This window comes from Lynx rufus, unplaced genomic scaffold (assembly GCF_022079265.1).
Source record: "Lynx rufus isolate CCGP_SWC_20201006 ecotype Redwood Valley unplaced genomic scaffold, mLynRuf1.p SCAF_3, whole genome shotgun sequence".
NCBI lineage: Eukaryota > Metazoa > Chordata > Mammalia > Carnivora > Felidae > Lynx > Lynx rufus.
The window spans coordinates 191799760-191871848 of NW_025814845.1; positions in this window are offsets into that span (position 1 = coordinate 191799760).

The window sequence follows — 72089 nt, forward strand, 5'->3', positions numbered from 1 at the left end:
TGTTTGAGGGTTAAGTCTCTAAGATCTGGCACTGAAGGAGATTGGTGGGTTATTAAATATAAAAGATCTTACAGGGGAAGAAAAACATTAGCTTCAGCTTCAGAAATATTTAAAATACAAGTTAGTTCTGAGGAATTTAATGAACATGCATTCTCTGACTTTTCTGATTTGATAATCATAAACTCGTTAAAATTTAGTTTTCATGTTTTTATTAAATTGTGTAAGTTACATCACAAGTGCATTTGAGATTTTTACCGGTTTTTGATTATTTGAACAGTTAAAGGACATCAGTCATGAAATGTTCTTTCCATGGCTAATTAAGTTCTCATGGAAGTATGAAAAAGCCATGCAGGGAACACCTTAGAATTTATTGTACTAGTAGTTATCTTTAAGGTAGATTTGGACTCTGTTCAACTCTTACTCTTAATTAATTCTGAATCCTTCACTGCCCTTTCCTGGAAGCATCTTAAGTCTTCCCTGTTTGCCACATTACCATTTACATGTTTAAGTGTTTTAAGACATGCAGGTAGAAATATCAAAGATAGAATTGATGAGAATTGCCCTGAATCATGCAGGAGGGTTGCCAGCAAGAGTGAGTTTTAAATTCTTCAATAATGCCCGGATTCAAGCCTGGAGAAAGGCTTTCATGGAATTAGTTAATCTAGGCCTATTTTGCTAAATGGGTATAAAGAAAAGACAAGAGAGGCAGGAAGGCTAGGTTATTGGCAAAACGTTTGCTAAAGTAGGATAATGTAATCTAACCTGGCAAGAAGAATTGGAAAACTAAAAGAAGTTTAATAAATGGGAAAACGTTTAGAAGTCAAAAGACTAAAGCTTCTATTTAAGTAAGTACATACTCTTACTGTGGCCTAGCAAGGGTAGAGGGATTTGCTTTTGAATGGAGAAAACATAAAATCAGACCTAAGGAAGGTAGAATGGGTCCAGATGTGAATATGTGATTAAGTTTTTATGTTTCATGGGGAAAGTGATAACAGGACACTGACCAGAGTGTCATGGGGAGAGATTCTCAATCTTCCAAAGATACGACCATGTTATCCATTCATTCACCATGTCAGGCGATAGTGTGTCAGGCGATAGTGTGTCAGGCACTAGTGCTAGAAATTCTTTCGTGAGTAAAACGTGCAAGATTCTCTGCCTTCAACTGGCTCACATTTCAGTTGTGGAAGCTAGGAAGAGAGACCTTAATGAAAAATAAGTAAGTACAAGTATACCAAGCTGGAAGAGAATACTGGCTATGAGGGAAAATGGCGCACACAGGTTAGAGGACAATGTGTGTGCACAAGAAATTGGAAAGAGGGACATGAGGTCTTCAGAAGAAGGAATCATATGTGTAAGGAGGTGAAGGAGAGTAGGGAAACACAATGGGATCCGGGAGGAAAGAAACACGCACAGAAGTAAAAGCAAGCCCATTATGAAGGGGCAGCGAGGAGACTAGGGTATCTGGAGCAGAAGAAGCCCGAAGGGGGGCTGTATGAAATGAGGGCAGAGAGACACCAGGGAGGCACCCCCTGTAACCTTGTCAACTTTGGGGCTGACTTCAGATTCCCTCTGAGACGTTGGAAGCCACTGTCACGTTCTAGCTGAAGGGTTTTGTTTCAAGGGTGTCACCATGCCTGCCAGATTAAGAATGGATGGAAGGCTAGCAGGAGCAGCAGACGTAGGGGGAGGAGTTACGGGGTGACCACAAGATTCTGACCAGAAGCCAACAATGATCTGCACTTTAGCGGTTGCTGTGGAGATGGAGAAAAGCCATCAGAGACCAGATATATTTGGAGCAAGAGTTCAGTCGTGGGGTAAAAGGTAAACTGGTATGAGAACATCTGAGGGAGACGCAGTTATAGGGATGAAAATCACTTATTCATTGCTGCTTTAGTGGCACAGAATATTACTTTTAGGTTATTTCATATGTATTTCAAAAAGTATTCGAGAAAAAGGAAGCCTGGCGGTTTCACTCACTTTGTTTGGCTCGTCTAAGAACTGCAGCGAGAATATGCAACGTTTACAATAAATGCTTAACAGAAGTAGAATTTACTTTCGTTGGGTCTAGGCAGAATGATTGGTTGATGGTAAATGAAAAAGATTGGTCTTGTTATTTTCTTTTTTTTTTTTATATATATGAAATTTATTGACAAATTGGTTTCCATACAACCCCCAGTGCTCATCCCAAAAGGTGCCCTCCTCAATACCCATCACCCACCCTCCCCTCCCTCCCACCCCCCATCAACCCTCAGTTTGTTCTCAGTTTTTAAGAGTCTCTTATGCTTTGGAGAGTGTTATGCTAAGTGGTCTTGTTATTGTCAAAGCAGTGTTTAACACTAGGACGGTAATTCACAGCGTAAATACCTAACACAGCAGCACAGTCTGGATAACGAACAGCAAGCAAACCATGAATGAGATGAGGCGAGATCATGCCGATGCGGATTTCTTCCTTGGAAGCTCTTAATTCCGCGTGATTCCGTAATTTAAATATTATTCCCTGAGACCTACACTTCATTTAGAAGGTGATTGAGTATATTTTCCCTCTACCAGGTCTTGGAAAGTGGTTCAGTTAAATGTTATTTGGAAAAAGTTATCAGAGCATTAAGAAAATATCCAACTATTTAAAAGTATCCATAAATTGCCAAAGTTTTTAATGGTTTGTGTGACAAAATTAGCAGTTATATGTTCTGTATTTGATTTTTTAAAATATAATTTATTGACAAACTGGTTTCCACACAACACCCAGTGCTCATCCCAACAAGTGCCCTCCTCAATGCCCATCACCTGTTCTGTATTGTAAATATATGAAACTTTTCCTAGATGGAAATGGTTTACATCAACTAGACTTATAAAATACAAGTTCTATTCTCCTTATATTCTATGAACTTAACTTATTCTTCCATCAAGCAAATCAAAAAGAGGATCTGAAAAGATAAAGTTTAGGATTCAGTGAGGCTAAGATCATATTCTGGATTGCTAGTTTTTCCATTCTATAACCTCCTTCAAAAACACTCTGAATTCTTTGAAGAGAAAAAAATATTTTCACATCGTCATCATTTCCATCATATGTAAAAGTTATCTAATGTAAAGAATAATGATTCTAGGGTCAACTCTAGGATAATGCCAATTTCACAGCCCACAACCTTTTTTTTTTTTTTTTTTTTTTTAATTTATTTTTGGGACAGAGAGAGACAGAGCATGAACGGGGGAGGGGCAGAGAGAGAGGGAGACACAGAATCGGAAACAGGCTCCAGGCTCTGAGCCATCAGCCCAGAGCCCGACGTGGGGCTCGAACTCACGGACCGCGAGATCGTGACCTGGCTGAAGTCGGGCGCTTAACCGACTGCGCCACCCAGGCGCCCCACAGCCCACAACTTTTAAAACATCCCTTTATCAGGTCATCTTGTAACAGACAACAATTGTAATTTTATATGTATAGAAAGAATTCCTTAAAATAGGAAACCCTGAAAGGAAACTGTAAATGTAATCTATACTATATCAATGAGATGGCAGAGAGACCAGTATTTGCTCAGTGGGAGGCAGTTTAGGATCAGTTTATAGACTGCCCCCCATGAAACCTTCAAGATTCACTGTTATTAGATGGTCGAGTTATCCAAAATCTTTCAGAAAAAAATCTATCTATCTAGATGTAGGCATATATCCATATATATATATATATATATATATATATATATATATAATCCATAAATTTATAATCTATATGGAGATATATGGAGAAATTAAATATATATTTCATAATCCACATTTATGGTACTGGGTAAATCACAATGATAAAAAGTCTACACATTAATAATGCATTCATGACAATAATTGTCCACTATATACTAGACTCTGGGTTTAAAATAAACCCATACCTATATGGTCAATTAATCTGGACGGCTATATGTAAAGGAATAAAACTGCACCACTTTCTCACACCACACACGGAAATAAACTCACAATGGATTAAAGACCTTAATCTGAGACCTAAAACCATCAACTCCTAGAGGAGAGCACAGGCAGTAATTTCTCTGACATTGACTATAGCACCATTTTTCTAGATATGTCTCCTGAGGCAAGGGAAACAAAAACCAAAATAAACTATTGGACTATACCAAATTGAAAAGCTTTTGCACAGTCAAGGAAACCGTCCACAAAACAAAAAGTCAGACTACTAAATTGGAGAAGGTATTGGCAAGTGATAAAATTAGTAAGAGTTTAATATCCAAAATGTATAAATAACTTATAAAGCTCAACACCGAAAAACCCTAAATGATCGGATTAAAAATGGGCAGAGGACCTGAACAGACATTTTTCCAAAGTAGACATACCCATGACTAACAGACACAGGAAAAGATGCCCAACAGCCCTCATCACCAGGGAAATGCGAACAAAAAACTCAGCGAGACGGCACTGCACACCTGTCAGATGACTAAAATAAAAACTACAAGAAACAACAAGTGTTGGTGAGCATGTGGAGATAAAGGAACCCTCATACACTGGTGATTGAAATGTAAATTGGTGCAACCGCTGTGGAAAACGGTATGCAAATTCCTTAAAAAATGAAAAAAAAATAGAAATATCATACAATCTTGTAATCCCACTACTGAGTAAACTCCACTACCCTGTGGAAACAAAAACACTAAATTGAAAAGCACCCCTGTGTTTAGTGCAGCATAATTTACCATAGAGGAGATATGGAAGCAACCTAAATGTCCATGGATGGATGAATGGATAAAGAAAAATGTGGTGTGTGTGTGTGTACATATATGCATGTATATATGTGTCTCTGTGTGCATATATACAAACACCTACACACAATGGAATATTACTCAGTCATAAAAAATGAGTCTTGCCATTTGCAACATGGATGGACCTAGAGGATATTATGCTAAGTGAAATAAGTCCGGGAAAGACAAATACCACGTAATTTCATTTTACGTGGTATCTAAACCACAAAACGAACAAAAAAGAAATAAACAAAAAACTCAGAAAAAGACCCATAAATCCAGAGAACAAACTGGTGGTTCCCAGAGCAAAGAGAGAAGTGGGGGGATGGGCAAAATGGGTGAAGGGGAGTGGCAGACACAGGCTTCCAGTTAGGGCATGCGTAAGTCCCATCAATGAAAGGTACTGCACAAGGCATATAGTCTATGGTGTGTAATAGCATTATATGGTGACAGATGGCAGGTACACTTGTGGTGATCATAGAATAATGTATAGAGTTGTAGAATCACTATGCTGTACGCCTGGAACTAATGTAGCATTGTGTCAAATATACTTAAATAAAAAGAAATGAAGATATGGGGTAGAGATCATCTCAACTTGTCATTGAAATGTAACATTGTCTTGTAGCACTATATACATTCATACTAACAATAAACCATGCATTTAGTAAAAATATATAGATCTACCATATGATCCAGTAATTTCGCCTCTAGGTATTCACGCAGAGGAGATGGCAACAGGAGTTTGACAAGATATATGCATCATCAGTATTTACTGCAGCATCACTCACAATAGCCAAGATATGGAAACAACCAATATGTCCATCAACAGATGAGTGGGTAAAAAAAAAAGACTTGGTACATACACAATAGAATATTACTCAGCTATGAGGAAGGAGGACAGCTTTCCATTCGCCAAAGCAAGAATGTAATTTGAGCATATTATGCTAAGTGAGGGAAGTCAGAGAAAGGTAAGTAGTCTATGATTACTTATATGTGGAATCCAAAAAACTTAAACCTATAAAAAACAGTTATTAAATTGGTAGTTACCAGGGGTTGGGGTGGGTAACAAGAGTGATGGTGTTTAAAGGTACAGACTTGTAGTTAGCAGTAAATAAACCATATGGATCCAAGAGCCAATGTAATGAATATAGACAATATTATACTACAATGACGTAATGTGATAAATCTTGCCACACCAGCAATCATATTACAGCATATAAATATATCAAAGTAACATGCTGTGCAGCATAAACTATCATATTTATTAATTTTTTAAAAAGCAAGAAAATATCTACCAGTATTGTGTCCTTCTCATAAGTTTATGTTTCCCATCTTTCACTGGCCTTGCAGGATCTCTATGCCTAAGCAAAAATACTAAACAAAGTCATCAATAATTCCTGGTGGAAGAAACTCAGAATCATTTCATCTAAACTTACCACCCAGTGTGGACTTTTCTTGTTACAGGAGAGGGAATAATACCCCCAAATAATCCTAGTCTTTCCCCTGCATTTCTCAGGCTGCTTGTGGTTAAGCAAACACACCTGGTTAAGGTGTGTGACAAATTCTGGCCAGTGGGTCACAGACATATCTGACACATGGCAAAGCCAGGTTACAACCTCACAGAATGGGTCTAGGTTCTGAGTATCATCGTACCCTTTCAAGTTCAGGTTGGGGAGTCAGATCTTGGAGGTGACCATGAATGCTGAATCACAACATGAAGGACAGATGTCCTGGAACACCAAATCTCCAAAGGACTGTGCTTCAATGAGAAAAAAATCACATTTGTTGTATTTAGGTCCTTTTTTTCCCCTTTAATCCTGTCAGTATCAGCCCAGCCTAACCTGCCTAATTTACTTTCCCATACAGTTTTTAAGGTTATAACTAACAGAAAATTAATTGTGGAGCATTTCACCTTTCATCTTTGGCAGATTTTGTATCAAATTACAATTTTTTTCCTCGTGACTTTGTCAGACTTTTTCCAAGTTTTTATTTAAATTCCAGTTAGTTAACACACAGTGCAATGTTATTTTCAGGTGTAGAATTTAGTCATTCAACACTTCCATACACGACCATCGGTGTGTTCTCTATAGTTAAGAGTCTGTTTCTGGGTTTGCCTCTCTTTTTGTTTCCCCCTATTGTCATTTGTTTTGTTTCTTAAATTGTCAGGACTTATCTTTAAACCAGTCTAAGCTGCCTAATTGTACTTGTTTAATGGATTTAAGTGTATTCAGGATTTAAAATCTTCTCCTAGCACTACATTTAGAAATTTATTTTCTGAGGATGGTGTTAATATCTGTTTTTATTTTCCATTTTTTACTGAATGATATATTAGCAATTTTTATTATTCCGGATTAATAGCTAGCATCTCCGGATTCTACAGATATGATTCCACTAAGCGCTGGTTCATATCCTCTGATTTGTCATTCTTTTGTAGGGAAATTATCTTTTGACGGTAGCTATTTTTTAATTGTTTTTAAATGTTTATTCATTTTTGAGACAGAGAGAGAGAGAGAGAGACAGACAGACAGAATCCAGAGCAGGCTCCAGGCTCCGAGCTGTCAGCACAGAGCCTGATGTGGGGCTTGAACCCACAAACCGCAAGATCATTTCCTGAGCCAAAGTCAGAGGCTTAACCTGAGTCACTCAGGTGCCCCAGCTGTGGCTGTTTTTACAATATTCTCCTTGACTTTTATTCTGTAGGTTTAATACAATATGCCTCCTTGTGAATTTCTTTTTACTTGTGGCATTTTTTTTATTTCCCAAATTTGAAGGTTAACTTTTAAAATTATTTCTGATAAAAGTGTTAAATGTCATTAATATAGTTCCTTCTCTAGTAATTCTCTCTGGTTATTTGTGAAGTAAATTCATGTGTAGATTCTATACTCTTTTTTTTAAATTATTTTTTATTTTTTTAAGTAGGAGCCATGCCCAACTTGAGGCTTGAACGATCTACCCTAATATGAAGAGGCTCATGCTTTACAGACTGAGCCAGCTAGGCACCCCCATATTCTTTATTTTATCTAGTTTGGATTTCTCTCACCTCTCCATGATACTAAGCTTTTGTCACTCTTGCTGGGCTGAATTCTGTGACATGCAGATTTCACTAAGTCGCTATTTGGCAGGTTTGAATCAACAGTTTAATCCGTCTTTTGAAATATTAATTTTAACATTTTCTCATGTTTAATAGTGCTCTATTTTACTTTTTCATATCTGCCTGATATTTATTATAGTATTTGAAGTTTTAGCCCTTTAAAGGCTTTAAGGTAATTACTTTATACTCTTTAGCTTATTATTCCAAAATATAAATACTTGGACATCTCCTGCTCCTCCTTAATCATAAGGTCTGTCTGTGATATTGGCTTGTATTCTTCTACGCTTGGGAACTTGGTCAGTAATCTCAAATTCTATGAGGTTTTATTTACAGGTGATACGAGAGGCTTGGGTTGAAGATATGTTCACCTGGAGAGAATTTGCTTTTGTTTTTGTAAAGCAACCTATGAACCCTTTTACATTATTTTTGTGACTGTGGTTTACACAATCATATTGGTAATAAAAACCAGACCCTAAACGTCAATGTGGAAGGACAGTGGAAATATAGTCCCCACCTAGAACACAGGCTCTAAGAGAAAACATTTATGTAATATTGTACATAGACAATATCCACATAGATCCCTTAGTTTTTCCTCCTGTTTAACATCTGTAGGGCTTAGCTTTGCTGGGGCAAATCTTAGTTCCCAGTCGGCTGCAGCTTACTGAGATTGGCTGGTGGTCAAGTGCAAGTGTAACTAAAGGCTCAGAGTTTAGGCTTCTATTCTCTACTTTGAAACCCTGCTACATTAAAATTTTGGTTTCGGGGCGCCTGGGTGGCTCAGTCAGTTAAGCGGCGTACTTCAGCTCAGGTCATGATCTCACGGTCCGTGAGTTCGAGCCCCGCATCGGGCTCTGTGCTGACAGCTCAGAGCCTGGAGGCTGTTTCAGATTCTGTGTCTCCCTCTCTCTGACCCTCCCCCGTTCATGCTCTGTCTCTCTCTGTCTCAAAAATAAATAAACGTTAAAAAAAAATTAAAAAAAAATAAATAAAATTTTGGTTTCTTTGATGTTATCTTTTATCATGAGGGTTAGTTATTAATGTCAAGAATGACTATAATTTTATTCATCATTATTAGGTGCTTTCAACTGTAGGATTCCTAAATATTAAGGTGTGAAAGGCCACCCTTGCTGTATGATAGCTATACCACAAACACTTTTCTCCTCATTAATGTATTAGTCTAATTTATATCCAATAGCTCCTTTCCATACATTTCTTGTCACTCTGAAGCCTAAAGATTTTCTGCCATTCCAGAGGTTTCCTCAGTGCAAAACTCTTCCTTTCTTCCTTTCTTCCTTTCCTTTCCTTCTCTTATTTTTTCCTGTACACTTAGCTAGTGCTCATGGTCTCTCAGTAGCTCTCCTTTACTTTTACAGCCCTTCCGGCTCACAGGTTCAGCCACGAGCATGCAAAGCATCAATCCCTCCAAAGCATCCCTCAGTATGTTCAAGGTTGGCCTCCTATACACATTCCACCCAACTACACTAATGCCTTAAGTACTGGTAATTCTGGATCCAGATTTTACATCCCACTCTTTGAGACAGAGAAGTCTTTAAATCCCTGACTACTCCTTGCCTCTTCAGTGGATCTCACTCTTAATTTTGTCTCAGACCTAATTTCCTTTTGTAGCCAGAGCCACGGATACAATTAACCTTTATTCCCCTTCTGCATATTAACATATTATACCAAAAAGTAAATATATGTGGGTTTGTTTCCTATTATTCATATATGGAATATGGACTATATTTGGAATAATATAAATATTTGGAGGTCTCCAGGCATTTAGATCTTATCTCTGGCCAGAGGTCTGACCTTAATTCTGGAATGCAGAAAAAACAAACATTCATTTCTATTGCTCTGGGTTTAGAGAGATCCTGATTATCTCAGCTTTTAAACTGACATCCCATCTAGAAGCTCAGCTCTACATATTCATGGACCCAGCTCTATTCATAGCTGTGATTTCTTCCTAAACACTTGTGTAATATTAACGTGATCAAGATATTTCAGTTTCCCACTAAAACTTTCAGTTTTAGAGCTAAAATTTCTTTGTTCCAATACACCCCCTTGTCCCTGAAAATCGGGCACATTGTGTAATAAAGTTTATATTGTATATTTACTATTCATAGTCTAATGATATACTAACATTCTGAGGTTACATACTTGACTTTATCATGTGAAGTAGGTGAATTTTCTGTTGTTAAAAAGGCACAAAAATAACAAAATTCCACAATGTTTTTAGCTCTTTTTCAAAAGGACAGAGCGCCTGGAGAGCTCAGTAGGTTAAACATCCAACAGCAGCTCAGGTCATGATCTCGCAGTCTGTGGGTTCCAGCCCCGTGTTGGGCTCTGTGCTGACAGCTCAGAGCCTGGAGCCTGCTTTGGATTCTATGTCTCCCTCTCTATGCCCCTTTCCCACTTGATATCTCTCTCTCTCTCTCTCTCTCTCTCTCTCTCTCTCTCTCAAAAATAAGTAAATGTCAAAAAAGTTTGTTTTAAAGGATAAATAAGAAAACGATTTCACATACACAGTAAGATGACCTAAAAAGACCGAAATTTCTCTGGGAATTTTGAACATAACAAGTAAAACATATACTTTCTACATGAGTAAACTAGAGCAACATGTTCTTCAACCATTTCCTTACACATGCATCAAAACAGAATTTAGACATGGTTATTTAGGTGTAACTTAGGTGTAACTACTTAGGTGTAACTTGATGACATTCTTGTACACAGAAGAAACAGACACTGTTGAGTAATGGCCTGTTTTGTTCTTCCTTATATTTATATTTGTTCTTATTATAAATCAGGTCAAGTGGTTTTATGAAGGTCTATGTAATGTGAATGAATTCTCCAAGAATTCATCTAGTATTTTTGGCTCATCCTGGGAAATAAGAAGTGACCCCAAATGATTTCAATCACTTCAGGATTTCCAGGATCTAGGGACAACTCTAAGACTCTGGTAGTAGAATATTATTGTCCAAGATGACCTCTGTAAGGTAGTCTACATGACTTCAGATAAATTAAGACTTCGTCATGGTAAGAAAAGGCAGGACTTAATCTTCATAGGGAAAATGGGTTATAATAAGCACTTAGACTCCTTCAATCCCTTGAAATTGAACTTCCTCTAAAATTATAACCACTTGTCTCTTCTCTTCTCCTTCTATACTTTCTGCTGTTACCAACTACTCCTGTTCAAGAACAACGTGCCTTACCTATGACTTCCAAACATGATCTCCAGGTTCCTTCATCTTCTGAGTCCTAAAACTGCCATGGATGTTCACCTGAATTCTCAAATGGTGGATAGAGAATATGAAACTCAATGTACACCTCTTCCCTAGAAACGTGTACTTTCTACTTAGTTCTTCTAGGTATCAAGTAAGACAATTGATCAAATGCATCCTGCCTTCTAGGTTAGCACCAAATGCTCATCTGGGACGTCTCTTTCACTCAACTCTCAAAATTTAATTTCTTACAAAATTCTGTCAATTTTCACTTTCTCTTGAGTATCTTGCATGTTTCTATTTTTAAGGCCACAATTCAATCCAATGGTAATTTGTGTCTAAATTACCACAATAACCTCATAATTGGCAACTATATTTTGTTTAGTGTATGCATATGTGTATATATGTCTATGTTAACAAAATGAAAAACAAATCCAAAAACAAAAAACTATCACCAGATTTAGAGGCATCAAACAACAGCCATTTTATCTCACCATTTTGTGAGTCAAGAATTTGGGTAATTCAACTCCATGTGGCTTCCTCTGGGACTATTTGCACTAGTTATTGAGTTGGTCTGGAGTCCAAGTTTGCTTAATTCATTTGCCTGACATTTGGGACAGATGGTTGGATGAGGTAATCTGGGCCACTCTCCCTCTTAAGGTCTTGTCAGGGACTCTACTTGTGCTCTCACTGGGAGAGTGGACTTCTAATGTGGCACCCCAAAAGCCTCTAAGGGAGCAAGGAGAAAGCTGCCAGGCATCTTAAAAGTAACACTCAGAACCACCATATTGTCACAGCATCTGTTTTACCCATACTCTTTTGGTCAGAGGTAGTTACATCTCAGGTTCAGGTGGAAGGGGAATATATCCAAACCTCACAATGGGGGTTAGGGTGGTGTCAAAAATGTGCCGCTATGTTTTACCCACCAGTCTTCTTTGTGCCCATGGAAAATCTATGGTCATCTTAACAGTTCGGATATCTTACATTTCTCCAAGTTTGAACTTTTCTCTGAAATTCTGTCAGAATTTTCTCCCGAAGACACAAGGCTAATCTTCCACCACTGAAAAGTCATAATTACCGTTCTGAGCTTCCATGCTTAGTATAAAAATTTATTTTCCTCTTTACTCTGTGGTTGTACCTTGTTACTTCTCTTATGCTTTGGATCCTATTGTCAGCTTTCTGATAGAACCAGACGATCAATGCCACTCTGCTTTACTATTCTCCTCAGAAGGAAAGCTTTACATCTCATTAGAGTTAGCCTTACTGAGGCCATATATCAGCAATGATATTTTCCATTGGCACAGCAAAGAAAACTCCAATTCAACCACATGGAACAACAAGGAATATTTTTTAGCTTACCAAATAGAACTTGTACAGGCAGTGTGGTTTGAAAAGCACTTTAGGTCAGTGCATCTGTGTCCCCAGCATCACAGGTTTCCTCCAGCCTTATGTTCTTCCAACAGTAGCCTACCACTTTATCTCCCTCCCGGGGGCACGTTGGTTGCAGTAGTTTTCCTCTGGTGTGTGTGTTTTGTCAAAATTGTAATGAATACCTATAACAAAATAGACAGCTATTAAAGGATAGGAGTCCTAAGTGACTAGCTTCTGCAAATAAGGATGGAGCATTGAGGGTTGAGGAGAAGAAAGCAGGCGAAGTAGCTGGAGCAATGCTGGCATGCGGAGGAAGGACTGAAGGGCCACTGGAAGCCTCTCAGCAATGACTCTGCTCAGAGTAAACAAGGGCTCAGCCTCTGTCAACTCAACTTGGCTCATTTCTGATTTACGGAATGCCATAAACCAAATACATCTAGAACCCAAGAATATGCAATCTAATAGCTCTATCCCCTCTAATTTATCCAAACTAAGCTAATTATAACCCAAGGCTGTCTGCTCTACCTTCCCTCATTTCCTAAAATAAGATGAACATAATCACTTTGCAAAATTTCATATAAAGAGCTGCTTTGGGTGACTCTCTCCTCACGAGCATCCCTCCCCATCTCTACTTGCTTTTGTACTACGGATAGGACGTCTCTTCCTTTCCAATTAAATCCTATTCTTGTTCTAAGTCCCAGAGCAAACGTGGACTCCTTTCAAGCCCTTTCTAAGGAACAAGTTAGACTAAATCCTTCCCTCCATGCTGGATCATTCCTTTTTCACCGGTCCTTCAAGGGGACAACAGAATGTGCGCTTTGGAGTGATAGACATTCATTCAACTTCTGAATCTGCTGCTCACTTTGCCCCAGACAAATCAATAACCTTCCTGCACACTTATTTCTTATTTTTTAAATGTGGAAATCAGAACTCCTAGAATTAGCATTGTTATTAATCATAAGATGATATACACATATTTTTTAATGATTCTACTGTACATGTATATATGTTTTTATAAAAGAATTATCACGTTCAGCAATTAATTTGGGTAAGAATTTCCTTGGACACTTTGCTGACAGCTAAGGACCTCCTTCTTCCGATAACAATGAACAAATAAAAATATATTACATGTTTTATGACCTTGGAAATGCAAAACCTGACTCACGAGTGTAGCTTCAATATATACTCAGAACTTTCATATTTACCTTTTCAAATGAAGCTAAAATTGCATCAAATAATGCCAGAACTCTTCATGACTATTTGGAGTAAATTAATGTCAGAAAGTTTCCTCTTTCCTTTATCCTTAGTGCTAAACTCAATTTGGCTAGCGGCTGCATTACGAATGCTGTCTCTATTAGCGAGAAAGGTATTATGAAGCCACATTTCAATTCTAAAGTCATCTGAAGGAAATATTTTAAAGTGTTCTTTGTTTTCAGGTATCTGGAGATTTCTGTCCACGGAAAAATTGACAAGACTTTGTAGTTTTCAATTCCATCTTGAAGAAGTGCTTTTTCCAGCTTTGCAAAGTTTGTGTAACTAGGCTGTGTCCTTTTCCAGAGAGTCTGCATAGAAAAGACCGCATGGTTCTTTTTGCAACATCCATAATGGTGACTTTGGATCTTAAAAAAAAGATGGATGCCATAAATGGGCCCAAACTATCCAAAACAGTGAAGCAAGGATAGAACTGCTTCCTGTTGAATTATTCTGAAATTATGCAATTTTTTCCCATAAAATATTTATACCCAAATATATTAAGACATGTCCTATTTTTAAAAGGCCACTAGCCATCGACATGCCAGACAAGAATAGTAACCATTGTCCTGCAGGTATGTTCAGGGATTTCTTTAATCGATATTTTCTCATGACCCTGATTATAAGATGTCATGCCTATGGGAAAAACACATTTTGGTCTCACCGGCAGAGGCACTGATGCCATTGGATATTCACAGAGAAAGCCATGAGTCATAAAGTCATTTGGGTGTGCACCCTTTATACATGTAGCAAAATTAGATGTGATATACAGTGCCACGTGTCTTCCGTCTGATCTCAGAGCGAGAAGACTTTTCTTCCAGATAAAGTTCTACTTAGAAATGAAATGATTCATGACTTTGAACATATCAATTGCCTTTCTTTGTTTAATTTTTTAGAGCGAGCAGGGGAGGGGCAGAGAGAGAATCTTCAGCAGGTTGCATGCCCAGTGTGGAGTCCACTGGCTTAATCTCACAACTCTGGAATCATGGATCATGACCTGAGCCAAAATCAAGAGTCGAATGCTTGACTGACTGAGCCACCCAGGCGCCCCTCAATTGCCTTTCTTATTTTTGAAAGAGCATCACAAAACAGAAAGTCTCCTATGATACTCAACCTGTCCTTAGCTAGAGGTTTATAAGTTGGGTTTGAGAAGTTCCAATACTTCTGTGCAGCTACGTGCTGAGAGGAGATAGCACAGATGAGCAATCTACCAAGACCTTCTTCAACATACTGAAGGACTAGTGATTCAGAAGCTATAACATCATCTGGCAGAGATACACTTCCAGATCCTCCTTCTGCTTAAATAGCTAAGTCATTTCCAGGATACATAAATTGACCATGTTCTCTCCAATCTCAAGTGGCTTCTGATTTAGCATCCAACGACCTACTATGAAGGGTACTTCGCATGCAAGCTTTTAGCTCAAAGTCCAACCTTTGCAAATAGGGCCACTTTCTTCTGGAAAAGCTGCACATTTTCTTATAGCTTTGCCGGCTTCAGGCATGGCACTCCAATAGTACTGCGGTTTGTTGTTTTAAATAAATATGGAAATGAGTAAAAATGCTTTCTGGGGCTTTTATGTATACTATTTTCCAATATATAGGCTGGGTTTAATATACATAAAGATTTTGCCATAATCATATGCCTAATCAAAATGTACATTTACTTCAAGTTTAAGTGTACATTTATAGATATTGTGACAAAAGTGACTACTGTTCTGACAATTACAAGCAGTATCAAAGTTTATCCTACACTTTTGTAGTGAAATAAAATATTGACTATATGTTTTAAAATCAGTTTTCAGAGGAACCAGAGAAGAAACCAGAGACAAAAAAAAAAACAAAACAAAAAACTAGCTGTCAGTTCACAGACTCTGTAAACCACATTCCTAGATTCTGTCAGTATATGATTTAAAATTGGGTTTATTACTCAATTGCTGTGTCCACTTAGCCAAGTTACTTGACTTTCCCACTTTTCCCAAAGATAAAATAATCATGATTATGTCCATCTCATTTTTACAAAAATGAAAGGAACCTAATTGTACAGAGTGCTTGGCAAATATCTGGCATACAGATACACTATTAAAAAAAAAACATTGTTTTTTCTTTCTGGCTTTCCTTATGCACCATCTTATATTTTCCTGTACATTTCTGTTATTGGAAGACAAGTCCTAAAAAATGTGGTATAGCTCAATGTTTGAATATTTTAGGTGCTAGGGTATTTTCTGAAGTCGTGTGGTCACAACCCCGTTAATGCCTTTGTGTTTAGCGACACCTTTTATCCTTCTGGTAGATTTATTGCTGGTCTGTGATCTCCCACTCCATATTTGATCACCAACTTCTGTTTACTTATTTGATCCTTGAAAAATATTGACTTTTTTTTCTTCGACTTTTACTGGCCACTTCTCAATTCTTCATGCTTTGGGTGAAGCTAGGATATATTCCATACTTCAGACTCTGTATTCAGGCCCTGGGTTCTAGTCCCCAGCCTATCTCTTTTCACAGCTTAATCAAAGCCTTTCTCAGGAAAAGTACCCAACAATGTTCCAGTAAGTACAAACATTTCTGTAGGATCCAATTATTTCGTGCATAAGGCTTCTTTTATCTTGTTCCCAAACTCTTTTTCAATATTTTACTGCACAACTTAAACATTTTCAAAACCCAATTATTAAGAGTGCAAATTATCCCTTCAGTATTTATTCTGCCTTTTGTTTCATTCCACTGGTTTATTTTATAATGAATGCCAACTTTCATCTACTCATCAGAATTGATCCATGTTTACCACTCTATCTGCCCAAATAGTTGGATTCAAACTAGAAAGAAAAAAGAATTGTATCTGCTAGTTTATGGAAAAGGGGCACCAGCATATTCTCTCTTTGCTGCCAAAATTTCAGTGGCTACTCCCCATCTCCTTGAGTATATCCACTCCTGACCGTGAGTATATCCACACCCTCCTTCCTGTAACAGGAGACATGTGACTAACTCAACACCTCTTTAGTTGCTATGCGCTTTGCTTTATGCAAACTGCACAAATAAGATTAGTAACAAAAACCAAGAATAAGGAGAGAAATGATAGAAACAGAATTTACTGTCGGGATGAATTGTATGTGTTGGTGCTATCAGGGCACCAGGATTGCTGCGACATCAAAGATGAAGCATTTGGACTGAACAAATCCAAATTGCTTATTTTTTTTTTTAATATTTATTTTTAGGGAGAGAGAGAGCACAAGCAGGGGAAGGCAGAGAGAGGGAGAGAGGGAGAGAATCCCAAGCAGGCTCTGTGCTGTCAGCACAGAGCCCAATGCAGGGCTTGGTCTCTCAAACCCTGAAATTACAACCTGAGCCAAAATTAAGAGTCGGACGCTTAACCAGCTGAGCCACCCAGGTGCCCTGAACAAATCCACATTTCACCGAACAAGTGTATCCCAACCTTCAAATTCCAAAAGTTCAAGAACAAGAATATTGTTCAATCCACATACATAGGGATGCTGTGGTGTTCCACCTTGACACCTTTCCCCTCCACCTTCCAGAAATGAACGTTGCATTTCTCCAGATGCAGGGCCAGTAGGATAGTTGTGTCACACTGTTGTCCCTTCTGGTGACTGTCAACAGCTGAAGAGATGTGTGTGTCTAAGATGATATTCCATTTCCTGTTGTCATCTGTGTTCCATCAAGGGATGCTGTGAAGCATAAAGATGCAGCCACCATGATTTAACTAGGGACAATTTTATAAGCCATAATAGCTTTTCAACCTCCTAAGGGATCGATGGAGGCCTTTGCTGTGACTGAACTACAGCTGCCCTATCCAATCCTACTTTCTTTTCTTCGTCCCAGGAGTTGATCCTAAGAGCACTCTTCAATAAACTCCCAACACACCAATCTCCATCTCAGAGTCTGTTTTCCAGGGAACCTGACCTGCCACAGTATGGTATGACATTTTATAGAAGTGTAACAAAATGTTTTTGGCATTGTTGTGTCATAGGAAGGTTTTCTGCTGTTTCCTGGGCTTATACTAGATAAAAACGAACAGCCAGGTTTACTCAGATGCCAGAATAATCACGATCAAACAAAGAACTTCGTAGAAAATTAAAGTGAGATTTAAATCAAGAGATAATATTTCATTGTTCTTCTGTTTATAGGACCATAATAGGAGATAAACATCAAAAATAGATAATAAGTTAATGATAGGACTCCACAGAACCACGCAACATTTTATTCTTGGAAATTATGTGATGCTCTCTCTTTCATGAAAGGACAATTACATTTGAGTAGAGGATAAAATGAACTGATAAAAATCTTGGATATAAAAGAAATAGAATTTTAGGGCTCTTCAAGGGTACTTTTGAGTCAAGCACAGTGTTGTGATGGGTCCTCCTACCAGAAGCTCAACAAATATTTACTTCACTAGAAGGAAGCAGGACCTGTTATCTGTGTCATTGTAACCTTGGCCAGAATTCTGGTTTTGCTTTTTTTATCGGGGTTTTGGGAAAACACTCTTTTGTTTAACAAGGTGCTATTTTCTGCTGTGCATGATTGCCAATGGACCCGTCGACAAACAAAAGACTCTTAGATCTGGAGGGCTTACTCCAGCAATGTAAGCTCTAGTGAGCATGAGCAGTGGGAACATGGGACTGTCGGCCTCCTGGCCAAAGGTGCTGCTGTGGGGAGAGGGCCCATGGCAGTGTGGGTTTCAGGGCTGATGTGCCATTATCGCCTGCCTGTAAGATTCATAAAATAGGACTGAGAACACCTCCATCCCCATTACACCCAATTAAGTTCCTATGTGATGAAGTACAATTTGTATAATAAATAGAGAGACTGTAAATTAGAGCAAAATAGGTAATCATTAAAAATCAGATGCAATAAGAAAGTCAAGTATGTGAGGGAAATTATCTTAAGGAAAAATGAACTGATATTTCAGGTTTTTAAAAAGCCAATTACACGTTACACAAGATACCTTGATGAATTTAACATTCCTTCTGGGTTGGATATATTTTTATAAGGAATAAAAATCCCATGCCTGGAAATATGTTAAAGTGATACTTTAATTTTGATTCACGATCGCCATCAGTATGCTTTCAGAAGCATATGGATAAGGGTAACTCGACTTCAGAGAGAAGAAATCCAAGTCTAATTTGCACTTGAGAGGAGGCGCGTGAAGGACTTCAGTCAATATAGAGGAGCTCATTGTATTTTTGTGTTAAGTATTTGATATACCCTTTTGGCAGTGTAGTCACATACTTAATTTGCATGAAGAGTTTTTCTTAAATGTCAGAAGTGAGATATGACAATAAGTATTCTCTTTGATTAACATGTTCAAAATTTTGCTTGACCTTAAATGAAGATATGCAATAATAACTCACTTCAAAAAGGTGAATTTGGTCTTTATAAATTGAAACAAAAAATCCATCCCGACAGTCAAGATCAGAGTGCCTTACCTTGTGCATATAGATACAGTGCTAAAATATATATTTTGCCATCTATGAGCCATTTTCTTATTGCCATTACCGAGATTCATTATTCAAAGTAGATTATCACCTTTTTAAAAATGTCTTTGTGCTTGAATGAATTCATGAGCTATCTTTTCTAAATAAGATAAAAATGTAACAGGCAATTTTGTGGTAGTAATAAAATTTAAATAATAATATTTACGTTATAGAAGGTATTACATAATGAAGCTTTCTTATAAGTGTAACAAAACACCATATGCCTGTTGACACAAATATGCACATGTGTGTTTTGTGTGTATGTGTGTGTATATGTATATATATATATAGTCACCCATATGAAACTGTGCTATAATTATTGACAGCCCCCATGGTTTTGAGTGAAGTGGGAAGTCATTATATTGAAAGACTTTGCTCATATTCAGATATTTGATAAGAATTCCTCACAACATTGTTATACTACATAATATATGCAGGTAATATGAAAATCATTTTCACTATTATAGAATGTCTAGTGACTATATTTTAATATTCTTATACCCAGATAAAATAAACCAATCTGGAGATGTGTAAATATATTCATATGATTTTCAATTTGCTTGGCAACTGGAAATACATATTTATGTTCCGTTATTCATAGCTGGAGTCCCATCCTTAAATTCAAGTCCTATCACCTCGAGTTTCCTACCTACCCAATCAGTTTAAGTGAATTGGCAATTTACCTGTTAGTTATTATCTAGTCACATCAAAAAGAATGCTTTCTTGTCGCCTGTATTTGGGACACAGTCACCGAATATTCCTATGAGCAGCTTAAGAAGTGATCAGAAGGGAAGAAAATGCTGACCATCACTCCCCAAAATTCTCTGTCTACTGACTAAGCTCTGAATTGAATCCATTTCAAATATGCACAGGAAGAGCCACAAGACACTAGGAAAGGACTGTGTACAAGTGTTGCTCTGTGTTTCCAGTTGTTATTTGTACCAACTTCCACGGTTGAGTCATGAAGTCTACCTCCCTTGCCACTCTCTCTACACTGAGTAAAAACTGGTGTATATCCTTGAATCTCTCTAGTTTTCTTAATGATAGGTTAATTAAGTTCAGTGATTCTTTAGCTCATTAAAAATGACTTTAAGTCTCACTGGGAATGCAATAACTCTTTAAAGACGGTGAGGAAAGTAAAAAAAATACTATTTTAATTAATAGGAAAGGCAGATGTTATTAAATCTATTGGTATGTGCTCTCCCCTCTTCACCTCAACGCTATCATAACCTGAATTAACCCCTATGTAGCATCCTCCTTCTCCTGAGGTGATTTGTTATCTATTTCCTTGTTGTGAAATCACTACTCTCCTGAGGTAATTTGTTATGTACTTTCTCCTCTCCTCTCAAGTCTTTTTTTTTCCCCTCAAATACCACTTTCTTTGCTTAATTTTTTATCCATGTAGAAGTGTTACCTAAAACTTTGGTGTCTCCGTACATCTCTGTATTTAAAGCGTGAGCAGAGGAAGAGTATGTTAAAAAAAAAACAAAAGATAATATGGACCGGATTAGAATTAGAGGTGTCCAGTGTCACAGATGCTAAAGGCAAAGGTGAGTAAAAAGCATGAAAAAGCACAAAGATGTCAGACAAGACCAGAATTAGTGCTGGGGAGCAGTAAGGCTCTCATTTCCCACTTCAGTGATAAACGGAATAGTGACACGTTAACCAGTTTTATATCACAGATTCCATAAAATACTCCTATGAACAAAGGTTCTCTTCAATTAAAACCAAAGTTGATAAAACAATCACATAGTAAAAGAGTATTATAAAAGTATCATTAAAATTGGAATTGCTACACTGCACCCATTTCATTAACTTGCCATTTAATTTTGTGCTTCAACCACATAATGAGGAACTTCCGATAGACTAGCCTTTATTTATTCATTTTAAGTTTATGTATTTTGAGAGAGCGAGTGAGCGGGGAAGGGGCAGAGAGAGAGGGAAGGAGAGAATCCCAAGCAGGCTCCACCTGGTCAGCACAAGAGCCTGATGCGGGTGTTGATCTAACAGACCGTGAGATCATGACCTGAACAGAAATCAAGAGCCAGATGCTAAACTCACTGAGCCACCCAAGTTCTCTTAGACTAGCTTTTAATTGTCTTACATTCATAATACAATGTTGGCAACATGAAAGGAGTTATAAGTGGTTCACTGTACAAACTTCAGTGATAGTATATCTGGATAAACGTCTCATTTTTATTTTATTTATTTTTTTTAATTTTTTTTTCAACGTTTTTTATTTTTGGGACAGAGAGAGACAGAGCATGAATGGGGGAGGGGCAGAGAGAGAGGGAGACACAGAATCGGAAACAGGCTCCAGGCTCTGAGCCATCAGCCCAGAGCCTGACGCAGGGCTCGAACTCATGGACCGCAAGATCGTGACCTGGCTGAAGTCGGACGCTTAACCGACTGTGCCACCCAGGCGCCCCAAACATCTCATTTTTAAAACTTACTATGTACCTTTGGAAAATACTTCACCTTTCTGTGTCTCAGTTTCCTCATCAGTAAAATGCTCATAACAAAAGGACCCAACTTACAGGCTTATTGTGAAAATTAAGTGAATTAGTACAGAAAAAGTTTTGGAATATTCTCACACAGATATATAAGTATTTGCTGTTAATCATATCCATATGATTTTAAAATTCATATTCAGTTGAAAAGCAGTATAAACTCCAATATTAAGTTATGGCAGCACAAGGGGATTATTATTATGACTGTGAATCCCACCATACTGTAGATCATAATGATACCCTCATATCTAAACTGGATGATAGAACTTCAGAGTTGGAGGGAATCTATAGAATCTGGTACAAATTGGGCCAATCAAGTTGCCTTACAACAATACCACATCCAGGTCCAAGTTTCAGAAAGGAATAGTGAGAATTAAAATTTCATAAGGAATTGAATGAAATACATTAACAAATAGTTTCTTGAACTAACTAAACCGTCAAAGGGGAAATAATGTACTAATTCTGCTTTTCCTCCCATCATTCTTCTTAAGCCTACTGCATTGGATTTCTTGTCTCTGGTGCAGGAGAAAATATGAGACAAAAAGTAAAGCTTTTGGTCACTCTCAATTACAGTCTCAGAGATTTACAACCTCACACAATGTAAATGTAATATGAATCACTATTCCAATTAAAAGTCTCCTGTCCCTCCAAGCTAACAAATCAGTGTTCAGAAATCCACAATGGAGGAAAAGTTATAATTTCCTCCTTCTTCCTTGTTCTACCTCAAATCCACTTCCTCTACCCAGGGTCAGGGCAGCACAATTTGGGGCAAGATTATCAAAATGTAAGCTTGAACAGTGCCTACCATGCCTGTTTGGTTTAAGTCCAAATACTGGCTCCTCCTTTCATGGGATGCTCTCTTGATTCTTCAGAGGTGCCTCCTTGTAAAACAAACAACTTGGTTGGCACTTGTTCCAGGTTCCTGCGAGGTAACCTCTCAATCCCTGGAATTTTCTCAGTGATTAGAGTGTCTTTCCCAGCGATTAGAATTTTCCCAGTGATTCATGCCCCTCAGATCACAACAGGCAGTTTATGCTAATGAGGTGACCCATAGATGAGCCCCTGGATAGTTTATGTAAAGAAAATGATTCAGACTAAAATCTGGCCATACAAAGAGAGACCAACTGTGTGATAAGGGGGTTGGGGCTATGAGCCAGGTAAAATAAGCTCAACCTCTAGGGAGGACAGGAGGGTTAGGAGACTGAAGTTAACCACAAAGCCTGTAACTCAGTCAGTCTTAATTCTGAAATGCAACCTCGATAAAACTTTGGACACTGAAGCTTGAATGTACTTCTTTGGTTGGCAGTGCTCTTTTTGAGTATTGTTCTACTTCAAAGCCTCCCTGAGCATGACAGGGGCTTTACGTTTGGAACTCTCCCAGACCTCACCTTATGAGTCTCTCTTTGGCCGATTTCAGTTTGTATCCTTTTGCTATATTAAAACAGCAGTCATAGGGTATTTACTTGAGTTCTTTAAGCCATTCTAACAAATTATTGAACCTGAGGTTGGTCATGGAGCCCCAAATTTGTAGCCCCTTAGAAGCAAGAATGGTTCTGGATCTCTGCATTTGTAGCTGGTGTCTGAAGTGAGGGCAGTCTCATAAAGGAGTGTGCCCTTAACTTGTGGAATGTGGCCAACTCATCTGCAGTCACCTCCCACTGACATCATTCCTAGCATACGTCGTATGCCTTGGGACCCTACAGAGTCACCATATTTGGAGTCAGAGTGTTTTACTCTTCCAGCTGTCTTTTTATATAACATCAATTCTGGACTCCCTAAGATACTGGTTTCAGCCTCCAATCCTTAGAAATGTGGGCCACCTCTACTTGAATCCACTTTCTTCCTCTACTCCCCAGTTAAGATCCAGTCAGAATTACACCTTTAACCTTTTTCACGGGAGACAGGCCCACTCTCTGTATTTTCTGAACTTAAGGGGTCATAGAGCAAGTTCCACCAATCTCATGAAATGCTAGTCTGACCAAGAGCATTCCTTTCCAAGAGGTGTGGCAGGGAGGAATATGCCCAGAACTCTTATAATTATTTCTAAAGAAATAATTATTCATCGATACTCTTTTCTCATTTTTCTAACTTTGCAATATATTGGCCAACAGGGTGATGGGCTTGGGTCCCGAGAGTGACTTAAGCAGCAATGAAGCACATTTCTTTAGGAAGTGAGGATACCTAACACTTGGCATTCGTAGATTCTGGGTCAGCAAATACAGAGACAAAAAAAAGAAAGTTTCCCTTAATTTCCAGGTGCACATGTGCCCAGGTCCAACTGTGAAGAATAAAAAATGACCTGAAATTTGTTCAATGTTTGTAGATGTTTCACAAAGTATTGTAGCACATTTTAATTCCAGGTGATGTTCATAGTTACTACCGAAGTGTAAAACATCCCATGGTCTTACAAGCTTATGAAATTCTGGGTTAAACAGTATTAAAGAATTATCATTTTGTCAGGACCTCCCAGATTCTTTAGTATAAAATAAGTTGAAAATTTCTATGAGTGTTTGATATTCCAGGTGTTCTAAAATTACTGGACTGTAAAGACTTTTTAAAACTGTTATCTGATGGGACAGTTCCAGGTATACCTGACTGAAAAACCCAGATTAACATCTTCTTTTTTTTTTTTTTTAACATTTTTTGTGATTACGTCAGTTTTCTTTATTCAAGTTCCTCAATGGCAGCCTCCAACTGACTGAAGAAATCAATTATGCCCATTCTTACCCATTCCCTTTGACCCATTCCCCTTTTGAAATATTTTGAATGCATAAATATTTTTTCTTAAACGAAAAACAGATATTATAATATTTGGGTGTGCTTTGGCCAGTACAGGGTACTGTGATATTATCAAATCTTTAGTTCTATGTAGTTTTATGCTCTGTATATTTTATTCATAATTTAGCTAATTATAATTTTAAAACAATTATTTTTAAGTGTGGGTAATCCCTTTACCTGGGTGACAGTTAAGCAACTTCCTATTAACCAGGAAACCCCAAACCTGTAATGGACAGGAGGCCACAGTCACTCCTCTGGCATCCTATGACTATGTACAGTACTTCTGTTTTACAAGCATGAAAAACTCAGACTCACATTGATTGTGTAGATGAGAAAAAGTAAGTGACAAAGTTTTAGGTGTCCAAGCCTATTTCACACGTCCTGCCTGGTTGAGTGATGTGGTATTTCATCAGTCTAGCTTTTCATGTTAATTACACTTTACATTACTTGAGATCTAAGAACTATATTTTTTTACATCACAATTTTAAATCTTAAAGTAATTGCCAAGCTCACATTTTCTGGGTAAAGGAACAAATGAAAAACTTTTTAACTTCAAAATACGTTGACCAGTTACCAAATAAACATGGCAAATGGTCCTTTTGAAAAGCAAAATAAGCAGCTGTCCACAGTATGCTCTACATAGCTAAATAGAGGGAGAACGTAAAGCAAAGTCTTCATAGGCTGCTTAACGTATTATTTTTATGTTTAAATATAGAAGCAGATGAATAGCATCACTTTTAGTGTCCTGGGTCTTTAAACTATCTACTACATCAATCAATGGTGTGCCTAATTCTCAGTATTTGTGCATACAGTGGTTGTACAAGTTCAATTATTTGTAGCAGGTAAAACAACATTTAATATGCTGGTAACATCAGGATTAATAATACATAGGTCCCTTTAATCTCTTTGGAGGGTATGCTCAGCTTTGTAATAACACCTTTACTACATTCTGCAAGTTATTTCTGTTTGGGTTATAAGCAAAGGATGGATGAGAACATATATTTAATTTTTATGTGCATGTGGAATCTAAAAAGGGCAATGTTAATCCCAGTTAACAAAAGTCTCAGAATTGTAATGAGTTGTGTGTGTTAGCAAATTAAAAAAAAATGGAACCATATTTATGGTTTTGTTTACTATCTTTCTGACTCAGTATTTTATAAATTTTCATCAATAGGACTTATTTTTTATCATTATCATCATCAAATAGAATGAGGTATATGTGTGTAAAGTAGCATGGTCTTTTTTGATTTCTGTATTAAAGATAATTTTCAGAAAATGAAGTATTGGAGGTTAAAGGTACACTCTCACTGCAATCTACTTAAAATTGTTTCCCCTCTGGTTAGAAACATTGTCAATATTTATTTACTTTATTTAGTTCTTAGTGGTTCAGCCATTTTCCATAAACTGGGGCTGATTCTATTTTATAAAAATATCTTCAATGGAACAAGTAAAATCTTTAGAACTATATAATTCATCAGAAATTAAAATCTCTACCCTGAGGTTTTAGGCTTCCAACATGGAAGGATATATCCATTACAGGCGACTTTTCCCCACTGACTCCAACTAAAAACTATAAAATGGAAACAAGCAATTATCTAAGGAGACTGAAAATAAATAAAAGCTGGTAGATTGTGGAAAGGAGACAAAAACAAAAGTGACCCCCAGAAGGGTGTCAGTTTTAGTAACAAAAGAAGTCCAAAAGACATTGTGAATATCTGGGTGGAAATAATAGACTTTTTTCAAGTTTATTTATTGAGAGAGAGAGAATAGAGAGAGAGAGAGAGAGAAGAGAGAGAGAGAGAGAAGAGAGAGAGAGAAGAGAGAGAGAAGAGAAGAGAGAGAAAGAGAGAGAGAAAGAGGAGAAGAGAGGAGAGAGAAAGAGAGAGAGAAAGAGAGAGAGAAAGAGAGAGAGAGAAGAGAGAGAGAAGAGAGAGAGAGGAATGAATCCCAAGCAGGCTCCTCACTGTCAGCTCAGTGCTCAACTCAGGGCTTGATCTCAGAATTCATGACCTGATCCAAGATCAAGAGTCGGTCACTTAACAGACTGAACCACCCAGGAAACGCAATAGACTATTTTTTGAAGGCAAACATTATGACACTATCCAGTGGCATGTTCAATATATGAAGGTGACAGCATGACAACTACAAAAAAAAATCTACATTTAAATACAGAAATCTTCACTTTTTAAGAATACGTGGAAAGTTGTGTGTGTACTATAAAAAGTAACCACTAAGAAAATACACAAAGATGTATCAAACAACTATAGTTTTATCATTTACTTAAAATGGATCCAGCAACATCTCAGCAGTACAAAAGAATGTATAAAAAGGAAATCATAAAAATGAAAAATGGCGCCTGGGTGGCTCAGTCAGTTGATCCTCTGACTTCGGCTCAGGTCATGATCTCACAGTTAGTGGGTTCGAGCCCCGTGTCAGGTTCTGTGCTCTCAGAACCTGGAGCCTGCTTCTGATTCTGCGTCTCCCTCTCCCTCTGCCCGTCCCCTGCTCATTCTGTGTCTCCAAAATAAATAAGCATTAAAAAATTTTTAAAGAAAAATGAGAAACAGAGGAGAAAAGCAGAAAAAAATAGCACTTCTAAATCTGACAATTTAAACATTTAACATATATAATGCATGAGTGAAAAGACAGAGATTACCATTGACCTTCACTTCTGGGAAGACAGAGTAGATATTACTTTCCCTATTCCACCCATTAAGCACAAATATTCACCATGCATACATAAAACAATCACGAGGACTCTGAAAGGTGGCAAGCAGGGATATTTGGGACTCAAAAATGACATAGTGGTGAATTCCCTGGGTTTTCCTTTTTTTCATAGGTCTTCGATTTGAGAGGAGAGGCCAACAAACCAGAGATGCTAATGGACAAATTTAAAAAGAGAAGCAAAGAAAAAAAAAACAAAGGACCCAAATCAAAAGAACCAAGGAAAGCACTTCCTAGGTACATACATACAAGAACTGCCCTTACTCCACATAAACAAGGCAGAGGAAAACCAGAGGCCGCAGCACTGAGTGAAGAGCCTAGACTTTCACCCTCCCCAGGCTGTAATGAGGCAGACCCACAGACTAGACTAGTGGGATACTCTTCTACTATTCATTACTTTGTGATAAGCTACCTAAAATTTAATGTATTAAAGTAACTGCTATTTTATATTTCTATCTTATGATTTTGTGCATCAGGAATTCTGGTTGGGTTCAGCTGACTCTCCTTCTTCATGTGATCTTGACCAGGGTCACCTGGCAGTTGGCTGATGCTTGTTTGCAGGATCTGAGACAGACTCTCTCATATGCTGACCCCTTTGGGTGTAGCTGGAAGGATAGATTCAACAGGGCCCCTCTCCTTCTACTTGGGCTTCGTCATGTAAATTCTATAGCATGGGGTTAAGACAACATGGTGGCTGGGCACCCAGAGAGAACGGCGAAAACTTGCTCTGACTTGTTCTCAGAGGACAGATTCTGAGCCCTCTTACATACGGGTAACAGGACGGAAGATAACATCATGGCCACAGGGTGTTGTCCAAGTAGTGACAGACCTTCTGGATTTGGAGAGAAATGGAATAGATCCTACCTATTAAAACCAGTGTGAAGGAAACTATAACTCTCTTAATCCATCATCAGATTGCTGCTAAATATTTCATTGTAATATTTGCTACTAAAGTCAGAAAATAATCCAGGAAAGGTAGGAAATACTGAATGAAAATGTCTATTTAGAAAAGGAAAATAATATTTTATTATATTAAAAATTATCATGAGTTCATAAATCACCACTCCATCCTAACAGCAAGTAAAAAGCTAAACAAAATCAATCACTCTTTCCAGATCCATCAGAGAAATAAGGTCGTAGGGAAAAACCATTGCCTCTAAAATTCCAGAGACTGACAGGCAGAATCAGAGAATCACAACTTACTGGAATAGAAATCCATGAGCAGAAACCTACCTGGAAAGCGGGGCTGGGGCACGTAGACCTGAACCACAGTGACAAATTACTGGAGGCTCAGGGTGGGCAAATCCAAGAGAGAAACACTTCAGCTGAACATAGTCATCGGTAACACCCATGTAAATTTCACCTCCAGGAGCTCTAGCAGATCTTTACAGACAATATTTAAGAAAACTCCCCTCATGATTCTGGAAGGAGGACCGGTATAGGAACCATTTTGAAATACTCCAGGTAACTCTTCTTCTTAACAAGATCTTCCCACAGGAGAAGCTACTTTAGCGGAGCCTAATATACTTGGGGGAAGGAATTTGCCCACCTGCAGCCCATGCTAGCCAGGCTTTCTAACTTAAGGTATGGTGAAAAGACTGAGAAACATCTGTGAAGGTCACGGCCCAAGGCACAGGACCACCACAAGACTGGGACCTAATCGCAGGACTATAGGAGACTTCCTCTCTCCCTATGTCACCACCACATCACTAAGACCTATTTACTGCAGTACCTTTTAATCAGTACATCATGGTCTGCCTTTCCACAAAAAAGTGACAAGACATACTGACAGGCAGAAAGCATGGTTTGAAGAGATGAACAACCATCAGAACCTCAGAATCAAGTAAGGCAGAAATAGCAGAATTATCAGACAGGACATTAAAAAACAAACAGCAACAACAACAAAAACTAGTGCTGGAGATAAAAAACACTTGTAACAGAAATGAAGACTGCCTTTAATGGGCTCACGAGTAGACTGGAAATAGCTGAAGAAAGAACCTCTGGGTTTACAAATATGACAATAGAAACTTCTGAATTTGTGAAGTCAAAAGAAAAAAAAAAAACATTTGGAAAAAAACATAATAACCAAGAACTGTGGAGCAACTCCGAAAGGTTCAACATGTGTAATGGGCATACCAGGAGAGGACAGGAAGGAACAGAAGCAGTATTTGCAGCACAAATCACTGCACATTTTCTCAAATGAATGTCAGAATCTAAACCACAGATACAGGAAGCTCAGACGATGCCAAAGAGGAAAAATGCAAACAAACAAACAAACAAAAGCAAACAAACAAAAAAATCCCCAAACCTACACCCAAACTCAAAAAAACTATAAAGAAGAAATCTTTAAAGAAGCCAGAAAGGAGGAAAAGAAATACTTATAAAGGAGCTAAGAATTACATTCACTTTCCCAGAAACCATGCAGTGAGAGTGGAGTGCAAAGTTTAAAGCATTGAAAGAAAAAAACCCCACCAACCTAGAAATCTGTACCCTGTGAAATTATCCTTCAAAAATGAAGGAGAAATAAAGACTTTATGAAACAAACAAAAATGGAGGGGGTTTGTTGCTCGTTGACCTACCTTGCAATGTTAAAAGAAGCCCCTTCAGGGGGGTAGGTAAATGATAGAGGTCAGAAATTGGGCTCTCCGTAAAGAAAGGAAGATCATAGGAGAATGGCTAAGTGAAGATAAAATAAATTTAACAAATGAAAGAAAAAGCCATTTTAAGGTTTTCAGCAGGGTTGTGACAAGATTATATTCTTTTGAATGGCTTACCTGGGGCCTCTGTGGAGCTGGGATTTTGAGAGGTAAGACTTAGAAGACTCTTAAGAGGTTATTTTAGTTGGCCTGGTGAAAGAAACGATGGCTGAATGTAAGGCCATAGGAGTGGAAAAGAGAGAAGGAGGTTGGGGGCATTGCTACTTTGTAAAAATCTCCTCAGCTGATCCTAATGTGCATCAAAGGTTGAAATTCACCGTGCGTGAAATTGATAGAGGCAGGTGAGGACTGCCTGGAGAAGAAGCTCAGGGAAGTCCAGGCAAAGTCGAAACATCCAAACAGCCGCTGCCAGCACGACTAGCGAAGGTCAGGGACCGATGCACACTTGTGACGGCTTTTGTGGACCACTCTCCCTTTCACTGAAAGCTGCAATTCTCATGCCACCTGATGCTTAGAACAAGGAAGACGCTGGTGAGAGTTTGGGGTTGGGTGTCTTCCAGCATTGTAAGCAACCGGTGGTCGTAACTGCTGGGCTTTCCAACAATACCTGGAGACACTCAGGTCTCAGTACAAGGTTCCAGAGATTTCACTGAAACTCCTTTGTATAAAACAAGGATGCAAACTTCACTTGATCTTCTTCTCTGAAAATCTATCAAGTGTTTCTCATCTCTCCTTCACTACCAAACTTTTATTTAAGTTTATTTTATTTATTTTTAGAGAGAGAGAGACAGAGAACGAGCAGGGAAGGGGCAGAGGGAGAGACAGAGAGAGAGAGAGAGAGCAAGCATCTTCTGCACCATCAGCTCAGAGCCCTACTCTGGGCTTGCTCCCCTAAACCTTGAGATCATGACCTCAGCAGAAACCAAGATTCAGTTGCTCAACTGACTGAGCCACTCAGGCACCCGCCTAAACATCCTTTTCTTGTTAGGTTTTGTTATAATTTACTTATTTTTGAGAGAGAGAGAGAGAGACAGAGTGTGAGCAGGGAAGGGGCAGAGAGAGAGGGAGACACAGAATCCGAAGCCAGCTCCAGGCTCTGAGCTGTCAACACAGAGCCCAACGAGAGGCTCACACTCACAAACCGTGAGATCATGACCTGAACTGAAGTCGGATGCTCAACTGACTGAGCCACCCAGACGCCCCATCTAAAGGGAGCATTGTTTCCATTGTTTCATCCACATGCACTTTTCAGTCTGCAGATAAGGACCCAGCCCCCAACCGGCAATTATGCTCTATCCTCTCTTTGAGCAAGTGAACCTTGTTCATTTGAACAACAAACAGGTGATTTCCCATCCTTTACCTCTTGTCCAGACCCCCTTCCTCAGATTGCTACATGTGTCCAACTGTGCACCAAACTTCTCTATGAATCCTGTTGGCATTTAAAATTCCATACTGTTCTTTTGAATTAATCAAGTTCACTGTGGTTATCTCAAATCTGCTTTCCTTCCTATGTCCTCTCATCTTGGTTAATGGTATCTAGTCACTGGAGCTAGATACCTGGCCTTCCTTCTCACTTCTCCCTCCATCACCAGTTTTTACCTCCTACATGTCAATACGTGATTTCTGAGCCAGTAAAATATATGACTGGAAAATAATTAACTTGAAAATTTAAAAGGAAATGAACACTGGATTTTCAAAACTGTTGTATTCTCTATCATGAAATGAACATAGAGAAACAGTTCTCTATCATTTTGCTAAAAAAACGTTTCATGACGTGTTAATTTGGAGGTATTCAAATAGAAGTTAATTCTGTAAGATAGTATAAAAATGTTATGAGGAGTGATTGGCTGGCTCAGCTGGTAGAGCATATGACTCTTGAACTCGAGGTTGTGAGTTCAAGCCCCACATTCGATGTAGAGATTACTTTAAAAAATGTTGGGGCGCCTGGGTGGCTCAGTTGGTTGTGTCCAACTCTTGATTTTGGCTCAGGTCACGATCTCATGGTTGTGAGATTGAGCCCTACATCATGCTGTGCCTTGGGCGTGGAGCCTGCTTGGGATTCTCTCTCTCCCTCTGCCTCTGCCCCCCCCCCCCCCACTCTCTCTCTCTCTCTCTCCCTCTCTCTCAAAAAAATGTTAGGCTTTTTGTGATATCCTGGATGTTCCAAGTGCTGTCACAGTACACTGTATAAGATGTTATGGGAATTACCAAATTTGTCCTTTACTCCTTGGTTTTGGCATTGGGTTTAGAACAGAAGATGACTGAGTTTGTATGTTTATTTTAAAAATATTTTTCTTTTTTTTCTTTACAGTGAAATGAAAACAATTATATTCCTGTCTCCTTACCCTGTCTCATAGGAAAAAACTTGCTTCCAGTCTTTGTTAATGAGTCCCTAAGTTTTAAGGGGCGGTGGGCACAAAACTGAAAATAAACTTTGCTAAAACACAAGCCCACATTTTTTTTTTTTTCAAGCGGCCTATATCCTTATCCCGAGTCGTGTCATGAACGTGGCATTGGGAGAATTGAATACCACGGGGACACTGAGTGATGTGTTCAGAGATTAAGGATAGCAGCTTCTACAAACATTAATGAGACTATCACTGCCCATTCGTGGGGTGGTTTGTGGAAAATGCACTGCTCTCTGTCTGCAGTTCTGTCCTCTCCATACAAAGTAGAAGCAAACGAGGAGCTGTTGTTCCATAAAGCTTAATATCCAAGCAAGGCTGTCCAGGTCTGTTTCAGACCCAACACCCAAGGTGATCTCCGGAAGTTGTTGCCTGAGTCACTACAGCATGTTGTTCATCGTTTTTATTAATAAGGGAGAAGTCATCTACAGGGCATCAGTGGTTTTAAGGTGTAAGTTGCTTTAAAACACTATGTTTTGAAATAATCATAAAAATTCAGTTACATGTTTATTTAAGTGACTTTCGGAAATGTAATTGTTCCTCTTATCATCTACCAACCCTGTTATCAAGAATTGCGATGTGGGGCGCCTGGGTGGCGCAGTCGGTTAAACGTCCGACTTCAGCCAGGTCACGATCTCGCGGTCCGTGAGTTCGAGCCCCGCGTCGGGCTCTGGGCTGACAGCTCAGAGCCTGGATGGAGCCTGTTTCCGATTCTGTGTCTCCCTCTCTCTCTGCCCCTCCCCCGTTCATGCTCTGTCTCTCTCTGTCCCAAAAATAAATAAACGTTGAAAAAAAAAATTAAAAAAAAAAAAAAAAGAATTGTGATGTGTCTTTGCATTTTTCCTTTAAAAAGGTAAACTTAAATCTGAGACAGAATAACAATAATTTTTCTTTTTTTAAATCTGTCTAGCAGTCCTTGGTGATAACTGAATTTTCGCTAGGGTTTTTGTTTGAGCTAATATTATTGTATGGACACAGTTGAGAAAAACATAAATTTATTCGTTTCTACTAAATAATATAATGTCCTTAATACATGGCTCTAAACTATGCAAATATAGGGTCTTTACATACAGAATTTTTTTTGATTTATTCATTGAGGTCATGTGCTAGGCAGTTTTAGGTCCTAGGCATACAAAATCACTGCACCCACTGAACTTACATCCTAGGATGGGGAAAATGAGAAAAATAAACATACAATCTATAGCAAGTAGGGATAATTGCTATAGAAAAAAATTGCATGGTGAGGGAAAAGGGTAATGATTATGTAGCCCTCTCTGAGGGGATGATCTATGCAAAAGGCAAAAGAAAGTGAGAAAAAATCCATGGAAAGATCTCATATAAGAGATCTGCAGAGAGCAAACAGCCATTGCAAAGACTAGAGAGAGACATGAGACATGACTTCAAGGGAGGCTATCGAGACTGGAGAAAAAGGAGATTGTTGGCCATTGGTTTGAAATGAGCTTGGACAGGTGCTCAGGTGTATCTGTTAGGGTTTGCTTCATAACAAATCACTCTAAAATCTGTGCAGTCTAAAACAAGCAGCATTTATTATTTCACATGAGGCCATAAGCCTAGGTCAATCAGTCTCTGTTGGGCTTGATTATATATCTGCTGTCACCTGGTAAGTCATATCTTCACTAGTCAGTTGAGGAAGCTTCCACCAGGATGGCCTCTCTACTCCCTCTACTGAGTCTGGCAGTGGGCCAACTCAGGCTAGTGCTCATGACAGAGGTAGGGGTCCGAGGGCAAGCAAAACTTGCAGGACCTGTTGTGTTCTAGGCATGAATCCATCATGACCTCACTTTGCTGCCTTCTACTAGATAAAGTAAATCACAAGGCAAACCTAGGGGTGCCTGGGTGGCTCAGTTGGTTGAGCAACTGACTCTTGATTTTGACTCAGATCATGATCTCAGGGTTGTGAGATTGAGCCCCTCATCAGGCTCTGCACTGTGCGTGGAGTCTGCTTAAGATGAAATCTCTCCCTCTGCCCCTCTGCCCAACCCCCTCATTTTCTCTTTCTCTCTCAAAGAAAAAAAAGAAGAAGAAGGCAAACCTAGGTTTATGGAATGAGGAAATAGATGATCAGCTTTGGGGAGTATTTGCAAAATATATTCCAAAAGGAGAAAAAAGGTATTAGTGTTATTTTTATAGTCAATCAACCATGGCAGGAACCAATTCATTAAGATCTCATAGGCCTGAGATTAAAACATTTTGTGCCATATGTATGAGAAATTACTGTGGTTCTGAATAAGCAAAGGAATGATTTTATTTATGGTTCTGTTCTGTTCTCCATTTTTGTTGAGTGGAGAAAGAATTTTATGTGAGGTGGGGAGTGCAGGAAAAGGTAAGAAATGAGGCTTTATTATAGTCTACTTGAAAAATGATAGTAGCATAGACTCTGTTATAGCCGACGGTGAAACTGTTTCAATTTGGGTTTTATATTGAAATTAGCCCTGCTGTGATTTGTTGAATGATTATGAGGAAATTAGGAGTGAAAATAGTATCCTAGGTTTTTAGATTGAGATTTTTAAAAAGTAATTATTTTTCAGCCTGCATACTTTATTTTTATTTCTTTTAAACTACTTTCAGTATACTTTGACATGCAATATTGTATTAGGTTCAGGTGTACAGCATATTGATTTGGCATTTATATACATTACAAAATGATCACCCTATAAGTTATCAACTATTCCTTGTGGTGTATGTTATATCCCCATGATTTATGTCCCCGTGACAGCTCTGAGCTGTTAGCACAGAGGCTGAGACGAGGCTCAAACTCACAAACCCACAAGATCATGACCCGAACTGGTCAGATGCTCAACCGACTGAGCCACCCAGGCACCCCTCCATGATTTATTTTAGACTTTTAAGTCTTGCTTCTTGATGCTCACTCACCTGTCTCATCCATCCCCCACCCCTTTCCTCTGGCAACCCTAGTCCGTTCTCTGTACCAATGAGTCTGGTTTTGTTTTGTTCATTTTGTTTTTAGATTCCACATATAAGTGAAACTATATCCTATTTATCTTTCTCTGATTAATTTCACTTAGTATTATATCCTCTAGATCCAACTATGTTGTCAAAAATGGCAAGGTTTAATTCGTTTTTAGGGCCAAGTTGTATTCCATTATATCTACATATAGAGATATATGTATCTCTCTCTATATATATGTATTTATATCTATATTTTTTTCTTTATCTATTCATCCATTAATGGGCTCTTAGGTTGCTTCCATATCTTGGATATTGTAGATAATGCTGCAATAAACATGCGGTTCCATATACCCTTTGGAGTTAGTGTTTTCATTTTTCTTTGGATACATACTCTGAAGTACAATTGCAGGACCATATGGAAGTTCTACTTTTAATTTTTTGAGGAACCTCCAAGCTGTTTTCCATAGTGACTGCACCAGTTTACATTCCCATCAACAGTGCATGAGGGTTCCCTTTTTTCCACGTCCTTACTAACATTTATTATTTCTTGTGGGGTGTTTTGTTTGTTTTTATAATGGCAACTCGGACAAGTATGAGGTGGTATCTCACTGTGATTTTGATTTGCATTTCCCTGATTAGTGATATTTAGCATCTTTTCATGTGTTGGTCGGCCATCTGTATGCCTTCTTTGGAAAAATGTCTATTCAGATCCTCTGCCCATTTAATTTTTTTTTTTTTTTGCTACTGAGTTGTATGAACTTTTTATATATTTTTTTGGATATTACCTCCTGATCACATATATTATTTGTAAGTATTTTCTCCCATTTAGTAGGTTATCTTTTTGTTTTGTTGATAATTTCCATCACTGTGAAATAGCTTTTGTTGTATATACTCTCATTTTTGTTTTTTGCTGCTCATTCTGATTAATGAGCCGATTCTAATTGAGTTGTTTATGTTTTCTGAAGGATGAACATCTCCATTTTTAGAAAACTGTCTTCTATAACCATATATATATATGGTTATATACATACATACACACACACATATACCTATATATAATAGCTGTATAATTTTGGAGTAAGAACTCAATTTAGTGAACATTTTGAAGATGATACTTAATATCTTTTACATTGATTTTAAGGTAAAGAAATAAAATATTTAAAAAATAATAATTCTCCTGTAAGTGTTCTAAAGCTCTTTTTTCACCTCAAGACCCTGTATTTTCTAAAATATGTTTAGGAACACCAAAAGTCTTTTGTTCATATGGATTATATCTATCGACATTTATCATAATATATAGTAATTCTGAGAATATTTAAAGTGTTTAATTCAAAGTAAGAAACACATTAACACAAAGAGCACTCATTTATGGAAATAGCTGCAATTTACCTATTTCTAAAAATATATTAAGCAATATGGTGGTATAGTACATCGTTGCAGATCTCTTCAATGTCTGCCCTAATAGGAGATACCTGGATTCTCGCATCTCATTCTGCAATCTGCTGCAAAAGTTTGTTTGCTTTAAGTGTATAAAGCTAAAAAATGATGACCTTGTCGTTGTCATGGAACCCCAGAGGTTTTCTGCCCCCAGTTTGAGAACTGCTATTCTACAACCACTATTCAGGAGAATTCAGCTAATGAGAAAGTTTTGTGAGGACACAGTCCTTCCACTAGAGGTCTTAACACAGAGCTCCTCTGATTCTAGTCGTCAGGTCCCCCTGCCTCGCTGTCGGCATGGAAGAGGGGTGTGTGAAGGCCGGCCCAGGCAACTTCTGACATGCATCGCGGATCCTGCATGAATTTGGTCTTTATCTTGTCAAAAACACTTGGGTGATTAGGAGCTTTTGAAATCTGCATTAGTTGGCTGGGGGTGAAAATATCACAGGCTGAGTGGTTTAGACAACAGAAATGTACTTTGTCCCAGTTGCAGAGGCCGAAGGGCCACGATCAAGGTGTCAGCCCTCTCCTTGGCTTGCAGACATTGCCATCCCCTGATGTCTTCCATGGTCTTCCTCTGCCTTCTCACATCCCGGGTACCTCTTCGTGTGTCCAAGTTTTATCCTGTTATCAGGACACCGGTCAGACTTCATTAGGGCTACACTGATAGCCTGATTTTAACTTAATTACCTCTGTGCAGGGCCTATTTACACAAGTTCTGAGTTACTGTAGGGTTAGGACTTGAACATATGAATCTTGGGGTCGTGGGGGCACAATGTAGTCCATGGCTGCACCTCAGCCACATCTGCCTCCATCCCATTACAAAGTGCTTCCCTTGGTTTAGGGACACAAAGGAAAGGAGGGCAAAGAGAAATTATTCTATATTCTGTACCAGAAGAAATTGCAGTCTTCAAAACATACAATGCAACGACAGCATTACTTTTGGCTAATGGAAGCTTAGCTTTTGATTAGAATGTGGAATAACAAAGCAGCAAATGTTCAGTAGGAAAATAATTCTACTTGCATAAAGTTTAGTGATTGATGCTGATAGAAATATCTATGATGCATGTCTTGTTCCTAAACAATTGCGTTGGTAAAAAATGAAATTCATTTATTTTTTCATTAAAAATTTATTGGAATTCAGCTGGAAGTCTGTCTGAATTCTAAGTGTTGACTGTATGTTCAAGTAAAATCAGCGTGGTCCCTATCAAGTAGCACAAATGCAGGAGATGCTCCATAAAAAAAGTATAAACGAAGTTGTCATAAGAACCAAGTAGATATCAATGACCCATGCATTGAGCTTTTTGTTTTTTCTACATTTCAGTGAACATATGAGTTGGTGTTTTAATAACTGATGGATTTTTATATAATTTTTCTCTTAGAAAGTTCAACAAAATACAGCTTTATTATAAAATAAAGGTGTGAAATTTGTCACACATTTAGGTGAATGTTGAAAGCACCATAAAATATTTTCTTGGAAAAGAGCATAAAGGAGGTCAAAAAGAATGATAGATAACCAACTGGGAAAATGTGGGCACCTCGGTTTTGCAGAGAAATTGTAATGTTTTCACTGATCTAAGTGTATAAATACAAGGACAAAATCAGGATGGACAATTAGATTTGTCAATTTAAATTAAAAAAATGTATATTACGGTGATGGTATAAATAATGTACTCCTTGAGGGAGAAAAAAAGCATTTGTTCATTAAAATGTATGAAATACACTAATGAAATGGAAGTATGATATTGTATATTTTTAGTCTTTTATGATGGTAGATAGCTATACTTATTTTTTTGCATATCAGAAAAAAAAGAAAAAGAAAAGAAAGCCAAATACAACAGCACTAGTGAAGAATACTAACAAATTTATCCACTGAACAGATTAGAAATACACATCTGCATATGCATTTTATTGACTCTAAAAAAGTAATTTTCATAATATTACCAAATTTCCATTCCACACATTTAAAAATTAATCTGTCATCTCTTTGTATATGTTAATATTGCAGTAGCTGTTCCAAAGATTTCTGCTGAAACCTTCTATGAGAATCACATTAACTGGAAAAATAGGAGTGGAAAGAAATGCTGTTAGGTCAAAGTGCATCTTTTCTATGTCATAATGTTTGAAGACAGAAGGAAAAAACATTATGAAACACAATTTACTTTGGGATCAATATGCTCAGGTGAGAAATCTTGGGGAACAATGACTGTGGGCCCCTTAACTTGAAGAGAACTGAATTAGTTTGACTTTCTTTACCCCCTGGTTAAGGGAAACACTATTATTTAACAAAAGTGCATCTCAGAAGTATTTAAATATAAATCTTAAAATCAAGACAGACTCAGGGTCATCATGTAAAAAGTGGATTTATATTTTATGACAGTAATCTGCTTTTCATATAGAAATTTGTGAGGGATATTAAGAAATTATCTTACCAGTATAGTAAATACTTAATTTTAAAATGTCAACTCTATGAGACAATATTTCACATCCATCTCCTATTTCTAGACTATTGGCAACAAATTATTTAACTACTTTAAGTTTAGTGTGTTTTCCATTTTTATTCAGGAAAACTGGAGGCCATCTTTTCTTCCTCATCTATGACACAGGATTTGCAGATAGTTTTGGCTTCATAAAAAGGTATACCCACTGGACTGAAGTGAACTCTTATTAAAAACCATCTCCAAGGGGTGCCTGGGTGTTGAGTGTCCAACTCTTGATTTTAGTTTAGGTCATGATCTCACGGTCAGGAGATCGATACCCAAGTTGGGCTTCAGGCTGAGTGTGGAACCTGCTTGGGGTTCTCTCCCTCCCTCCTTCCTTCTGCCCCTCCTCTGCTCATACACACACACACATACTCTCTCTTTCAAAATAAGTAAACAAACATTTAAAAAAAAATAAAACCATCTCGTGGGGCACCTGGGTGGCTCAGTCGGTTAAGCATCCGACTTCAGCTCAGGTCATGATCTAGTGGTTCATGAGTTTGAGCCCCACGTCAGTCACTGTGCTGACAGCTCAAGGCCTGGAGCCTGCTTCAGATTCTGTGACTCCCTCTCTCTCTCTGCCCCTCCCCCGCTCATGCTCTGTCTCTCAAAAAATAAATGTTAAAAAAATTAAAAAAAAAAGCCATCTCCATTGTGCAACCGTATTTGAGAAATCATTCTAGCTGATGCAATGCTGATTAGGTTGACTTTAACACTTATCAATGGAGATATTAGCAGCTGTGGTGATAATGTGGGGGGGGCAGTGGGAGTGGAAGGAGCCTCTTTGTCATAAAAGCAAACTGGCCATCTTTTTTGGGCATGCTTCCACAATAAACATAAAAACAGCTTCACACTGAAGCACGTATGATTTCACGTTAAAGGCTGACCTGCAAGCAAAGTTCCTTTTGAGTAGAGAGGAGACACTCAAGCAAGGAGGTGTGCATTCTAAGATGGAGACTGATTGAGAAAGTGATATGGAAATCCATGATCTAAATGTCATGATCTAAACAAAAAATGTATCATGTTGGGTTTGGAATTTTCATGGATAAATGAATTAGTTTATGAAAGCCTTTTCTTCAAAAGCACAGCCTGAAAACACATGTCATTACTGTAAGAGCCTTGGGGAGGAAAGTGGCCACTCAAGCTCTCGATGGTTGTGGGAGCAAATGATCTTCTGTTTTTTAGTCTAGAGTTGGTGTGAGGACATTTCCTCTTTTAACACCTTCCCCAGGAGCTCTTCCCAGGTAAACCTTAAAATCACAGCAATAATGATGTAGGCAGCTACTTTGGGGATGGAAGAGGAAATGAACTAAATGGCCCAGCTTTTTAAGAGAGTAATTTAATTAGTTATCATAATTACTAGGCCATATTCTACCATTGATTTATACCAAGTTCATGTGCATGTGGGCCCTTCTCTCAGAAACTATACAGAGGACTAGAGTGGGCACCTCGACCTATTAAAAGGAATAATATGGGAAAAGAAAATAGTCCATTAAATTTCAAGGTATAGATTTCTGTTGTCGTTACTAATATTACCATAACTTGAAAGTATTCCTATTATTATCCTGTCACCACTTTTATCTTTTGCATCATTTTTCTTGGGGACAGAGTCATCAAGACCTAAATAATCATGCCATTGGCAGAAATAACCAAGGGTCTAAGGAGGTATAGTTTTTAGATGACAATGTCAAAATATTTGAGGTCAACAAATTAGGATGCTTGGAGTCATAGTGTACCTTACAGAATTGAAACATCTACTGTCTCTTTAATACCAGATTTGTGTGATCCTAAATAACATTTTCCAAGAGTTTAATTCCTGGGATGGCTTAAGAATCTTCGAGGAGTGACTGGGTGGTTTAGTCATTGAGCATCTGACTCTTGAGTTCACCTCAGGTCATGATCACAGGGTCATGGGATCAAGCCCCATGTAGCGCTCTGTAGATTCCCTCTGCCTTTGACCCCATCTTCACTCTTATGCTCTCTCTCTCTCAAAAGAAAATATTTATAAAAAGAATCTTTGATACAAGAAAGATATGGGGGCATATGCTTATGTTTGCAAATCTATCCTTTGTTGACGCTGACACTGAAGGGAAAACAAAAACCACATTATACAGGTTAAAGAATGTTCACAGGACTAGGACTGACATACAAACTGAGAACATTATCATTGTTTTCTTCTTTTCATATTTTTATTTTAGAGAGAGACAGAGTGCCAGCAGGGGAGAGGGGGAGAGGGAAAGAGAGAGAATCTCAAGCAGGCCCTATGCTCAGCACAGAGCCTGACACGGGGCTTGATCTTGCGACCCTGGGTTCATGACCTGAGCCAAATCAAGAGTCGGACACTCAACCAACTGAGCCACCCAGGCATCCGGTAAACATTATCATTATTAAAGCAGACCCAACATGCAAATTGGTAGTTTTAAAAATCGTAACACACATTGTCCCCATGGAAATGAGGGTATGTATTGTGGGCAGTTTCTATTATCATTCTCCACTTGCTAACTTCAGTATAGTATAGTTTATATTATTTTAAAAATATTCATAAATTGGTCCTTTATGAGGCTTCCTTCTGTTATGAGCAACAGGAACAGTGGAAGAAATTTGAAACCCCTGGCTCAGGCTACATTTGTAAGGGGCAACATCTGTTTTGTTTCTTTTCATTTATAAGAACCTTGACAGAAACAGTCAGGCAATGCCTGTCCAGTTCAGATAAGTATAACTATATCTAGATGAGATACTTTTCGTGCAGTTTCATGAAGATAACAAGTGTTTTTTTTTTTTTTTTAATAATTACTGGATGCTGTCTCTGGAGTGAGAACTATAATTATTATTTATTTTTTTAAAATATTATTTTTTTAATGTTTATTTATTTTTGAGAGAGAGAGAGAGAGAGACAGGGCACAAGTGGGGGAGGTGGAGAGAGAGGGAGACGCAGAATCTGAGACAGTCTCCAGGCTCTGAGCTGTCAGCACAGAGCCCGATGCGGGGCTTGAACTCATGAACTGCGAGCAAGATCATGACCTGAGATGAAGTCGGACATTTAACCAACTAAGCCACCCAGACTCCCCAAGAACTGTATTTATTTTATCATAGTCAACCTGAGGAATTTATACACACATGTATATGTATGTATATGTATACACACACACACACACACACACACACACACACATATATATATGAGATCCATATATACACTTAAATTCCCACATATCTTTATTAAGCTCACATGAAAAGGTGTTTTTGCGAATATGAAAAAAGCTGCTACAAATGTTTGTGTATACAGTGGTTTTTTAAACATAGCCTCCCTTTCTCCAGGATAAATATCCATGAGTGACATCACTGGGTCAAAATCTAGAAACCCCAAATGTCCTTCATCAGGGGAGTGGAAAACTAAAATATGGTACATTTATGCAAGGAGATGCTACTTTGCAATCAAAAGAATTCACTGTTGATGCAAGCTACAACTTGCATGAATCTCAAAGACTGAGTGAATAAGCCAGTTTCAAAAAAGGTTACACAGTATAAGATTTCATTTACAGGGTATGCTTGAAAAGACAACCCATCATGAAACATACCAGGTAAGTGAGTGCAAGGAGTGAGGGGTTTGTGGAGGTTGTTCCTGCAACGGCATAGAAAGAGGGAGGTTTTGGGGGTACTTCACTGTCTCCTGATGGGGATGGTAGTTTCACGGATCAAGGCATGCCTTAACATTTATAAAATCCGTAACAAAAATACCATAACAATATAAGTTTTTTTTTTTTAATTAAGGAGAATTAAAACCTGGTGTGCATTTGTAGACGTGCTAATTAAGATGGGCCAGGACGCTCTTCTCTTTGCTTTGTTCATGTTTGACTGATGTGTTCTGCACTGTGCTGTCTTTATTCAGTGCCAGTGAACACTGGAGTTCTGTTTGCTGAAATCTTTTTAATATCTACAAGAAATTCTTAGCATCTTTATGTGATTAAAAAGGCTTCAAAATGAAATTCCTAGTCTTAAGAATGTGAGCAGCACAATACAGTTACTCTAGTAGTGGCTTTAGGTATTTATATCTCTGTTTAGATTGGGGGGAAAGAGATACCTTGTTTTCTTCTCTTCGTGTGACTAGAGGGGCTTCAGGTTTGTTTTTTTTTTTTTTAATTTTTTTTTCAACGTTTTTATTTATTTTTGGGACAGAGAGAGACAGAGCATGAACGGGGGAGGGGCAGAGAGAGAGGGAGACACAGAATCGGAAACAGGCTCCAGGCTCCGAGCCATCAGCCCAGAGCCTGACACGGGGCTCGAACTCACGGAGCGCGAGATCGTGACCTGGCTGAAGTCGGACGCTTAACCGACTGCGCCACCCAGGCGCCCCCAGGTTTTTTTTTTTTTAATTGTTGCTTGATTTTGCCACAGATCAACCATTCTCTCACGTAGAACCCTCCTGAATTTCTTGCATTAATATGTAAGCATGCTTATGTTTTTCCTGTCTTTAGGAAGATAAAGTTTCCTCCACTCTTTCCCCCCTCCCCAATTTTGTTCCTTTCCCTGCAGCCTGTGACACTGAATGTGATGTTATTCTTCATCCCTGTTCACGTAGCACTCTGTTACAATCTAACCTCCCCTAAAACTGAGCAAAGATCATTGTTTTTTGGTTAAGAACAGAAAGACACATTTTTCTTTCATGTGATTTAACCTCTTTGAAGCAGTCTGTGCTATGAACTATCCTTTCTTGCGTCCCTATACTCTGATGGTTTTCCTATGCTTTCAGTGGCCTCAGAGTCAGATTGTAGGATTAAGAGAAGTGAAAGCAGTTTAACCTAGTCTTTAAGAAGCCACATGAATGCAGGGGTCAATAGGAGCACTGAACACTTTGATCTGAATTAAGAAGGGAGAAGCCATACTGCATGCGTCAGCTGTAGAAGCAAAAGGCACAAATCACCATTATCTCTTATCATCCAGCCTTAGTCTCTCGATAAGGAAGGTGGTCAAGGCATTCCTCATGGAGATGTATGTGCTCAAAATGTGTATGTGGTCAGTAACTCCTCGTGGACCATGGTGTGACTTCACTGGTTCCTCATCAAAGGAATTTTGCTTTTGCCCAATACAGTCTCCAAACAAGCAGCACACTAGGTGAAAGAGCTCAGAGCTGTGACCAGAGTTCGTCCTATCGTTCCTCTCTTCTCTAGGACTAGTCCTTGGGAACGTTACACTGTTTTCAATTCACAAGCAAGATTGGCATTGGCTCCATTTATTTTATTTTCTCCTTTTCAGTGTGATAACTAGGGGATGAATAGACCACTCTGGATAATTGAAACATCCACAGAGCAGCACTCTGTCTCGGTAAGAATGGCTGCAAGGGCACTCACTATGTCCGGGCTTGCTAGAAGCAAGGGTAGTCATTCTTCAGTGTTTGTGTTATTCCCAGGCTTGCACTTTTTGCAGGATCTGTCATGTCTCGTGGCTTCCCATATTCTAGTGCATTACTCAAAAAGGGAAATGAGCTAAGGTCTACAGGAATGAGCCACAACCCAGGCTCGCTGGAATGGATCTTAGGTGTGAACATTTAGGAAGATGGCAGAAAAGAGTCAGCCTCAAATGCCTGTGAATAGGTCACTCTTACCCCAAGCCAGTGCTCTGCTCAGTGATTCCAATGCCCTTGGGCTGAAGAGATGTGGGTAAAAGTAGAAGTCAGACTGAAGCTTGATGTTTGGGAGAATCTGGTCCTAGAAAAGATGCGACTGATGTCAAGGAGAAGTGACCTCCATTTTCCAATGAAAATGGAAAGTCTAAATGCAGGATAATAGGGAGAGAGAGAGAGAAACAGCTTGTACAAAGTATGCTAAATGCAGGGGAGAAGTCAAATCTGGAAAAAAAAAAGGTGTAATTCAAGAAACAGAAGCAGCTCCCCCAGTTGTGATTTATTTCACAGACAAAATGAATTTGGTATGTATTCTGTAAATCATTTTGTTCAAATACAAACTGATAAAACAAAATAATATGTTGTAATAAGATTGCAGAGCTATGAAAGCAAAATGAGAACCAACTAATGCCATTATAGTACTAACGAACAATTTATAAAAGAGGGACAATATATAATGTGTTTTAAATAAAACTAATGGGATGGAAGAAATGACTGATATATGATCATATGAATATCAAGGAATAAAAGACAATTTGATTATAGCCATTAGAGGTAACATAGTATAAGTGGAGGACAGAAAAGACAACTTCAACTTTTCCTGAAGGGGAGAATCCCCCCCCCCAAAATGGTCTCAAAAATCTAGAGCAAACACGAAGTCTATCAATGAAATAAGTGGCAAGTGGGAATAATCGCTACAGACCACTGTCCTTGAGGCATATTACTTGAAAGATACTGACACATGGTGAGAATGACAAACTAATTTAAACATCTCAAATGAAAAGCAGCTTGTAACAACTGGCCTGTATATATAATTTGGGAATACAAATAGACACAATGAAACTAAATGAAAGAAAAAGCAAGGAGATGACACGGAATTTAGGCAGAAGTAAGGGGCTAGAATGGTGAGTAGGATGATCAGATACATGGTATTATCAAGACTCAAGCTTTGTTTTGGATGATGGATTTATAGGCACTTCATACATAATTATGGTTATTGCTATTATCATTATATTTTTTAATTGAGATGTAACATAACGCAAGGAAGTACACTAAAATCTGAAACTTGAAAACATTTTAAATTCCCACAAGCAGGCACCTCTCCGATCAGATAAAGAACATTGCCAGTCTCAGAGAAGGCTCTTTTGTGCCTGAAAATATTTTCCTCTGTTGTGTTAGGCATAAAGAACGACTGGCGCTAAATCCAGTCCGGCGTTAAACCAGGTCAAACAGCTGTTGCTGTAGTTCACACGGAGTCCACGCTGTTCCTGTTTCGAGGGTGCGGCCCTCTTGGTATTTTCCTTGGCAAGTCCTTGCTCCTTGTGTGAAATGGAGTTTGGAGCCTGGCTCTTTGGGCTTCTCCCCATGATGCTTCAAATCTGGCAAGTGTCTTGAGTGGGACACTAGGGGTGCATTTGATGCAGGCTCTTCCTTCCAAGGCGGCTTTTCTCCTGAGCATCACCAGCTGGTTTTATCTACCTGCCTGGCCGACAGGGGTCTGGCTTTTCCTGGCACATCTCCGTCCCCTGGGGTCTGAAAATTCTAATTCACCGAGATTACGAGCTTTCTGCTTTCATGCAGCCTTATGTCACTGCAGGTTCAAAATCTGGCAGCTAGCATTTATTTGCTGGAACTTCCACGCCCTTTGCTTCCTACGTCTTCCCTCGGCCCCAGCACTCATCAAAAGCTTCCTTAATGTCTTTCTTCTGTAGATTCTATCTGCCTAGGCTAGTGGTTCTCAACTGAGGAGGACCTGGCCTCTCACCTCCCTTCCCTATCCCCACATTTGTAAATACCTGTTGCGTTTTTAGGGCCGTCTTCCTTTGATAGCCTTCTAATCATACACTTGGATAAATATGATTATGCTTATTCTATCTGTAACCTATTAGCTTCTAATCACTAACAGGGAAATTTTTAACTAGAAAACTTCAAGTTACTTAACTTATTCAGTAACAAGGGAGGAAAGGTGTTATACAGCTAAGCAGCAAGCCCAGATTAACAAAGCTCTTTAGTGGAATGATTAAAGCAAAGGATAACTCAGGGCTTAAGCATCATGTCTGCATATATATCTCGCAGTGACAGGACATTCTCTGGATTAGCTTTTACTTTACTTAGATTTGAGTTGTAGAAGAGTTAGTAAGAAAAGGTTACAGGATGCCAGGGTTAGATTTCTAAACAAATCAAATTTTTGGTTCAAGAAATTAATCTTTAGTTAGATTATTGCATCTCTACGTTTGTGATATGGCCACTTTGCTGAATGAGTTTGGGCAACTTTACTCTTTTTTTTTTTTTAATGTTCATTTATTTTTGAGAGAGAGAGAGAGACAGACAGACAGACAGACATACAGAGCATAAATGAGGGAAGGGGCAGAGAGAGAAGGAGACCACAGAATCCGAGGCAGGCTCCAGGCCCCGAGCTGTCAGCACAGAGCCCACCTGGGGCTCGAACTCACGAACTGTGAGATCATGACCTAAGCCGAAGTTGGATGCTCAACTGACTGAGCCACCCAGGAGCCCTGGGGCAACTTTATTCTTGATGTGAGCAAGATCTGAACACCTACCACATGTGTGAACAAGCTCATGCTTAAGTTTATTGCAGGATAAAAACTATAAAGTCCTTACTGGCAGTGATTAAAATATTAGACAAATTACTTCTTTTAGAAAAGAATTTCATTCAGACAGGCTGAATTTCCAAATTTGAGCCAGCGATTAATTGAAGCTTTATTTTCATGTGACATAATTAAATATTGTTTGAAGATTTCCATGTATTAAGATAATAAAATAGAATATGTTGTAGCTTTACACAGCGTTTCAAAACTGGAAGTTTAATTATATTCTGGTAGTTCATTGGAGATGTGGGGATAGGCATATTCAGTTTTCACTTTACAATAATCAATAGTCAAAAGGTGGTATGGCTATTGATGAAATATATATTTTGTAATAAAAATCTGCATTAGCTAAAACACTTTAATATTACATTATTCTTAAATTACAGGGAATAAAGTTGAGTGATGAGTTTTTTGTTCTTTTTTGGGGGGTCAATTTCCCAGGGAAGTTTTCCTTTCACCTGTTTTTTCTTATTTTAGACCCTCCCCTGCAATCTGTATCTCTAGCCTCCCTTCTTGTATGGGGTTGCATTAGAAAATAATAACACAAATCATTTGAAGGAAAAATATTACAACACCTGAAAACATAACTATATTTTAAAATACCGGTTGAGTATAACTCATCAATATAAATTTCAGTACTCAATCTCTATGTCTTACTGTTTTCAATGATATATAAACACCAAGTTCACCTATGCTACAACCATAGTGATCTCAATAACCAGTATAGTTTTTCATTATAGTATCCTCAAACATTTCTGTAGGTTTAAGATTTTGCTGAACCCCAAGTTTTTTTTAACTTTATTTATTTGTGCTTTTAGACTATGACAGCACCCCGCCCTGAGAGAGCTTTCTAAAGCTTTCAAATTTCACTTTCCAGCTGCTGAATCATTACTACTGAGAGTGGGAATGAAATTCCTTTAGATTCAACTCATCTCAGGAAGTTAGTCCCACTGTGTTCCTGTCATAGGAATGGGGCAAGGGTTAAAATCATCCATGCAACATAAGTTATGGGATTTCTTGAGCCATGCAAACATCGCTGCTTGTGACTGGTCAGAAATGGACTATACACTGTAAAAAAGACATGAAAACACACGATTGGACTTACAGAATCATCACATTTCTTTTGTGGGCTTAACTGCCATGAGATGAAGATGTCATTTGGGCTTGGTCTTGTGCCCTAAAATTAGCAATGTCCCTCCTTGGCATTTTTATCCCCAAAGATGTTAATTGTTCTTCCAGTGCTTTGTTTAATTTCTATGGGGTTGCCATTCTGTATGTCATCTATCTTCCTGAAGTTCTGTCAGTGATCTATGAGGCAACTGATTGTTCCTGTCAGCCTACCTTAGAGATCCAATGAGAATGAACACCTCTGAAACTGGGCTCCAGCAACACTGACTTCTGATGTGTTCATTTTCACGCCCCTCGTTGGCTACACTCTATTACTTTCATCTTATGTGCTATTTCATAATGTGACCTTAGTAATAAAAAAACCTTACTTGAATTTTAAGTGGTAGTTGAGAGAAAGCCATGAAAATGGAGAAAAAAAAAGAAAATAGATTTTCATTTTTAAGGCATTGCTTGTTATATGCAAGAGTGTTAATCACAGCCGGAATGAGACTTTCAAATCTCAGCAACATAATACATCAGTGCCCCTGAGTCTCTGGTGAGGGAAATGTGTTTTTTTATTTTATAGAAAACATAACTTCTTTGATAACCTTGTTTTTCTTTGTTGTATAAAATATGATTTTCCATATTTTTATTTAGTTTCTGGTTCACTCAGCTTACTCTAGTGGTATGGTGCTTTACATGAAACGAGCACATGACATTAAGACTATTGTCACTCTTAATAAGGGAGCATATGAAAACATATGTTTAAAATGTTCCAGTTGACTTCCTTGATTTTTGAAGGACTTACTACTGACTGGGGTGTGCTTTAAAATTGGAAAATTATATTAAATATACCCATTTTTTGTGATAAATATATGCCCAGATAACATTTACTTCCAAAATTTCATGAAGCTAAAATGCTTACTGGTAATTTATTAAAGGAATAATTTGTATTTTGGTCTTTGTATTTTCTGCTCCAGCATTCTGCAGATTATAGTTGCTTTTAGGCTTCATTGCTTCAGGAATTTTTTTGGCAGGGCAGCACGCAGGTGCAGTACAAAGTCAAGGTTTGACCCCTATTTTGTAAAAGCCAAAGCCCATTGAGAAAACGAAGCTAGCTGGATCTGAGAAGGAAGGCAGAATGGGAAAGTCTTTGAGGTCAAGGAGGTAGAAAGAAAGGGATTAGATTTTAATAGGCTAGGGAGAGGGGAGTATTCTAGAACTGGCCCTGCTTCCACATAGAGGTGGGAGAAAGCAAGACTTTAGAGGTGAGTGGAGATGAGGAGAACTCACGAGCAATAGGCGAAGGAATGCCCAGTCTCACCCACCGGCTTTGTCCTCAGTTGCCATGGAAGAAGACTTAAAGGGGCCACACTAACAACCAAAGAACCAAGACCTCTACCATTGAAATAGAGCCTTAGACCTTCACACCCTGTGGCGTGTGGAAGGCAGAATATAGCTGTCTGAGTCCATTTGGGCTGCTCTAACAAAATACCAAAGAATGGGTGGCTTACAAACAACACTTTTTCCTCACAGTTCTGGTAGCTGAGAAGTCTAACATCATATAACCATTGGAGTTGCCATCTGGTGGCAGGACCAAGGGATCTCTCTGGAGCCTCTTTTTATAAAGACAATAATCCCACCCTCATGACCTAATCACCTCCCAAAGTCTCATCTCTTACTACCATCACCTTGGGGATTGGGGTTTATAACCCCTTGAGGTTTGGACCATAGCAATGACCTTTGAATTGGGATCAAGCGGATTTACAGAAACTAATCAAATACAGTATTTCTCATAACTACACTTGGAGATGTGAGTTCATTAACTGCTGTAAAAATATAACTAGATAAAGAGATAAGAGAAAAGTAGATTATGTTCAGAAATCTCTCCATACCACTTTTCATCTCCATAATGTATCAAGCTAACTAACTAATCAAAGTGCTTTGGAATTTGCAAAAGTACAATGCATTAGAATCCTACAATTCTCCTTCCTTTTATAATTGGTTAACTAATACTTAAATCGTTTCTTGGTAAGTTTTAATAGTGAAAATGTAAGGAGCTGGTAATCAATTTTCCAAATGTAAACTGTTGTTGCTAATGTCATATAAAGTTGTTGAGAGAAGACTCAAGAGAGGGTTGAGGCAGAGCCGGTCTTCTGTCTCTCCCACAGCTAGCATGTCTCCCCTGATACGAACACCATCAGCTACAGTGGACACCCCTATTACCATCACATTCCCCCAGAAAACATTTCCTTTCCTGACTTTATACTCTGCACAATGGCATAAGGGTTGTATAATTTTTATTATCAATGCAATAAAAATATTTTTTAAATGTTTCTTTATTTATTTTGCATGCACAAAAGACGGAAGGAGAGAAAGAGACAGAAGAAGAGAGAGAGAATGTACAAGTGGGGGGAGGCGCAGAAAGAGGGGGAGAGAAAATCCCAAGCAGTGCAGAGCCCAACAGGGGGCTCGATCCCATGAACTGTGAGCTCATGACCTGAGCCGAAATCATGAGTTGGACACTTAACTGACTGTGCCGGCCAGGTGCCCCAATAAAACATACTTTTTGACTTGTGTCTGTCTGTTTGCCCATCTACAAGGGAGTGTGCAGGTGGCACACACACGTTATAATGACTTACCCACATGGGTAAATTAAATTCTGTTTCTGTTTCCTGGTTTTTCTGTTATTTCTCTTCCACTAACTCTTCTGGGAGGTTCAGGCCAAATTTTGCTATATCCATAGGTGATGCTCTGCTTTGCTGTCCTGTCCTTCCATTCTGCTGGGAATATTTTAACCTGCATTTGTATCAAAAACACTTAACCTCCCTATGTTTTACTCAGTCTTCAAGAACTGAGCCTAAAACCAAAGGCATTAGGACTGATGCAAGTTTAGGGCAGAGAAGGGCAAGACTGAGGGTTGCCTTAGAAAAAATGACTCTGAACTTGAACACCTGGTGGCTGACAGCATAGTGCTGGTCAGCTTGCCTACAAGCTGGAACCCCTGAGAGGGGTCAATTTAATCTCAGAAATTGAACTTTGGGATCAGACAAGAAAATTCTTACAGATGGAAAATGTTAAGAGGCAGTTACTAAAGTTACTAATAAGAGTGTAGCTTGTATATATTTAGAAATAACCCAGAAGTATAATGGCTTATATGATTGTCAATTTTTGTCTTGTGTGTCTTTTCTGTGATTACCCCTCCCACCAGAAATCATTGATAAGGTATCTGCCGGCCTATGATCCATTATAATAGCACAAACATATTTAAAATATTGTCAATGCTAGTGGCTATACAGAGCTCCATAATTTTATGATTTAGATTGCCTTTTGGCACCATCATGATGTTATTGGGACCCGGGATCAAAAATCAATGTCAAAATTTCATACTGTACTCTCATTCTAGGGCTTTCCAAGATATGATGTATAGATGCACACAGGGAAATAAAGCTTTTATCAAAGAACTGTTTGTTACAATTAAGAAAGAGCCATTTATCCCAATTTACAAAAAGCTTTTTATTAAGTCTGATACCTCCGTTTGGGACCACCTAGTAAAAGTTCAAGCAGAGTGTGAGAGGAGGGAGGAGGGATGGAAAAAGGGGTGGATGGAGTAAACTGGTCGCAGGATCCCCTCATCTGCTCGTGTGCAGGGGGCAAAAGGAAGGAAAAAAAACAGCCATGCTGCATGGAGAGTCCAGTCCCTGCCTGGGGTCAAATCAGGACAGCAAGGAGCAAGGTGATCCTCGGTGGCCATGTGTCACATCAAACAGTGTCCTGAACTCAGAACCTTTAGATAATTAATTGCAGTGTTGTGCTTCTCCTTACCTTATGTTTAAGAATGATGTAACAAGGGAAACAAAGTTTTCCCTCTACAATGGAAACTGGCACAATATCACTGTAAGTGAAGCGCTTTTGTTTGTTTTGTTTTTTAAATTTTTCATTAAGGTCAACAAATAAGAGTGTAAATGTCTAACTACACACATCGGGAATGCCCTGCACTGTATGAGAGTTACTGAGTAGAGGCCTTATTGTGTGCGTCTGTACGCATTTTACCTTGTTTGTTCCAATTCTGCAGCGAGCCGTGAGCATGGATTCCTCCTGGACCCCAGGAAAGGGGAAGGGAGGGCAGGAACTTCTCAAGCACTGTTTATGCAATGTCACAGCCAAGAGCACACAGCACTCGAGCACCTGTGGCAGACAGGGTTCTTCTGTGAGTCCACTGACTCTACGTTTACAACAGTCTTGATTCTTTCCCTACAGTTGTTCACAGTGAAAGAACATCCCCTTTACATTCCCACACTTTTTTAAATACGAAACTTCTTGTCAAATTGGTTTCCATCCAACACCCAGTGCTCATCCCAACAGGTGCCCTCCTCAATGCCCATCACCCACCCTCCCCCCCTCCCACCCCCCATCAACCCTCAGTTTATGCTCAGTTTTTAAGATTCTCTTATGTTTTGGCTCCCTCCCTCTCTAACCTTTTTTTTTCTCCCTTCCCCTCCCCATGGTCTTCTGTTAAGTTTCTCAGGATCCACCTAAGATTCTCTGTATGACTTATTTCACTTAGCATTACACTCTCCAGTTCTATCCACGTTGCTACAAAAGGCCGTATCTCATTCTTTCTCATTGCCACATAGTATTCCACTGTGTATATAAACCACAATTTCTTTATCCATTCATCAGTTGACGGACATTTAGGCTCTTTCCATAATTTGGCTATTGTTGAGAGTGCTGCTATAAACATTGCATTCCCACACTTTTAAACAGACTATATTGTATGGTGTGCTTCACTAATATCATGAGGAAAAGAATCAAAGTGTGTTGTCCATCTGGCAGTGATAACTGTCATTTTAAGAAAAGATATATTTTCATAATTAGATAGGCATCTTCTACCTACAAATGTATATACACCCTGAGCCTACAAGACAGGAGAGCAGACTTTAAACAGAATAGCTGTCACAAGGTCAACCGGACACAGTGAAATATCTTGATGTATTCATTTTCTATCGATGCTGTAACAAGTTACACACACTTAACAGACTCAACAATGTAAAATTACCATCTTACTGTTTTGGAGGTCAGAAGGCTGAAATGGCTCTCCCTGGCCTAAGACCAACGTGTGAGCATGGCTGCAGTCCTGGTGCTGGCTCTTAGGAAGAATCATTGCCTTGCCTTTTCTAGCTTCTAGAAGATGCTTGTATCCTTCTTCTGCCATCTTCAAAGCCAGCAGTAGGAGATCATGTCCCTCTTACACTGTGATCAGCTCTTGTTCTCTCTTCCCTCGGTATTCTACCCATAGCAACCTCTGTGATTACATTGGACCCACCTGGGTAACCCAGGTGTAATGACTGTCAAATTCACATTTGTTAAGTGGAGTTCATGGTGCTGGAGGCTGAGCTGAGGTTCAACAGCAAATCCCAGGAGAAAAGGAAACAGAGAAGTTTATTGCTTACAGGTCCTGGAGCAGGTATGCATGGCATGCCTTGCGAGGCCACGCAGGGATGTCAAGGCAGTGTGCAGACAGACAGCAGAAGGATCTAGAACACATGGCTTTATTAGGGCCCATGGGTGGAGTGCTGTGGTGTCCCAGGTGAAGGCTGGATTAGTCAATCCAAACCCAAAGGAGCAGATCTGGTAGCTCCTCAGGTGTAAGAAAAACATAAGAGGAAGGCTCGCCTACTCAGGGGGAGATTGGTGATTACCAAGGCTGTTGGAGAAGGCATCTCAGGAAGTGACAGATAACACTGGGGGCTGTTGTCTAAGGCAAATACTTGCTAGAGCAGCTAATGTCAGGGTCAGGCCTGTAGAGGCCACTTGGCCAAATAAAATGGATGCTGAGGCAGCAATACCAGAGAGTAGATCAGCTAAACTTGATGCCAGGATACTCACCCGCCGCAGAGTCAGCCGATTAGCATTCTCAGTTGCATCTGCCACCCTAATTCCCCTGTGCTATGTGAGGTGACATCGTCACGGGCCAGAGGGATTAGGATGTGGGCAACATTAGGGGGCCTCCTCCACACGGACTGCATGAGAGAACACGTAATCATATAAAAATCAAATACGGAAGCAATGATTCATTCCTCAACATCACTGATCACAATGAGCAATTTTCACTTACGATTAAAGTGTTGATGTGAGGTGAGAAAAGGTGTAAAAGAGAAAATGGAGAGAGAGAGGAGAAGGGAAGAGAATACAAGAGAAAGGTAGCTCAAAAAATGAAATTGAGAGGAAAAGCAACTCTAAGCGAGTCATGTGTATAAAACCATCAGGTGATAGAGGTTATGTTACAGGGACTGTTGGCATCCCTTAGGAGTATGAGCACAAGGCAGAGTAGCTGAAGGTGCCCCAGGCTCACTGAATAAGAATCTGCATGTTAGGAGCGCCTGGGGGGCTCAGCTGGTTAAGCATCTGACTTCAGCTCAGGTCATGATCTCACAGTCCATGAGTTCCAGCCCCACGTTGGGCTCTCGTGCTGACAGCTCAGAGCCGGGAGCCTGCTTCAGATTCTGTGTCTCCCTCTCTCTCTGCCTTGCCCCTGCTTACACTCTGTCTCTCTCTTTCTCTCTCAAAAATAAATAAATGTTATAAAAAAAAAAAGAATCAGCATGTTACCAGGGTGCCTGGGGGGCTCAGTCACTTAGGCCACCGACTCTTGATTTCGGCTCAGGTCATGATCCCATGGTTTGTGAGTTCGAGCCCCACACTGGGCTCTGCGCTGACAGTGCAAAGCCTGCTTAGGATTCTCTCTCTCCCTCTCTCTCTCTGCCCCTCTCCTCATCTCAAGTTTGAGGGCTCTCTCTCTCTCTAAAGTAAATATATAAGTAAATAAACTAAAAAAAAAAAAAAGAATCTGCGTGTTACCATATGGAGGTGATATGCAGACATTGCCAGTTGAGAAACCCAGGCCTAGTTAACCATGTGGCTCACTCTCCAGTGCATATTCAGGGTATAGGCTCTAGGTTAAAGGAGATCTAATTTCAACCCCATCATGGCCACCATGGGGAGTTTCTTAGCTTCTCCAAACCTCAGTCATCTAATACGCAAAATAGGTTCATTACCGACATGAAGACAGTTGAAAGGCGTAAACGGCACGCTCGTGGCGACTGCTTACAACATCCAATGAGTGTTAGCGACTTGTAGGACAACTGTAGACAAAGCGTGGTGTAGCTCAAAGTGGATGAATCTAGGAATTCGGAATCTTGCCCTTCTGGTTAGATGCTTACTGGCTGTGGGACTTCATCAATGGCTACCATTCGGAACCGATGTTTTCGCAGGTGTTAAAACGGCACAGAACGCTTATGTGAGAGTCTTTTAAAAAGGAACATTCTGAAGTCTTCTTAAAAGGATGCTTTGAAAGTATACTTTAAAACGATTAAAAAAGGTAAATAATAATATAAAGGAGAGCTATTATTATTGTCATCTATCCTAATAGTAGCTACTGTGTTCTAATCTGCTTCGTATCAGATGGAGAATGACTCCATTGCGGCTGGGTCAGATGACACATTAATACAAATTGAAACTAAGAGAATCACAAGCAGTTAGTCTGAACCATGCCTGCATTTTCTGTGACTCACAGAGGAATCTGCACATGGTCATGGCTTCCTGAAAGCCAATTTGGGGCACTTACACAGTACAGCGTCCAGACATCTGGCTCATAATTTTCAGAATCCTCAATGGATAGGATGTTTTAGAGCAGACAACGATATAAACAATTTATGTTTTTTCATACGTGAGAGGGAATGACCTTCATAACTTAGTTGTAGCTTCATTCTTATTACTTATGAGTCATTCAATAAATGATAGAAATAAATTATATTGTTCAACTGCCCTTTGTTATATATTCCCATTGTAAATGGATATTTTTCATTGTCCTGACATATTTGCAACAATAATGTGTTTTCAGGCTATAAATATTGATAGAGCAAAGATGTGTGTGTTTGCACTTTGAATATTTGATAAGTTCCACAAACACCTATAGAATGAACATTAGCAGTTCTAGGAAGCTTTACGTATCTCCCAAAGGACAGTTTCTGCTGCAGGGGTTTAAAAAATATCCTTCATTAAATGAGTTGTTTCCACTAAGCAATTATTTAATTTTAACTGATTTTTAACCAAGTTTGAACTTTTTCAGAAATGTTAATCATTGCAGGGAAACTTACAGATATGCTACATTCTATAATCCCCCGAGTAAATAAAATGGTTGAAAATTTGACATAGAATTATATAAAGGTGATTTTTATTTAGGATGATTTTTCATTAACTGACATTTGTCTTTAATTAAAAGGTGATGGGAAGGTAGATATGTACTCCAACTGCAGAAGATTTGGTCATGTGATTTGTGCAAAAAGTAGGCGGCTGGATGGAGGAGAGGGACTGAGGAGAAAGCTGGAGAAGCCATCTTTCACATCATGAATGTGGTTGCATATTTTTAAATAAACACACCTTTTCTGCAATTAAAAAAAATAAGAATTCTGTAAATCTTATGTCTGTTAATTTAAATGTCCTGAGAGATGAGCTTATTAAAAGGCTGATGCACATATTTCCTTGGTTAAATTTTTAAGTTTTTAGGGATTTGGGCACTTCACCTTTTTAACTAATTTCACCTCCTTCTTACATTTCCCTCCTTCCCTTCTTTTACCCTAGAGCTTAAACAAGCAAGAAAATAATGTATTTGCATTTTCTGCCCCTTCATAACTCAGTTTCCTCCCTAATTTTCCTGATATTTTCCATCAGTATCTTATTTATGGGAATATACTTGAAGGAAGGCCAGTCCAAATATTTCTCTGGGTAATCTAAACATCCACCACCTAAATTTAAAAGACTCTCGAGGCATTCAAACTCAGAATATTTTAAATTGTTGCCCCATGGGAACTACTTGCAATGCCTTTCCATTTTATCCATTTTATCCTGTACTGGAAAATATCAGAAGACATATCTCTGTGAAATTTGCCGCTTTAATTATTACAAGAATTTTGTTCATTGTGTACAATATCCTGCTGTTGTTCAGCCATTTGAAAACTTTCAGTTAGTTTTAATATCCCGGTTGGTATAGTTTTACCTTTAGAAAACTATAATAAATATTTCTGTCCATGTGCTGATTGTTAATAAAATATCTAATTTTGGAATAATTTGTATTTACGTTTTCAGACCATCATTGCAAACTCTATACCTTTGAAACTTATTCCTTCTCCATCTTGCTATTCTACCCACAAATTTCCTTCCTTATTACTGTTGTTTCTCTCAAAATGTTCTGAGCATATTTTTAAGTTGCCCTCTGCTTTTTTTTCTGGAAAAGCAAAAAGAAATATATGTGGTAATCATCCCAAGTAGTTTCAGATAAAAAAGAGAAATGCGTTCATTTTTTAATTTCCTCCCATTTGCTAAACATTTTGGAAACATTTACTATCCCAGGAATTGTGGGAAATACACAAGTATGACAAGCGGAATTTGGAAGGAGGTAGTATGACAAGTAAGGGTAATTTGAAAACCATCTGTGGAATGTAGAAAAGAAAAAGAATTTTGTTGTGGAGCTTTGCTCCACAGATGTTATGTGCTGTCCTTCGAAAACTGTGATGTGTGAACTACAACCTGCCATGATTCTTCACGTATTTAATCAAGAGAAGGGGTGCTATTAACAGCTCTATTTGAGGAAGCTAGCCCTGAGGTATACTTCAAAGACAAATATCATTGCTTATCATGGCACAGGGTACACATGATGAAACTTTTATAGGACCAATTCTACCATCAAGTAGGCCTCTCCCACACCTGCTGGGAGGGTTTAAGAGCATGGCAGAGCAGCTACACATCTGGGGGTTCACTATAATGTTGCCAAAGGTAATGCCAGAGACTTTAAAGAAGACCCAGGAAGCAATTCCCCCAATAAAAGTGCTTTGTGAAAAAAGGTAGAAAAAATTTTAATCCCGGTGGTGAGCCTTTTTTCCTCTCAGGGTCAGAAATGGTGTCCTATAAGTCAGAATAGGTGACTCTAAGGTAAAATTTCATCCCATGGCGGTTGAACTGAGGCACTAGAAGCTGTCTCAGTGGGGGTATTGAGGGACCGGGATTGACAAACAGGACTCAGTCTCGAGCCAGAAAAACATGTTGGGTGTGAGGCTATGAAGATTCCAACAATGGGGACTCTTTCTGTTCTTATCTCCCCAACTTGGCTTTGGGTTGAAGTATGAAGGAATAAAACAAACAAACAAACAAACAAACAAACAAAAACCCAACAAGTAAATATCTGAATGGCTTGCAGGACAACATCTAGGTCTGGATTCTTAAACGTTTGAATTAACGTTAAGAAATGAGACAACTAACAGGAATAGAGATGGCCCAGGTATTAAATTAGAACAAACAAGCAAAAAGCCTTTGACTATTTAGTTGCTAAGTCATTGTACTTGTGTCTCCTGAATATCCCTTAAATCATCCCTTCCTCTCCATTCCCACCGACATGGTCTCTGGTGACCTACTGTCAGCTTTTACCTGATGGTTGAAATGGCGACTTAAGTGGGCTCTTTGCTTTGGGTCATCTTTATTGTTTGAATTTATTCTCCCTACTACTTAAATTAAAAATGATCTAAAAGAAATTTCTTGTAATTTCAACATTAGCTTTGAGGCATCCTTTGATGTCTTCCCACGGCTTGTTACAGAGTTGGCAAGAAGATTCTTGACCCAGCCCCCCTCTACCTACACAAGCTCCTTGGGAGGCCACTGAAACACACAGCTAATAAATTTGTACTGCAACCCCACTTCCAGGGTTTGAAGCTCTTCTACTCATGAAGCTGCATGTCCTTGTCCCTTTGTTTTATAGTAGGTCACACAGGGACAATAATAGTAGGTGTCTAAGAGTATTACTATGGGGATTACAAAGAACTAAGATAATAGGGGTAAATGCTGAGAACAGTATTTGGTACACAGGAAGCATCCTTCCACCCATTTTTCCCCTATTCCATACACCCGGTCTCCCAATGCTAACGTCCTACTGCATTATCATCTGTTCGCTGAATGTGGCTCACTATTTCCCTGTGGGTACTCTTGAACTTGCTCTTCTGTGTGTTCCAACACCAACCTGCTCCTCCATCCCAGGCCCACTGCTAGATTCACCTCTGACCCCAAATGTTCCCAGCATACATGTATGTAACATGCAGACTGGAGCATTTTCTACTCATCTTGCAAGACTTACCTCAAGCATTCTGGAACATGTCAACTTATCATAGAACCTCTTTGGTTTATATTACACACATGGTGCAAGAGAGAAACTGGCTTTAGAGAAAACTGCATTCAGGAATTGTGAAGGCCTTCTTTCTTATCTTCCTTTTCATTCTCTTCCATTACAAACAAGTTTTGCTTGTTTGTTTTTGTTGTTTTTTGTTTTGTTTTGTTTTGTTTTGTTTTTACTGCAGGCAGCTCATGATTAATATTCTTCAAGTTCGGGGACCCTAGAGAACAAAGAACATCAAAAACAAAAATGGCAATGGCATTATTGTAAGAATTCACTGCAATTGTCATTTTGATCCAGCTTTAAGCAATGAGAACAGTCCATAGTAATTAATCAGAGTTCATTTAAATTTGTCAACACATACATTGAAGTATTACTGAACCTTATAGGCAGGGGTGTAGTGAAGTGCACACAATTCCTTGAGATCTGTTTAATTCACATAGAGGTGTTCTCTGGCCAGGCCTGATCCTGCGTATCTGTGGTCATGATTGGCCAATGGAAAGAGGTCCTACTCCAAAGTTTTCCATGTGGAAGTGGGTGCTGCTGAGATTTTCTGTATGACTATGTAGCAAAGCAAGCTTCATATTCCCGGATGGTAGAACTTGTCTGGAGAAACATCTATTGGTCAGAGTCTGCTTTTGTAAGCTAATGTTGACCTGCTGTCTCTGTGAAGCTGCCGAAAAGAGGAAGAAATGAGTCATGAGACTCATCGTGATCAGTCTGTCTTCAATTGTCCACCAAACTCAACAGGAGCTTGAGTTCTTTCCACTCAAACTCTTCTCAAAACAATAGATTTTGACGTATTCAGAGATGCATAAACTTACCTAACGTAGATCTAAAAGTTAAAAATTGTCGCTTAAACTCTTAAGTAAGGTTACGACAAAACTATTTCATGCGGTTGCCTTCACAACTAATCAATCATTGATTGAAAATGGGCTCTTGGAACTACACTTTGCTTCCATTTGTACATTTTCTGTCATTTTTGTATTTATCCTTTTATTGCATTTGTATGTTTTAAATCTTGCAATATTATCATCACTTGCCTTTATTTAGTACTGGCAGTTTCACATCTACTTCAAAACAACTGTAATCATGCCAACTCAAATGACCTTTCCTTGAGAGACTGTATATCAAATTCAGCATGCTCAACTGACAATATGGTTTCCATATCATTCTCTACAATATATCAGGTTTAAGCTCTCGTTCTCAAAAACTAAAAGGTTCTATTTCCCTTGCAGCCATTTGCATCTAATTAATACAATCTTTGTAGAATCCATTGCTATGGTGATAGAAGTTCTGTGCTGAAAGAGAAACTTTTAAAATGCCAGCTCAGTATGTCATATATTTACAACTCTTTGATAATGTCGCCTTCTTATCATTCTAACCTTTTTATCATGCCTAGATAGAGACAAGTATATCTTTTACTTTGAACTGTGCTATAGTTGCCCTAAACAACAGATTGTATAATGAACTGCATTGATTACTTTTGATGTGTCTTATAATTGTACACTTCAGTTTTAGCAACAGCTCTGTCATGTCATGTTTGTACCTTTGACAAACTAACCCAGTTTTCAAAATGCTTTCAAATCTATAGTAGAGTTAATGACCTAAATCCTTGTCTTGATGGGTTCAGTGCATTTGACATCTTTCTCGTAGGAGCAGGGAGCTGTGATAGCTGGACGTTATTCATAACCGCCAACCCTCTCTAAGAACTTAATTGAAGCCTGGCTTGCAAATGCGAGCCAGAAATCAACAGAAGGATTCAGTCCACTCTTAGTCTGTATTCATGGAAGTTTAACTGTAAAGTTTATTCTGAACTGTAACTTAGCACACACCAGTTTATCAGAGAAACAAGTGATTTACAAATTTAAGTGCACCCAGACACTTTAACTATGTTTAAATTTTAGAAGATCTGGGCTTGTGCACAAGGCTGCCAGTTTTATCACTATAATGTCATAAGGATCTTTAGCATACAGAATTACAATGAATGTGGTGATTCAGGGATTAAAATCTCCTTAAATACTCATTCACATGACAGACTGGAGCAATTAGTGTAGAGTAACAATGGTGCACGGATAACAAGAGTGTCTCATACATTTCCACTGAGAGTCATCTTCCATTATAATCATCCTAATGAAAAAATCACAGTGGTTGAATGGAAATGCTATTGGTATAGCATTAAAAAAAATAAAAAGAAATGAACATTAAAAAACATCATTAAAGTCACATTAAGGAACGGATTGAAATTGACCAGAAAGGGAATAATCATGGAACTGTCATTACTACCCCTTTCTTATAGCTTTGAGTCCAGGTGTTACAGAAATCTCAAGTCAGTGGGTGCTTGTGCTATAATATCTTTGCAGAGCACCGTGTGTAGAGAACAAAATGACAGGCCTAATGATTCTCGTTGCTCTAGCTCTAGTTTGTCAGCTCTGGTTTAATAGCTATCATGGCATCTAGTCTCCATGCAGAGCGTCTATCCATGTATGGAAAGTTACATGAAGGGATTGCATAAAAAACAAATCATGCTCTTTGTTGGGTCTATCAACTTAAAAAAAATTCATTTTGAAGCCAGCTGTGTTTAACAAATTCAAATAGATGTTTCCCAGGTTTTTTTTTTTTAAATTCCTGATCCTTTAAATTTTTCTCTTTTTGTAAAAATAACAAATAAAATATGTCCATGCCCAAACCGAAGATAAAAAGTCAGAAGGGGAGATTTTACTGAGATTGATGTCTAGAGCAACAGTGTAAATCAATACACGGGGTGGAATCGGTTTGTTGTAACATCAACCTGCCGTGATAGCAGATAGGAGAACAATGTGTGTGTGGACTTGGGATGAGAGGGTTCATCCCAGGAAAGGCTGATGATGTTGCACAGAGAGACCGCGTTGACAGCCAGGCTCATTGAGCACACTTTTCCCCTGATCCTTGAATAACGGCCTGGTATTGAGCTGCCGCGCTTGGCAGGTAACAAATCGAATGCTAGCTCATCTGCAAGTGAAATAGTCTCCCTGAATTAGCCAATCTGATGATGTTCTTTCCAAGTTTATTACTAGAGTGTATTGAAAACCTGCTATCGATTGTTAGAATGTGAAGGTGATATTTCTGTTGGGATTGTAAGTTTGGGCTGAGGGAAAAGTGGGGCTAAGTTATGCCAAGTTAATAGTCCACAGAATATTTAACATAAATACAAAGGCTGATCTTTTAATGTATTGTGATTGCTGAATGGGATCTTTGAAATAGTCAGCAATTCTGCCAGAAATGGTTTGAGTGCAGGCACAGGGGCCTCGCGGTATCATTTTGATATTCACTTTCTCTTCTTTCATCGGTTTCTGGACAACCCTCAGGACATTACTGTGTTCTTGAAACCTCTCATAAAAAGAGAGCAAAGTAAAGATTTTAAGGGAAAGTTTCTTTTTCTTACAACCTCTTTGACTTCTTTGTCCATTAGTGCACGATTTACTTTTGTGCAGAACTCCAATTCCACCTTCATTTGACACAACTGAGTGGTGTATAACCTTGGAATGAGCCAACAGTGTCAGCATATATCAGACAAACAAGAGAATTCATGTTATAGAAAATTGGAAAATGCATGCATATAAAATCAAGGGCCTTAATGTGAATCCAATGAGAGGTCCAGAAATCACAATACTTGCCTGTCCTTCAACAGCATATGATTCGTATTTGAGGCCCTGCTCTCTGGCTGCCTATTTATAACAATACAGTTGAACTTCCCACACCGTTTCTCTGTTGATCTATGCTGATGATCACTAATTTGATCTCGAATAGGAAACAGCCAGAGATTTCAGAGTGTTTCTTTAAAATGTGTGATATCAATCGTGTTATTTTGTCAGTGTGTCAGTTTCCTAAGCACACGAAGTTTCCTAAGCTTTGTCATAACAAAGCACCACGTATGGAGTGGCTTAAAACAACACAAATGTATTATCTCACAGTTCTTGAGGCTCGATATTCAAAATCAAGGTGTTGGCAGAACAGTGCTCCCTCTGAAGCCTCTAGGGGAGGATCCTTCCTTGCCTTTTCCAGCTTTTGGTGGCCCCAGGTGTTCCTTGGTTTGTGGAAGCATGACTTCCATCCTCAAATGTGCCTTCACATGACCATTTTCCCGCGGTGTTCACAGCTTCCTGAGTCTCTGCCCACATCGCTCTATTCTTATAAGGAAAGGTCACATTGCAATAGAGCCCACCCTAATGACCCATCCTAACTTGATGACATCTCTAAAACTGTTAAGTTTCCGGGCTCAGGATTTCAACATATCTTTTTAGGGGATACAGTAGATCCGTAATAGTCACTACTGATAACTGACAGAAAAACTGTGGGAAAAGGCATTGTAAACATATTAAGGAAATCATTTCATCCATGAATTAAGAACAACTACCATTCTGTATTGAAAATTTAATAGTGAGATGATATGAATTGTGTATAAGAAAAAAACCATAGATTTGACTCATTTGTCATTATATTAGAATTTTCTGATTCACTTAAAGCCAGATTCCTCATTTTTAAATTGCTTATCAACATTATATGACTAATAAAATAACTTTGATAATCTTATTGATTTTAAATTTTCTTAAGTTCAAGTGACTTTGAGTCTCTTAGCTTCAGCTCCAAAATATTGTCCCAACTGCATTTTTTCAAGTAAATGGGAAAGAGGTGTAGGAATGATCTTTCAATATGAAACACAAAATCATTTTTCTAGCTGTAACTGATCTCTTGATTTCATGTTATATTGACATTTTATGAATATAACCAAAAGGATGTATTATGATATATTTTTATTCAGAACACTAGAAAGACTTTAATTTTGAATTTTACTTAGAGGAATCTCTCTCAATATCTATAAAGAGAATTAGTATTTGCATGTAGCCATGTCTAGGAAATGTAAGAGAACTCCCTAGAGAATACTCATAGGCAGCAGGATGAAGTTAGTATCTATCATCAAATTTTGGCCATGTTCTGTTTACTAGGTTATACATAAGGGTGAGAACTGACAGTGTCTCTCATAAGTGGTATTCACTGAAGAAGACAAATTTGTTAGTAGGATATCTGTTATATAAAGTAATATTGGATAAGATTTAAGAACATGGATTCTGGAGTCAGTCTACCTCTCTGAATGTCACCTCCATCACTCACTAGCTATGTGAACTTGGCCCACTCATATTTTCTGGTCTTAGTCCTATAAACTGATAATAACAATACTAATTTGCTACTACAAGCTGACAAGAGAATCAAGTGATTCAAAAGAGTCAGACACTTAGAATAATTATTGGTACATGGAAAGTGCCACGTTAATGTTAGCTATTTTTTTCACATTCCTATTTATATTGTTGGTAATATTATGATTATACAATTATTAGGGGACAAAACTACAAAGAATACAGTACCCACCTAAAAAATTCAAGTCACTCTTCCAGTTGCTCTCTTCTCTTTATTTTCCCATTGCCCCCCAAACCTCTACCACATGATTAATCAAAGAATACGGTAAAGATATTCTGGAATGATGTCATTTGACAGCTTTGCTGACACACCTGACTGCACAGAGAGACGAGGATGATATTTTGGTTTCTCTCCCATGTTTTTCTGTAATCTATGCAGTGTTTTTTAAGCCATACTTCCTTGCATTAAAAATCATAAAGACAGAGGTGCCTGGGTGGCTCAGCCAGCTAAGCAGCCAACTCTCGATTTTGGCTCAGGTCATGGTCTCACCGTTCGTGAGTTCGAGCCCCATATCAGGCTCCATGCTGGCAGAGCAGAGCCTGCCTGGGCTTCTCTCTCTCTCTCTCTGTGCCCCTCCCCCAAAGGTGCTTGCACTCTCTCTCTCTCTCTCTCTCTCTCTTTATCTGAAAATAAAATAACCTTTTTAAAAAAATCATTGAGGCTACACAGACCTAGACGTGAATGTTCATAAGAGCTTTTTGCCTAATATCCTGAAGTAGAAAAACTCGAAATGCTTGCCAACTGGCGAGTGGATAAGTAAATTGTGGTATATTCAGACAATGGAATGTTAGTCAGCAATTAAAAAAAATACATAAAATAAAATCTACTAATAGACATAATACCCAATACCAGGGATGAAATCAGACTTAAAAGAGTACATACTATGAGATTCTATTTAGTTGTCATTTCATAAGAGGAAAAAATGATACGATAGAAACAAATTAGTGCCTTCCCAGGGTTGGGGATGAGTGGTGACGGGATTAGACTGTGCAGGGACGGGAGGACATTTTGGGGGGTGAGGGAACTGATCCAAATTTTGATTATTGTGATGGCTTTGAGATGGTGTGCATTTGAAAACCCTCATCAACCTTAGAAAAGAACGACTTTTACTCTGAAAATTATACCTTACACTAACTTTTTAAAAAGGGAAAAGACCCTTTTATTGTGTACCACGTATGGGTTAGATACTAAGTTGATCAGTTAGGCAGAGGCTCAATTGATCCCTGAGTTCAGAGAGAACAGATGAAAGTGAATTTTTAGATAAAAATGTAATACTTAAGGCCATCACAGGATCCATTTAACTTTGGGCTTTATTGGTTTTAAGGTTTGAAACCTAAATACTTTGCAAAATACATATGCTAAGTTTAAAGCAATGCAATCAAGAGTTTGTAAGAGTCACTAAAACTCTGCGAATTTATTTAACTTACTCTCACAGTCTGAGTTTTCATTTACCCATTTTTTCCTATCCTGCTACTACTAAATATTTCATTTTAAAATTCAATAACTTTATTAATTAGAAGTCATTGTACATACTTTGGGAGACCGATTGTGTGTGTCTCTTTTACAAAATAAATGTGTACTGTTCGTATTGTTACACGCTTTTATTTCAAAATTTCCAAATTTCTTTTTAGCTTAACTTTCTACAGCATAAATCACCATGAAACAGTATTTATTTAGCACTCATGAACAATGAGTACTGTGCCTGAAGTCAAACATCATCCCAGACCCCTTTTTTGGCCCCATCAGGGAGGTAGGGAGGTTCTTCTGGGATAATTTGAAGGATATGTCCCTGGTGGTTATGACTGCTACAACTTAACCACTTTCAAGTGATGGTTTTTTATACCACATCTTGTCCAGAGAGGAAAGCAAAATGAAATTTGACACAATCCAAAAAGCAGAAATCTTCACACAATCTTTAAACTGGACTGACACTCAAGATTTCTATCATTTATTCATATTTTCTATTTGCTTATGTGACATATATAAAAGATCTCTTTCTCTTTCTCTCTGAGCGTTACTTTTAGAATATTTTGGTTTTCTGTCTCTCACTGTAGTCTCTAAGTCAAGTACTTAGTATTCATTTTTTATTTTTTTAATGTTTATTTATTTTTGAGAGACAGAGTGCAAGTGGGAGAGGGGCAGAGAGAGGGAAACACAGAATCGGAAGCAGGCTCCAGGCTCTAAGTTGTCAGCACAGAGCCTGACGTGGGGCTCAAGATCATGGACCACGAGATCATGACCTGAGCCGAAGTCCGGCACTTAACCAACTGAGCCACCCAGGCACCCCAAGAACTTAGTATTGTGTAAAAAGTTATGTGCATTAAGTTTCTTATAAGGAAAACAAATGTAGTGAAACTGCACTTACAAAGAGATAGCAGGTGTAGCCAGGGGATTGAAGTGTTTTATTTCTTTCACTGCTAATATGTGGGTTCTTGAATAAACTCGTTGAATTAACTGTGTCCCTGTTTGCTCATTTGAAAAGTAAAAGGATTATATCAAATGACCTCTACCAGCTCTTCGGTCCCTAAAATGAATATGTACTTGGTGTGTGGGATAGATACATGTTTTGTATTCGAAGCTGTTGGGTAAATGGTAGAATAATTCTATAGAGATTTTAAAAAATGATGGTGATAGATAAGCATAGCTATAGATACAGGTATAGATAGAGTACATTATTCTTTACAGAATTTACAGAAGAAATGACAATTCTGAATGCCATTGATGGATTGTAAGAATGTATCACCCTCCCCCCCATACCTCTTTTATAGTTTGTGGTTATTTAGACAAGTACGCTAAAGTGTTTATTTTCTGTTTCAGAGTCTCATCACTTTTGTCATTTAAATATTTAGCATTTTCCCTTTTGATTACACTTGCCATGGATTTCTTTACTTCTATTTCTTTGTTCTTCACTTTATTTCTACTTCTTTGTTCTTCCCCAGTATTTCATCTTTTCTCTCTTTATTTCATCCATTCCCCAAAGTCTGTTGCCATCTATGATTTATATTTTTAAACACTGAGATAACCTTAGGGTATAAACTCTTTCATTTCTATATTTTGCATATTTTGCAGACTATAGAAAGAACCTTGGGGCTTTCGCACTGGAGGGAAACTTGAGCAGTCAACTCGTCTATTTTCACTGTCACCATTTGGCCACTGTCTCACTGCCTTGTACATTTTGTAAAAATATTTATGTGGAGCACAGCCTCAAGCCTGGGCTAATGCCCTACTCAGGGAAATCATGCTATGATTCACTTGCCAATCCCTTCCCATATTAAATAAAATCTAATACTCTGCTATGTACTCAGTAAGCTCTCAAAATATATAAAGATTCCACATTACTTGCAAGTTAATCCAAGTTTGAGTTTCTAAAGATTTCTGTTGTTTTGCAAGTACCTTTCCTATATATTGTTTCCTCATTATTTAACAAGGAAATAAATATTTCTCCATCAAGAAATGAACCTGAAGACTAAGGCTCAGCCTTAAGGCCAGGTGTGGAATCTAAAGAATGATGACCTCAGGGCACCTGGGTGACTCAGCTGGCTGGGCATGGACTTCAGCTCAGGTCATGATCTCAGGGTTTACTAGTTCCAGCTCGAGCTCTAGTAGATCCTTTGGATACTTCTCCCCCACCCTGCCCCCACAGCCCTTCCCCTGCCTACACTCTCTCAAAAATACTGAGAGAAACACTGCTCCCCCTCTCTCTGCCCTTCCCCTGTTACGCTCTCTCAAAAATAAACAAACATTAAAAAAAAAAAAAAGGAGGACCTCTAAATCTTATTCATCCTCTTGACAAACCCAGACTATAAAAAGATGTAAATATTTCATATGCTCATATTATCTTAGAAGTATAGCACAGGGTGCCTGGGTGGCTCAGTTGGTTAAGCACTGACACTTGGTTTCAGCTCAGGTCATGATCTTATGATTTGTGAGATCCAGCCTCATTTGGAGTTCCACGTAGGGAGCCTGCATGAAATTCTCCCTCTCTCCCTCCGCTCCCTCTCTCAAAATAAATAAATAAACTTATAAAAAAAGAAGTACAGCACACTTCAGAGTTTACAAAGTACTTTCTTTTTTAATTTTTATTTTTTTATTTAAAGTTCTATCTATTTACTATTTTTTTAAATTTACATCCAAGTTATCTAGCATATAGAGCAATAATGATTTCAGGAGTAGGATGCAGCGATTCATCCCCTACCTATAATGCCCAGTGCTCATCCCAACAAGTGCCCACCTTAATGCCCATCGCCCATTTAGCCCATCCCCCGCCACCTCCCCTCCAGCAACCCTCAGTTTGATCTCAGAGTTTCTTATGGTTTGTCCCTCTCCTGTTTTTATATTATTTTTGCTTCCCTTCCCCTATGTTCATCTGTTTTGTATCTTAAAGTCCTCACGTAAGTGAAGTCACGTGATATTTGTCTTTCTCTAATCTCGCTTAGCATAATACCCTCTAGTTCCATCCATGCTGTACAAAGCACTTTTACACATTCATAAATAAATAAAACAATGTAAAAGAAAAATACCGAAGCACATGTATTATCTACACAACAACAAGGTGCCATTTTTGCTTACATTGCACACCAGAGTGACACTAGAACTTGGATTTCACCTATCAGTCTTTTCCTGGTATATAAGAAGGTCTTCATGCAGTCAGAGGTGGTCTTCCTACCTACTATGGAAAGGACACGAAATGTTGGGAAAAGAAAGCACTGTTGTACAAATCATGACAACTGGACCTCAGCTTTGATTTTTCTGTCGAACTGTCACAGGAGAAACAGGAGACACCATATTTTGGTCCTTCACAGCCTCCACACCTCCCTCCCCACCAGGTTTCTGAGTCTTCACTTAGCATAGGCTTGTTAGAATTCTTTTTCTGAAATCTGATTATGCCGTCAATTCACAAAGTAAGCAAACTTGGGCAATTTTAACTTTAGAGAATCTCATTAGGGATTGTTTTACCTGGTGACTCTGCTACATTAAAATTTGCCAAGCATATTGTGAGTGAGATGTAAACCTGGCTCTGAGCATTACTGCGTGCCCCATTGTTCTTTTCAAAATGATATTAATTCAGATATTAGACACTCCATGAGGCTCTCTTTTCAAAATTACGTTTAAAGAAGAATTTGACCTGTATGTTGTTTAGATTTCTAGGATATAGAACATGACCAAGAAGCCTTCACTTTCAACGTTTTTTTTTTTTTAATTTTTGACTCCAGAACATTCACTATTGAAATGAAGTTTGCACAGATTTATTAAAAAGACAGTGTCCTATTACTTATTCAACTCACGGCAAAAAGATAATTGTGAGACCAAAAATAAAATAAAATAAAATAAAATAAAATAAAATAAAATAAAAACAAATAAAAGTTCAGTGTCAGAAGGATATAAAAAATCATGTTCAGAGAAACAATGCTGAAGGAAATACGGAGACATTTCAGTGTTTCTCAAGCGGTATCCCTGGCTTCCCAGCCAGTGACTGTGGAAGCTCAGTTAGAGAGGAAGCTGTTAGCGTAGACGCTGCAGCCGCCTTGCTGAATAATGTCCTTGATGGGTAGTGCACATCTAGGCTGAGAACTACAGACGTGAAGGGCCTTCGGCAATGCCTCTGCCTTATTACCACTTCAATAGCCCACTCAGCAGGAATTAACAAGTAGTTTGAACTGAGTCTTTTCCCCCTTGGCCACAATACCTAGTCTCTTTTTGAATCCTTGACTTTCTCACTATAAATTTCATTACATGAAAGGGATGTACCAAGTGATATCCTTGATGGTCTAACTACTCTATCTCATGATAAATCAATAGCGTGTGCAGCTTTGGGGCAATCTCTAACTTAATATATAAAAACACACATATACGTAATGCCACTGAGCGTGATAGCTCAGCACATCCTCTCTTGGAACCAAATCCCATATATCTCCCACGGACACAAAAGACCTTAAAACGCACACATGTGCACACACAACCTCACTGTCTTTCTTCAGATCTACCTTGGCTAGTAGGGCAAGAAGATATACTTTTCTTATACTGTCTGCCTTTCCTTTTTGTGATTTATCAACAAAAGGTGCCCATATTAATTCTTAGTAAGATTTTCCTTATGGCTTAAATATGTTATTATAACCATGTTTGAAAGCACTTTTCAAATGTTTGTTGTGGAAAGATTGGTAGTTTATTACCTATATTGGATATTAAGTAAAGGAATGGAATGTTTTATGATAGTAAAAATCATCATAGAACTTGAGATTCCTTCCCCAGCTAACAGCGGTTAAGCACTCAGGTTCTGGATTCATACTACTTAGTTTCAGGTCTTGGTTTAACTACCTGTTGGTTATACAATCCTGGACGTTATTAAACTTTGTTGTACTTGACTTTGTTATCTGTAAAGGGGGAATAATAAATGACCGAAGTCATGTGTCATACAGCTTTTCACGTAGGATGTTAGGCAAATTGGAAGGGCTCAGAGAGAGCCTTTCTGTAACTGCAAAGTCAGAACTACTTGCTTTCAAACTGTTTCTCACTTCAATACTTTTTTGGCTTTATGTTTTGCTTTTAAAGAACTACCTTTCCCCATTCTTTTGGTAGCCTGGAAAACACTCTTTTAATGACTCAAACCAAAAATACCTGATTCTGAGATGGCTTTGGGCACCCTCATTCAGATAAACTTGGCATCTCTCCTTTATTGCCTATCATTCTCCATATGCATCCCTGTCATGGAACATAGTGTATTCTGTTTCACTGATCTATTTACTCTCCTTTCTTCCCTGACTCGTTTTATGGTAAGCTCCTTGATTGATCACTTTCTCCATCCAGTTAGAATGAAATATAATGCAGGGTGAAGGACTGGATACTAACTTCATCTTTATTAACTCTGTAACTTTAGCCAGACCACTTAACTTCTTTTAGATTCCTGCATAAAAAGGGGCCAAATGCATTGCAGCTTTGTCCCACATACAAAAACAGATACTCACTGAGTTTTTCATATTCAAAACTGCAAAGTGGATCTTACTTAGCTTTTCTTTTAGTAACTAAATATCTTATTTAAAGAATCTTCATTAGATACTCAAGAAATTTAAATTGATGTTGAAAATAATATAAACCTAGAATCCATTTTTTAGCTAGATTAAACTAATAGGGATTAATAGCTACTAATAAAACATCCACCGAATAAACCAATATTGAGAGCATAGAAAACAATAATGGGGCATTATAGTCCCCACTGATGGACATTATTATGTGTGTG